The 68943-nt window shown below is 41.6% G+C and overlaps 11 protein-coding genes across 11 annotated transcripts; 5 read left to right on the forward strand and 6 right to left on the reverse strand.

Annotated features, from left to right (window-relative positions):
• Window positions 1–15512: 15512 nt before the first annotated feature.
• K441DRAFT_645066 (glycoside hydrolase family 92 protein) lies at window positions 15513–18571 on the reverse strand. The gene is made up of 6 exons (XM_067646780.1): window positions 18221–18571; window positions 18131–18163; window positions 17141–18083; window positions 16742–17090; window positions 16335–16681; window positions 15513–16260 (listed from the first exon to the last, which is right to left on the reverse strand). The coding sequence occupies exons 1-6, from the start codon at window positions 18351–18353 to the stop codon at window positions 15564–15566; spliced, it is 2502 nt and encodes an 833-aa protein (XP_067498819.1). The 5' UTR covers window positions 18354–18571; the 3' UTR covers window positions 15513–15563.
• A 4104-nt stretch (window positions 18572–22675) lies between these two features.
• Window positions 22676–24212, forward strand: K441DRAFT_645070 (short-chain dehydrogenase/reductase). The gene is made up of 3 exons (XM_067646781.1): window positions 22676–22966; window positions 23052–23330; window positions 23414–24212. Exons 1-3 carry the CDS (start codon window positions 22888–22890, stop codon window positions 24079–24081), a joined length of 1026 nt encoding a protein of 341 aa, XP_067498820.1. The 5' UTR covers window positions 22676–22887; the 3' UTR covers window positions 24082–24212.
• A 660-nt stretch (window positions 24213–24872) lies between these two features.
• Window positions 24873–25804, reverse strand: K441DRAFT_681152 (SUR7-domain-containing protein; the record flags this gene model as incomplete). The annotated part of the gene is made up of 4 exons (XM_067651438.1): window positions 24873–25143; window positions 25191–25373; window positions 25422–25719; window positions 25795–25804. 4 exons carry the CDS (start codon window positions 25802–25804, stop codon window positions 24873–24875), a joined length of 762 nt encoding a protein of 253 aa, XP_067498821.1.
• A 592-nt stretch (window positions 25805–26396) lies between these two features.
• On the forward strand, window positions 26397–27541 carry K441DRAFT_584291 (uncharacterized protein; the record flags this gene model as incomplete). Its single annotated transcript, XM_067644541.1, has 3 exons — window positions 26397–26462; window positions 26533–27084; window positions 27188–27541. 3 exons carry the CDS (start codon window positions 26397–26399, stop codon window positions 27539–27541), a joined length of 972 nt encoding a protein of 323 aa, XP_067498822.1.
• A 511-nt stretch (window positions 27542–28052) lies between these two features.
• Window positions 28053–30918, forward strand: K441DRAFT_690064 (uroporphyrin-III C-methyltransferase; the record flags this gene model as incomplete). The annotated part of the gene is made up of 4 exons (XM_067652354.1): window positions 28053–28350; window positions 28403–29716; window positions 29977–30012; window positions 30899–30918. The coding sequence occupies 4 exons, from the start codon at window positions 28053–28055 to the stop codon at window positions 30916–30918; spliced, it is 1668 nt and encodes a 555-aa protein (XP_067498823.1).
• On the forward strand, window positions 30737–32828 carry K441DRAFT_699882 (uncharacterized protein). Its single transcript, XM_067653203.1, has 6 exons — window positions 30737–30812; window positions 30868–30877; window positions 30932–31125; window positions 31171–31263; window positions 31318–32100; window positions 32290–32828. Exons 3-6 carry the CDS (start codon window positions 30963–30965, stop codon window positions 32388–32390), a joined length of 1140 nt encoding a protein of 379 aa, XP_067498824.1. The 5' UTR covers window positions 30737–30812; window positions 30868–30877; window positions 30932–30962; the 3' UTR covers window positions 32391–32828.
• An 859-nt stretch (window positions 32829–33687) lies between these two features.
• K441DRAFT_584444 (pali-domain-containing protein) lies at window positions 33688–36160 on the reverse strand (the record flags this gene model as incomplete). The annotated part of the gene is made up of 3 exons (XM_067644548.1): window positions 33688–34450; window positions 34500–35868; window positions 35974–36160. The coding sequence occupies 3 exons, from the start codon at window positions 36158–36160 to the stop codon at window positions 33688–33690; spliced, it is 2319 nt and encodes a 772-aa protein (XP_067498825.1).
• A 1486-nt stretch (window positions 36161–37646) lies between these two features.
• Window positions 37647–39173, reverse strand: K441DRAFT_667743 (40S ribosomal protein S4-A). The gene is made up of 4 exons (XM_067649893.1): window positions 38655–39173; window positions 38310–38594; window positions 37934–38228; window positions 37647–37875 (listed from the first exon to the last, which is right to left on the reverse strand). The coding sequence occupies exons 1-4, from the start codon at window positions 38681–38683 to the stop codon at window positions 37819–37821; spliced, it is 666 nt and encodes a 221-aa protein (XP_067498826.1). The 5' UTR covers window positions 38684–39173; the 3' UTR covers window positions 37647–37818.
• Window positions 39174–39444: 271 nt separating this feature from the next.
• K441DRAFT_681158 (aspartate-semialdehyde dehydrogenase) lies at window positions 39445–40625 on the reverse strand (the record flags this gene model as incomplete). Its single annotated transcript, XM_067651439.1, has 5 exons — window positions 39445–39476; window positions 39528–39894; window positions 40013–40248; window positions 40280–40522; window positions 40571–40625. The coding sequence occupies 5 exons, from the start codon at window positions 40623–40625 to the stop codon at window positions 39445–39447; spliced, it is 933 nt and encodes a 310-aa protein (XP_067498827.1).
• Window positions 40626–41027: 402 nt separating this feature from the next.
• On the reverse strand, window positions 41028–43226 carry K441DRAFT_584237 (D-lactate dehydrogenase mitochondrial precursor; the record flags this gene model as incomplete). Its single annotated transcript, XM_067644538.1, has 10 exons — window positions 41028–41356; window positions 41413–41623; window positions 41695–41716; window positions 41776–42063; window positions 42116–42217; window positions 42283–42317; window positions 42390–42486; window positions 42547–42655; window positions 42709–42901; window positions 42957–43226. The coding sequence occupies 10 exons, from the start codon at window positions 43224–43226 to the stop codon at window positions 41028–41030; spliced, it is 1656 nt and encodes a 551-aa protein (XP_067498828.1).
• Window positions 43227–44517: 1291 nt separating this feature from the next.
• On the forward strand, window positions 44518–48694 carry K441DRAFT_619696 (uncharacterized protein). Its single transcript, XM_067645884.1, has 7 exons — window positions 44518–44684; window positions 44789–44936; window positions 45012–45112; window positions 45274–45948; window positions 45997–46149; window positions 46200–47672; window positions 47719–48694. Exons 1-7 carry the CDS (start codon window positions 44610–44612, stop codon window positions 48409–48411), a joined length of 3318 nt encoding a protein of 1105 aa, XP_067498829.1. The 5' UTR covers window positions 44518–44609; the 3' UTR covers window positions 48412–48694.
• Window positions 48695–68943: the final 20249 nt, after the last annotated feature.

Genomic DNA, 68943 nt, shown 5'->3' on the forward strand with positions numbered 1-68943 from the left:
ATAATACCTAAAGCAATTTCTTCTCTCTCTTAGGTTGAGCGTTGCCTTCGTACCGTCTCCTTAATACTATTACTAGGTGAAGTAATGGCGATCCCTTATTCTTATTGTGCGAAAAAGGGGTTAAGTTATATTATAATTGCGAGTCCTTCTAGTTACCAACCCTCCTCTTGTTCTAAATGCACTCGCACTAATATACGTTTATTATGTGACGTTTATTCTACATCCGATATTAAGTGTACGTGTCCTATTACTCTTAATAGTCTTTAAGTTCCCTAAGTAATTTATTATAGGGTCTTATATTTAATCTACTACTATAAAGCTTAATAGTAAGCTGGCCTCTACACTGCTTAAGGTTTAGCGTACCTTAGAAGAGTCCGCACGTGTCCTTAAAGCTTAACGTCTAGCTTATACTTATCTTTAGCGTTTAAAACATATCCATAAGAAAGTTCGTTTAAAGGAGTGGAAACTTATTTAATAAGGTCTTCAGGAACTAGGTAATAAAAAAACAGATTCTCTTCTAACAGAGAAGGAAATAGATCCGAGTAGTTCGGCAACTGCTCTTCTTAAGTCCCCCTTAGGTGACTTATTCTTTAGCGATCCTTCTTTGTTAATACTACCTAACCTAATCTCTTCTAATACTCCTGTACCTTTCCTATAGCGTTCTTTAAATTTTCTAGTGGCTCCTAGGTAGTCTTAGTGTAGCCTATTCACTTAACCTCATACCATATTTTGTCATCAATGTCCTTATAATTAACGATCTTTAAAACTTGCCATTTGTCTTCTTCTTGTCCTCTATATATGTCTACTTTATAGACCAGTGGCTTAACATTCCTATATACTAGCTTTAGCATTATAATATACTATACAGGGTAGATCTTTATTTTGGCTAGTAGGTTTAACTTAAACGTAACTAGTGAAATCCTTTGCGTAATTTTGAAAGGTCTTAGTTTGATATAGTCTAACTTCTTGCTTGGTTGTTAACTCTTGAAATTTTTGTATAGTAGCCATACTTTATCTCCCTCCTTAAGATCTAGTCCCTTAGATCTCTTAGCATTATAGTACTTTTTTATTCTCTCTTATACTTTTTTTACTAATTCTATAAGGTCTGCATGAAGATTCATTAACGTCTTCATTCTCTTTTTAGCTATACTACTCGTTTTCTTTACTTACCGTAGTAATAACGATGTTCTTAGCTTATATCCGTAATTTGCCTTAAATAGTAATATGCCTGTTCCTTCTTAAGGTATTATATTATATGCGAACTATATAACTAGTAATAGTAATACCTAATTATTCTGTGTATAATTGATATAATACCTTAGATACTGCTCTAGCGTCTAATTTAATCTTTCCGTTTAACCGTCTATCTGTGGATAATATGCGGTAGAAGTTGCTGCTTAAACTCCTTGCTCCGCTAAGAACACTTCCTAGAATACTGCTACAAATCTTAAATCTCTATCCGATATAATCTTGCTTAGTACTCCATATCTTGTAAACACTTCTTTAACGTAGATTCTAGCGATATCTTCTGCTGAGATTTCTTCTGTATATGCTATGAAGTATCCCTACTTTATAAGCTTGTCTACTATTACTAAGATTATATTATAATCTTATCTAGTAATAGGATCTCTTAATTTTAGCAACTTAATAATAAAGTCCTATAATATAACCTCCTATAGTCTCTCTAGTATTTTAATAGGTTGTAGCCCTCTATATAGCTTATACCTTATTAGTTTATTCCTTTAGCAATCTAGACATTCCTTTATAACCCTTTTAGCTATCCTCTAGATTCTATTAATAATGTACTTCTCCTAAAGTCTTAACACTAAGCCCATAGCTCCATTATATCCTTAGGTTAGTCCCTTATAGAAGTCCTCTATAAACTATTCTGCTATACTTCTTAGGATATACTTTACTTCTCAATTTTCGTATATATCCGTCTGTAGATCTTCTAGCTATGCTTCTAGAATTCTTTATACCTAAAAGCTTTCTGGTGTCTCGTAGACTTTCTCTAGTTTATTATCTTCTTAAGTTGCTATAATTTTTGGATAATTATACCTAATTAATCCGTTTATATTTTTTCGCAATAAAGCCCCTAATGGCTTTTCCTTATTTTATAGTTTAGCTTTACGGCTTAGAGTATCTACCCGCGTATTATCTGTACCTTTAGTATACTAAATCTTAAAATAGTATTCTATAAGTATCTCTGCCTATCTAACCTGTCTTTAATTAAGTTCCTTTATTATTAGGAATCCTGTTAAGTTCTTATAATCCGTCTTAACTATAAATAGTTTCTCTATGCCTTATAAGAATGCTCTTTATTCCTTTAATGCTGTAACTATACCTAATAACTCCTTATTATAGATGTCATAGTTTAACTCTAGTAATATTATCTTCCGACTATAGTATGCCACTAGGTGCCATCTATCTTAATGCCTTTATATAAAGCATACCCCTAGTATATAGTCTAATGTATCCGTTTCTATAACCGTCTCTAGTCCTAGTTAATAGATCTTAAGAACTGGCTCCTAGGTAAATAACTCTTTAACTTTCTTAAAGAGTTCTCTTTACTCCTCTCCCTATACCTATAGTTCTTCTTTCTTTATTAACCGCGTAAATAGCTTAATATCCTTTAACCACTGCGCTATAAACCTTCTGTAGTAATTGCAAAACCCTAAAAACAATCTTAACTATATAACGTTCTCTAATTCCTACCAATTTACTATAGCCTCGATCTTTTTTAGATCTATGCTAAGTTGGCCTAGTTTAATAATAAATCTAACAAAATCAGTCTTCCTAGTAAAGAACTCGCATTTCTTAATTGCTACTAATATCTGTTCTTCTTATAGTCTCTTTAAAACCCATTTAATGTATTTCCCGTGTTCTTCCTCAGTCATTAAGTAGATAATGATATCGTTAAGATATACTATAATAAATTCATCTAAGTATTCCTCTAATACGTTGTTAATACGCTTCTAGAACGTTGCTAGTGCGTTTATAAGCCCGAATTATATAACTAATAGTTTATATAGTCCTTCCTTTAACCTAAAGGCTGCCTTTTATTCGTTGCCTTCCTTAATCCTAATCTAATAGTACGCCCATCTCAGATCTATCTTTATGAAGATTTGCGCATTACCTATCCTGTCTTAGATTTCGCTAATTAAGGGTAAAGGATACCTATCCTTCCTAGTAATGCTATTTAACTATCTATAGTTAATACACAGCCTTAGTTTACTATTTTTCTTTAGTACGAATAGTACTGGATAACCCACTAATAACTACGATAGTCTAATATATCCCTTTTGTAGATTTTCCTAGATAAACTCTTTTAACGCTCTACCTTCTTCTTTAGTAAGCTTATAGATTAGAAAGAACTTTAGACTTATTCCTAGTTCCAACCCTATCTTATAGTCCCATACTATATACTTTAACAGCTTTTCACTTTCTGGTAACTATAGTTTCTTACCATACTTATAGTATCTCTTTAGTATATAACTTAGTCCTTTTTCTATTTCTTCGTAGGTTGCTCCTACTTAGTACTATACTAACTTGGCTTATTATTGTATCTTGTGGTATTAAGTATCTCTAATATTAACCTAACCTATAATCCAATCGATTCTTAGATTGTATTTCTATAACTAAGGTATATCTAATACTGCCTCGTCCCGTCCTAATGGTAGGATATTAAAAGACATCACGATTTATCTCCCTTTAATAGTTATCTAAATAGGTCCTGTTTTAAGGTTAATGATCCCTCCTCTATAGGTTATTAGATCTCCTGAAATTATAACTAATAGGTAAGATTGCTCCTTTTATCTATAAGGTAGCCCTATTCTTTTAACTACTACTAGTAAGATATAGTTTCGCGTTACTCTACTATCTATTAGCGCTTTAAACTGCTAATCTTGCTAATTAATTCGTAAATTTAGGTGTTGTCCTTAAATTTCTTTAAGGGTCTAAGGCTCTACCACTGGCTCCCTCTAGTCCTATAGGCCTCTACTTTTCCTAACTATTGACTGCTTAATCCTAGTACACTTAGCTCGCTCTTTAGCTAATACCTAGTTCGCTTTTTATCTTTAATATACTATAAACACGTATTTTCTAGGTATTCCTACTACTATTGTCCGTCTAAGCATTCTTCCGTAAGGAATCTTCCTAGTTAAAGTACTAAACTCCCTTCCTCTTGGACCTCTGCTGGATGCTATCTATACATATATTTGGCATTCTTATACTATTACTCGTCTGTTATCCAGTACATCCTTATAGGGTATTTCCAATTTTTTTCCTTTGGATTCTTATGCATTTTGTATATATTATTCACGCACGCAATCCATAATAACGTATAGTGTGCTAGGTGCTTTAGGTTAACTCTTAGCTCGTCTTCATCCTTAAGTTTAAACCTTTATCGTGCTAATCTAAACGTTATAACTTTATTTACAGGTACTAAGATACGTCTCTTACTTCTCTAGTCCTCTAAACGTTCCTTTAGATCCTTTAACGTTATAATTAAGGCTTCTTTAATATGCGTTATGGCCTTCTCTATAATTAAGTGGTTCTAGATAACTTTTTCATCCAACTATATATAGAAATCTTCCTACTTATTATTATGCCTTTGTCTATACCACTTTTGGTATAGCTGCTAAAGTATATACGGTTTGTCCGTAAGGAAGTATCTTCTTATTACTATATCGTGATAGCCCTTTATATATCGTTCCTTAAACCTAGTTAGAATCCCTAGATCCTCTTTATCTTCCAGTTTAGTAAGCCATTTAGCTCTTAGTATGCCTGCTCTTAGCCTATTAGTAATTCTTTGTACTGGTACTCTATCCTTTATACGTCCTAATGTGCTAGATCTTCTGTCTAGTTTCTGCTCTTGCTATAAGGTAATTCTTGCCCTAAACTCCTCTATGGTTTCTTTTACGTCGCGTCTTATAAGTAGATCCTTAAAGTCTTTATGCTTCTTAATCTTAGTATTAACTTTTTGATCTTTAGGCTGAACACTATATTCCCTTAGTAAGTCTTCTGGGTTTATATATCTGTCTCCTAGTCTAATCGCTGTTTATGTTGTAGATTCTCTAATCTATAAAAAAGCTCCTTGCCTCTTGTCTGTAGGTGTCCTAATTTATACTCCAAATTCTTAACCTCTTGGATTCTTTAATCCTAAGCTTGCTTTTAACTTAAGCTTAGCTCCTACCTTAGTCTAACTAGGCTTACTTAGTGTTCTTATCTCGTCTTAAGAGTCTTAAATCTCACTCATCTCGTCTTAAGAATCTTGTGCCTGTGGGAACTTCTATTCTAAGCTTATTCGTATAGTTCTGAACTAAGCTACTGCTCTGCTCTATTAGTTATCGTTTATTATAGGTCCTTAAGCTTGCCTTATCTCGTCTTAAGAATCTTAGTTATCTTTTATCTTATCTTAAGAATCTTAAGCCTTTGGCCTTTTGCCTTTATTAAGTGCCGAAGTGGTTTGCTATCCTACTTCTCTTACGTCTCGTAAAGCGATAGACATTATATCTAGTGGGGTTTCGATCCCTACTAATGTTCCCTATTTTGTAGTAGAATTATCCTCTACCTCTGGTATAACATCTCCGAGGTCTACTCACTCCTAGTAAGCGGCCCTTATTGCCTTATTATTATGGAATGTTTCGCCTAGGTTAAATTTATCGTCCTTAATATCCGATCTGCGAACTAGTTTATTAGTTCCTCTATATTCTATAGGTACTGGCTCTTATAGCTAATAGCTTGCGCTATACTTAGCGTCCTTATAAATTTGGTATGCGTTATTATAACAAAACGCAAAACTTCTAATTAAATATTCTTTTATTCCTCGCAGTATATTATCGTCCCTTTATACGTATATGTCGTCTACTAGTCTCATACCTTTTACTATATAGTAACTCTGCCTACTTCTATAGTCTCTAATATAATAACCCTATTTTCCGCAATTTATATAAGCTCCTTCTTTAAACCATTTCTCTTATTATGGAGTCCGCCTAAATGTCTTCTGCTGTTAAGATCCCTAATTCGGCCTCTGCTCCTTAGACTTTTAATTACTTAATCCTTGTCCTCTAGGTTTCTATAGTTTACTCCATCTCTTATAGGCTTCTTTAGTACTACTTAAGTCTATTAGCTCTGCGCCGTACTATATTTTCTAACTTAGCTTTTATTATTGCGTACTCTACGCCTTATATAACTATAGAACTCTATCCTAGCCTCTCTTAGCCTATTCCCTTTAGTAGATCCAATTATTAATCTTAATTACCTAATCTATTAGATCCCTTAGGGTGTCCGCATCTTCTATTAGGATAATTACGTCCTAGACTTTAGCCTTAAGTCCCTGTTTATACTATGCTATAAGCGCCCTATTATTTTACTCTACTTATATTGCTAGTGTCTGGAACTATATTATATACTTAATTGCTAAAGTTCGTTATATAAGGTTCTAAAGTTTTCTTTCTGCTATAGTTATTTCTTCTAGGTCTCTAAATATCTACATAAGTTGCTCTATAAATCCTTCCCAACTTAAGAACATAAATTACACGTCTTGGTTAGTGGTTGTCATTCCGTTTACTTATATCTCCGTAAGGTAAGATTTAAACTACTTAAGTGCTTTTCCTAATAAGAATAGTCCTGCGTAGGCTATCCGATCTACAGGTATAGGTAACTTTACTCCCTCCTATAAGACCTTAAAATGCATCTGTATAAGGAATCCTTTAAGCTTTAACCTCTCTCTGGTAAATCTCTTAATTAATAGTAGCTTAATCTTTGCTGCTCCTATCCTGTTAAGTCTTTCTTCTAACACTATATTATTAGCTATTAGCTAGTTAACTATTTTCTATAGCTGTCTAACCGTCATAGGTTGCTATAAGTTAGTATCTACTATACTGGTATTACCTCCTGTCCTTAAAGTAGTTGCTGCCGTTAATAGCATTATAGTGGCTGCTTTTAGTAGCATGTTGTTCGACTTCTTATATTAATACTATAACTAGGTAGTAATTGTGTAACGGAACCTTATAGTAAGAACTACGGTAGGCTCGTTATTGGGCTAGGTATATAAAAAATGCAAGTATAAAAGTTAACAACGTAATAATAACTGGTGGAGTGGTTGCCTAACAGATTAACTCTAATTATATTCTGAGAATTACTATAAGGAAGGAACTATTTAGGTAGGGACTAAGGGTCCTTAAATACACAACCGTACTTCTATAAAATCCTTCTTATACGTAATGTACGTCTTATCTATATTAAACGTGACGTCCTTTACGTTTAACGCAGCTAATACGTTCAACCATTATGTGACTCGCTTACTATTCCTTATTACATAGTTCCACGGGTTCCATCCTAGTCCGTACCTATATTAACTAACTAGCTTCTTCCAACTCCTCTCTAAGTAGTTATAACATTGTACTTAAAGCGTCCGTAATAATCCAAGGTATAGATAAGATCTTTTCTTCTACTTCCTTCTAGACGTCTAGGTTTGGCTTCTATCCCTAAGGGCGCTTCTACTTAGCAATATAGTAGCAGTCGCTGAATTGATACTTAAGGCCGCATACGTATATCTTATTCCATTTGGAATTAGAATTACCGTTAAAATTTATATCTAAATTGGTATTTAAGTTGCCTTATAGGGTTGCAAATATAGAGCTATTAGCAGTAGTAGCAGAGGATGCTACTTACTGCATGCGGTAGTGCTCCTTAAATTCCTTAATAAGATCAATAATAGATAGTGTGGCTTCGTCCTTATATTCCTTATAAATAAGGTCTACTTTTAGAGCTCCTACGAAGCTAGAAGAGATAGGCTTAATTGCTTAAACAAAGTTATAGTGTAGCCTAAATCCCTATACATCTAGTAGCTTTAATTACTCCGCAAGCTTGTAGACGTTCCGCCAGCTATTTAACTATTTTTTAATATTCTGCTTTTTATTATAGGCCTTTAGAGCCGTGTATTAATTAAGGACATTGTGCTTTTAACCTAATGTGGTAGAAGCTAGAGCTTTCTTAAGTGCTTATAGCCAGTCATGTACTGTATTAAGGCCGTTAATAAGTAAAAGGTAGGCTACTAATATAGTGCAAACGATGTAGTTGCTAATATCGTTTATAGCCTATTTTTTCTTCTAGTATACGCGTAGATCGTCCTTATATTTAGCGTAGAGCTAATTATAGGCAATAAGTTAGTTTAGGTCTAGCTTAGCTATTGATATAGTATTAGGAAGTACGTCCGCTAGTATAAGTCGATGCAGTAGTTCTAGCTTTAGAAGCTCGTCTTTTATAGATAGGTCGATATACTGCCATACCTCATTAGTTATAGCTGTGTCTTAAATAATAAAGAACCACTATATCCAATTAGAAGGCTAGTTAAGAATAAGGTTAACTTCCAATTCATTTGTGGTCGTCATTTTTAGAATTTATAGGGTCAGGCAGGGTCCAATTGGTGGCTTAGCAAAAACCTTATTTTAACGTTCCAAACTCTTAATTTAATTCATCAGTTCGTTCATCAGTCGGGTACGGTCGTCGGTCAAGGTCAATCGTCCGTTCGTTTAGTATTTAAAGAAGCTCAAGACACTGCAAAGGTAGTAGAAGTAGTAACTTCTTAAATATGGTAGTAGATTAATTAGTTAGCCGGTAGTGCGATCCGGGCTCATAACTGTAAGCTTTGCAGTATATAGGAATTAAACAAGCGACTTAATTATAAATATAGCTCTAAAGTATCTATATATACACAAACAAAGGTAGGTCATAAGTACCCCTTAATCTTATCCTCAATATAGCCGTAATTACCATTTTAGGCTAATTAAGGCGGCTGTAACCATTACGGTCCACAGTAGGTGATACAGCAGTGTCTTTAACGTAGTACTAGTAGTCGGTTACATACTTGCTTATCAGCAAGTCTGCCTGGAGGTTAAGTCGCATATAAGGAAATCCAACATTAAGTAGGTTCAAATGCAAGAGTCAGCACAGATGGCATCTTAGATATATGACTATCCAGATAAGGGTTACATCTCCAGGTCTTTAACGGGAAAAATAAGGTGAGGTTGTTCCATTCGGTTTTAAACCTAGTTATATATCACGTGTCTATACATCGCTTAGCACGAAGTATCTTCCATCTTCCATTGGATAGATTGTTTACTCTACTGCATTATTATTATCTTATACACAACGTAATATTGGCCTATTTATTAATTAAGATAGCTTAATCTTATGCCGTTAGCGTACTAATCTTTTTTAATGTCTACGCGCGTTCCGAATATGCAGCGCCCTAGGGTTTCTACCCAATCTTAACGTCGTTAGTTATTAACCTTACTGCATTAATCACTTTATAGCGACTCCGAAGCTACAGCTACTAAAGACACGATGCCTACCCCGTCTCCTTTAGCCCCTCGCCGCAACTTACCGGCCTATTGTATACTTATAGAAGACCCGAACGCGCGTCTTGTTAAAGCACAGATTAGGAGCTTAGTAGATGAGGATGCTCGCAAGGTAGAGGCACATCGCCTTTAAATGGAAAGATAGGTAGAAGTTCACGCGGCTATAATGGCTAAATTAAATACCCCTACTATAGGCTAAGGTAAACCTAAGGCGCCTAAAGGTAGGTCTATTGAACTCCCTTTAGCTACACAAGACCTTGCCCTTTAGATCCTAGATCTTTATAAAAAGGATCTTCTTGCTATATAGAAAGGCTCTTTTAACCCTAATAATATTGCTAGACTACGGTCCTATGTACGCTATTAACATCGCGGCAATATTACTATACTGGAAAATAGTTGGCTAGAGACTGGCCCGCCGAAAGCCAACTTAAAACTACTATATTCTCTTAAGATCTATTTTAAATGCTTTACTAATTATATTATTATTGTCTTATTACTTTACTAATGCCCCCTGGGCCTATATATTGCTATGCTATATTTTATAAATAAGATTTAATTTCTTTTAGGTTTCTATACGTAGAAAGGGGCGGTATTTAATTTGGCCTTAGTATACTACTAGGTTGTTATAAACTATAGTTAATTAGAGCCTACTAATTAGACTATACCCGATTTATTTTAATATACTTTTACCACGCCTTTTATAATGCTTAAGAAAGGACTTACTATTTAAGGCGCTGCTGGAAAAAGATCTAGGACTAACACTTATACCTCGCCGCCTCTCGTATTAAATACTTATAATAACTTTAATAAGGGTACGCCCTGCTTAAAAGATCTATGTAAATTTAAGCATAGGTATAACAAATGCGGTGGCTAGCATTCAGCCTCTAGTAGGAAGTGTGCTTTATAGTAATCCCTAAGTCCTAAAGTAGAGGATTTGGACGATATCCTAGCAATTTATGGTGTTTTTATAGGCCGTAGCCGACTATTAACGGCCTCTGAGATTTAACTTTCGCGCCCTAATATAACGCCTTAATTTATCCCCTTTATCTAGACGAACCCTCTTATTAACTTGCTATTACTACTATAGATTTAGGCCTAAGCCGCGCTTCTAGCAGATTACCTAGGGTACCTCCTTTTAATTCTAGTTAGTATCCTTACTTTTGGATATAAGATCGGCTTTAATCTCTCCCTATAGGCACGTAGTTATAAGAACTAGATCTCTTATTTTAAAGACCCTAGTATTATTTCTTAGAAGATAGCTAAAGACCTAGTATTTAGCTATATTTAAGTTGCCTTATGTCCTATTATTACTTCCCCTTTAGGTCTAGTACCTAAAAGCAATAGCGGATGGCGGCGTATATATAATCTCTCTTCCCCTATAAAAGACTTAGTTAACTGTTATATTCTACCTAAGTTTAGCGCGCTTAAATACACTATAGTTAGCGCTATTCTTAAATATGTGTGTAAGGCCGGCCGCGGTTATATATTAATTAAGAGAGACTTAAAGGATACCTTTTGGAATATACTACTTTTAATTTAATTACGTCGCCTAATGGGCTTCTACTGGAGGGGTATTACGTATAAGGAATGCTGCTTATTATTTAGTCTTTAGACAGCGCCCTTTCTATTTAATTTATTCGCGGAGGGTTTATATTAGATACTCGCTGTAAAACTAGCCTTCCTAATTAAACACTATTTTAATAATTTTATCTTTATTATCTAAAACGCTACTAATGCCGTATATATGGCCTAAATGTATATTAAAGTTATAGACGAATTAGGAGTCCCTTAAAATAACTCTAAGGATATAGAGGGTACTAAAATTATTATATTAGGCTATACGATTAACACAGCGTTAATGGAAATCCGCCTTTCTAAGGAGAAGTAAGAGAAGGCGCTTATTTAGATTAATGCGGCGCTTTACTATAGCTCTCTCTCTCTTTACTAGGTATAGTAACTATCTAGCTAGCTCTTATAGAGCGCAGTAGTTATTTAACTTAGAAGGTTATATTCGCGGTTATTATGGACCTTTATAACAAATTAGCCTGTATATTTAAAGCGCTATATACTAAGGAGATTTAGTTTAGAAGTTAGAAACGACCTCTAATTATAAAGGGAGTCTCTAATTATCAGCAATGGGATACGTTTTTTAGATGACTTGCATTAAGATATATTCCATCTCTTTATAGATGCTTTATTATAGGTTGGTTACGGTAGGTTCTACTTTTATAAGTCTTCCAAATTAGACCACTGGCCTACATATTTAACCACCTTACTATAATGTAATGTATTTATAACACTCCCTCCTAATTACCAGGTAGAAGATTATATTAATTAAAAGGAGATGCACGTAATTGGTGAGGCTTTTACCTAATAGTTGCCGAACTAGAAAGGAGCCTCTGTCTCTATCTATATAGATAGCCTTATGGCTTTACAAGGCCTAGTTAAGACTATACTTAAAGGACTAGGCAACCTCTCCCTTTAAGCTATTATTTTAGCTGCCGTGTAATATAATATTAAGATTACTACTTCCTAGGTGCCTGGTGTTGATAACAGCCTAGCAGATACTCTCTTTTGGGGTTTAACCAATAAAATATCTCGCTTATACCTACACTGGAATACTTCCAACTTTATGCTTTGCTAATTATACTATTAGTCTACAAACCTGCCCCCTTCTTAGTACTGGACGGCTTTGCTAATATAATTGGCTCCTTCTTATTAGTTGCTATGCTACTATAGAGCGGCCTAGCACCCGAAATAAGAGCTAGGTACTTATCCGCGACAAATAGCTAGGAGGCCTTCTGCGCCTTATAATTAGTACAGCCGTACCCAGTCTAAAAGCCCCACTTAGGCGAGTAGATCGCACGGCGTGCCTTTAGGACGCCTACTATATAATAGGTCTCCCCCTTAATTTTGTCTAATTATATCTCTATACTACGGTTAAAGCATATAGACTTTAGATACTCTATTGTAGTATTTAATAATCTATTTATAAAACGCTTGCTTACTAGGGCTAGGTCCTTATTTCTATAGAAAAAGAAGGAAAAGCTACCAATTATACGGGATATCCTTGCTTAAATTGTTATAGGCTGTCGCTTAAAGTAGGATATTAATATTAATGCAGCCTTTACCGTTACTTTTGCAGGTTTCCTTTAGATGGGAGAAATTTCGTATATAGCCGCTGAACTCCGCTTAAAGGCCTTTATTTAAATAAAGGCTACTTACAGTAATGTTAGCATTATAAAGGACCAATTATTAATAGTTTTATACCTTAAATGGAGCAAGACAGATACCTTGCACTCTAGAGTAAAAATTTAAATCTTAGCACAGCTAGGGGACCCGCTGTGTGCAGTAGCGGTAATAGTTAGGCTTTAAAATTGGGATCCTTAGCTAGATTTGGCGCCCTTATTTGCTTTTAATACTAAGCCATTTATAAAGGGCTCTATTTAAGCGATCCTTTAAGCTAGACTACTTAACGCGGGAATACGGCCTAATAACTATACTAACCACTCCTTCTGATAAGGTGCTGCTTAATACACTAGGGATTACGGCTTCGCTAAAGCTTAGCTGGGCCTACTTAGGAGATAGAAATCTAATGCAGTTAAGCTATACTATAAGGATAGCGACGCAGCATTATTAAAGTTAAATGACTACTTTTAGCGCGGTATTCCACTATTAGTATATAGCGCTAAAGCCTAGCCTAGCTAACGTACCTTTCTGGAAGGTATGCTAAACTACCTTTCTTTTAATAGGCGTAGGCGCTTCGCTAGTGGGCATTTAGGGTCTTTGCTAGGCTTCTTATAGCTATCTAGTAACTTAAAATAGCCTATAAGCTATATAAATTAAGCCTCCTAGTAGCTAGCAAGTAGCTATACAAGACCCTAAATAGCCTACACCCCTATCTATTAAAAATCCTTTTAAAATAAGCTATATTTTACCTATGTGTAAGATAATAATAAGAGATAGATGTTATATATCTATATATTGCTTAGCACGAAGTATCTTCCATCTTCCATTGGATAGATTGTTTACTCTACTGTATTATTATTATCTTGCATACAACGTAATATTAGCCTATTTATTAATTACCCACCTACTGCCCCTTTTTTGTTTTACGCTGGAAACTATATACTTTAGCTTTATTGCAGCCCGTTGGGCTTACGGCTGGGCATTTAGGGTCTTCGCTAGGCTTCTTATAGCTATCTAGCAACTTAAAATGGCCTATAAGATATGCAAATTAAGCCTCCTAGTAGCTGGTAAGTAGCTATGCGAGACCCTGAATAGCCTGCACCCCCATCTATTAAAAATCCTTTTCAAAATGAGCCATATTTCGCCTATGTGTGAGATTACAACGAGAGATAGACTAACGGTTTAGACGTGTTATTATATCCTAGGATCACCATGAGATATACGTGACCTTTGTGGAATACGACGATGCATACGTCAAATATATAAGACCTAATAACCAGGCAGAGCTCTCACAGGCGCTCGCTTAGAATCCTTTCATGACTATGCACCAGTTTGGTCCATGGCCCTGTTCGAATGTTCCTTTAATGAAGAATCTCGGGCCTATCATACTGGGATTAACTATACAGCAAAGCCAGCAATGGGCTAAGGCTCCAAAACAGCTCCTAGACAGCTCATTCTAAATAGATGTCATTCCATCCACAAAACACAAATGTCTAAAATGCTCTTCACGGGATGTTTACAATGACATGAAATGCGTTTCTATTTTAGTAAGGAATTAGAGGATATGTAGATACTTATAGTTTTACTGCTCCTCAGCTTGCCTATTATGGGTTACTTAATAATTAACTTCTAATAACATGTAATATTAGTTTTAAAGGATTCTAGCAAGTTTAGGAGAACTATAATATAATAATTAAATCGCCTTAAAAGTTCTGGAAAATAAGCCGTAAAAACCACTTCTAAGTAATAAAATATATACTAGTACTAGGGCCTATCAGACTTGCTGATAAGCAAGCAAAACCCTGCTTGCTTACTTGCTTGTCTTGGCAGTAAGCAAGCAATCAAGCAAGAGGCCTCATTTTGGGCAATCAAGCAAGCAAAGAAAGCGCTTGCTTGCTTGCTTGTTTATTGCTTGTATATAGTTAATTTAGTAGTAGCGGTGGTTGATAGACCTTCAGCGTTTTTAGAGTTAATTTCTAATGGCCAAGGCAATGCAAATAGTGTAAACAAGTCCTTTTAGGCAACCGCTAAGCCTATTTAAAAACGTTTTTCCGCGCCGACCTAAAGTCTCGGGCAACTTACTTCTTCGATCCTCTACACCACGCCAAGATCGCGATATACGCGCTGCCTTTACCGCGTCTGCCTCATAAACTGCCTCCGAGNCGCGCGAACGAGCTTATTGATTGNTGGTGGAGGAGTTTAGTGNGCAATATACTGCTGCTGGGCGAAGCCATAGCGGATTTTCTATACAACTTCAGATTCTATACTGTCTTGGCAAGCAATTAACAAGCAAGCAAGCAAGCGGAGGACCTTCAAATCGGGCAATCAAGCAAGTAGAGGGGTGTTTTGCTTGCTTGCTTGCTTATCAGCAAGTCTGGGGCCTATATTTAACCTATTTACTATAAATTACCCTAACGTATAGGTAGCGGATTAGATATGGAAAATCAAGACGTTGCGTAAAGAAGAGAAGAGAATACAGGAATCTTGTAGTTAAATAGTCAAGGGTCTTGGCGGCAGATGCGTGTGCACATGCGCATGCGGTTTTAATACTTTTGATATTCTTCGACAGAACTTGGCAGAATTTAATCGAACCGGCAGAATTTGGCAGCGTTTGATCAAAGCGTCGGTTTTCGTATGTCGAGTGTTTTACCGAGACACCCTCGCTGTAACAGGGCTGGTCCCGTTACAGATAGCTATAGAGGAGGTAGAGGAGAAAGAGACTAAAATAAGGGCAAAGGAGCCAAAATTAAAGCCTTACAAGGTGCTGGATGGAAAGGCCAAGGCCGATATATTAAATAGCAGGTAGGGGTAAATGATTAATTTGATTTGGCTGGGTATAGATAGCTTCTAAAGTGGTAGTGACCGATTTGGTGAGGTTGCCGAGTTCAGGGGTAGCCGAGTTCTAGGGGTCCGAGCTTATTAACTGAGAGAAGAATATAAAATAAAAATTTATATCTAAATACCTAAATTCTTTCTGTTAGCTTCCATTAGTTGTTCACTTCCCCACTTTCACCTAAAAAGCCCCGCCCTATTTTCCTCACCCCAATACCCCCTCACCTCCCTCCCCAATCCAGCACTCGCCCTCTCCCATCTCCTTGCCCGGCCCCCAAACCTTGTCGAATTAAACCCCTCATAGCTCCCTAAACTCGGCGGCAAATCCTGAACCATAGTCCCCCACGAGCTCTCATTCTTCCCCAGCGTCAATACCAGCTCCTTACCGTCCGTAAAGAACGAGTGGTCAATCCAATTCTTCGTATACGGCTTCCCATCCAGCGTTGCGCTCTGTATATATATCGCCTTGTAGCTCGGATCAAAATTCACGTTGCGGATCACGGCTGTTTTGTTGGTGATGGGGCTGGTGATGCTCACGCTTTCGAAGAACGGCGGGATGATGAGGTAGACGTTTTGCCCCGGGTTCGGGAACAGCCCCATCATGGAGAAGGCGACGAAGGAGCCCATGGCACCGCTGTCATCGTTGCCGGGCAGGCCTGCCGTCGTGGGCGAGAAGAAGGCTGGAATGTAGAAGTGGGAGCGCAGCGCCGAGAGGGCTGGGCGCCCTGCGTAGTGGTACTGGAATACGGTGAGGAAGGCTGGCTCGTTACCTATGTAGGTGACGTTGTGGTCGTGGAGGTAGTTGAGGCGTGAGACGAAGGCTGATGGCCCACCGAGGGTTGTTATTAGGGTGGCTTGGTCGTGGGGGACGAAACTGGGTTGGCGGTGTTAGATATGTAATAGACGACATGATTCTCATGGGAATTCATGAAATACAGGCTGCCTTACAATGAGTACTCCCAGATACTGCTCTCAAATGTCTCGGAACCTGTATTCTGAAGCGAGCAGATGCTGTTGGGATCATAATCGATGTTGCTGCATTTTAATGGATCCTGAAAGCCCCATGTACCGTTCAAATACCGAGGTTGGAAGAAACCCACGTAACCTGTGTTAGAGCCTTTATAGAAGGATTTTTGGTCGTCTTTGAAAAGATTCTGCCAATTTCCGCTCCGAGCCTGATATTTTTCGACGTCCGCATCTTTTCCACCAAGTCCAGCTGCGATTTGAGAGACAGCGAAGTCGTTGTAGCTGTATTCGAGTGTTCGGGATAGACTCCTAGTCATAGTGCCAAATCCCTAAGATTGATTCAAGTTAACTAAATCGAGAAGACTGGCAGGTATCTTTGAAAAACATACTTTGTAGTCAAAATCTTGAACAGGTATATATCCGAGGGACTTCCAGCTATCAAGTCCGCCACGTCCTTCATTCGACCAGTCATACGGTTCGACTTCAGCATCCTTAACCACCGCAGCATATCCAAGATCCCAATCAATACCGTCGGAGAGTCCTTTGATGAAAGCATCTGCAAGAACGTTGTCTGCATTTGAGCCACCTTGCGTATAGCCCTTGCAGAGCGACATTCGACAATCCGGCAGCCATCCAACGTGTTCGTACGTGTCAATGAGCGAACGAATCATTTTAGTGGCAGTTGCAGGGTCCAAAATTGTAAGGAAGGGAATTTGAGATCTAAATAAATCCCAAATGCTAGAACGGAGGGTCAGAATATGTTATAAAGCTAAGAATGGACAACGTACCAATAAAAAGAGTCAAAGTATGGCTCATTACTTGACCACAATGGATTCTCCCCTGTATAGTCCTGCGGGTTGACCATCGTTCTGTATATTCCACTATAAAAGTTGGTGATTAAAGAGGAATCCACGCCGGTAGTTGACACTTTCACTGGACTTAGCTTGTCTCTCCAAGCATCCTCTGAAGCAGTATGTATGGCGTCAAAGTCGAAATCAGGGATCTCAGCTTCTGCACTGTTACATGCTTGATCACTGCTTATAAGACTGACAGCTATCCTGGCGAGTATCGGATTGTCTCCAGGAGAGTTGAAACGAACGAACCCACCTCCTGGAAGAGGGTAATTATTAATAGAGCGAGAGATTTTAAGCTCCGTCACGTCGGCGCTAGCACGGTTGTTGACAAATATCCCATTATCACGAATTTCGGCGCCGTGGAAGTCTGCACAGAAATAGGCAATGTAGTCTCTAGATCCAAAGCTAGGCAAGAAACGAGCACTTCCACTCATTCTCCCTGTATTAGCATTAACGGAGATAGTAGCATTGTCTTGGCGTGAGTCTGATAGGTCCGTCAAATCTAGCAGGACCAAGGGACTGGAAGCATTTCCAGCGGCATCTGTGGTAGGAAACTTGAATCGAAATAAGGAAGTATGTTGAGCAGTAGTCATTTCGACCGCAACTCCACTGGCGAGTGTGAGTCCAAAATACCCTGGCGAAGCTTTTACTGAATTATTAAGGAAATGAATCTTTCTGGCTTTCTTTGGATAAATGCAGCCGTCTACATCATCTCCAGCACAACTTGTGTACGGGAACAAGGCGAAGTTTCCTAGTGACGGGTTTCCGCCAGTGCCAGAGTCATGCATCGATGAGAATCCAGTAACATTACCACCTTCTGTCGTAAAGCCACCCTGATTACTCGGTGAATCTACATCCGCGACTGCCTTGGCCATTCCTTGAAAACTTCAGCGCCTAGTTGCCAGATGGGTCCTTGGCTCATACCATATGGAAGTGTGGCGCCAGCGAAAACATTCCCTATAGAAACTAGTTAGTTTTGCTCCCACTATTTAAGCCCATCTAAGATCTATATACCTCCGTTGGCGCTTCCAATCAATTGATCAACATATTGCAGAGGATTATATGTAGAGTTGGTTGAATTTTCGGCTAATACGACAGTCCCAACAAGTTGTACGAAGAAAATAATGGAAATACGTATCGATGCCATATTTGCAAGCAGATCCGGGGAAAGGAAAATAAAATACTCGGATCCTCAAGCAAACCATGAAGAGGTAAGTGGTGTTCTTGAACATTTTAAAACAGCCCTGCAGGTACCCGGGCAGAGTAGCACGGGCTGCACTCACGCGGGGAAGATAGGAATCCCATTTGCAGGGAATGCCGATCATCAGGTAACATCGCGTTTATTGGAAAGGAAGGTGGGATGGCACTCACGGCAAAGTACATCATTAGGAAGTGCTTGGTTGACACCACTCAGATCCTGCAATTCCCTCATCAAATTAAAATTGGACGGCTTGTGATGCTGGGGGCCTGGACAAAATAAGCTATGACTAGCCAGGGTAAAGCTTAGCGACCGTTGATCTTCATATGAAATCGATGCTGTAGAACACTCGCACTGTAGTTATCCGACTCCATGCTGTGAAAGCGGATGATGCGGAGCTTATCGTAAGTTACTATTTACTCAGAGGCCAACTGTTGTCAGCCAATATTCCGAGAAAAAGGAGCCATAAAGCAGCTTTCTATTTGACGCAGAAAGATAGTCAATGCTGGTCTTGATAAAAAGTATTATTATTGATGGAGGCTAGTTGCCTTTTTAAACCGAGTGGCTCTCCTTGTAAGTTTATTGCGGAATGCAGTGAGCGGAGGGGAACGTATCGATCTGGAGTAGGGAAACCGGTGGCTTAACACACTTGCATAACCGTTCACGACACCCAACACACAAAGAGAAAGGGATGATTGGTATCGGGAAAGCAGGTTGAAATAGCGTTGAGCTGCAGACTCGGCGTTCGGTTGTGGCGCATTTTCGCATCTTTTGAGCTGAAGCTGTTACAGGCATTCTCGTATTCCCAGAATTCACCACAGTGACCGCATTAAAACCTAGTGTGTATATCGAACGAACAGACTTGAATTGGAACCGTTGGTATATCGTACAGCTAATAAAACACAGGAAAGTGGAATGCCCTGCAGGTATTCGACAAAATTCTATCTTAACCATAACAAGGCTCCTCCGAAGGTGCGATTCGGAAAGCGAAGCTTCAAAACAAAATAGCCGACGAGTGACCAGCATCGCTGACCGCCTAAGCAGCGCAAGCAGTAGCTGGCACAGAAATCATCGTTAAAAATCCTCCAACACCAACAAATATCCACCCAAAAAGTCACACGGGACTCCTGAAAGCCAAGGAAGGAAATACTTTTCGTGGCACGTGTCCCGGAGGAAGGCGGGACGAAGGAGAGGTCTTGTTTTCGTAAACCGAATCGACGCCTGCGTTGCTTCGTGGTTGGTTTGCATTATAGAATTCGACTCTTGATGAACAGGAAGGACTGTGGGTCTGCCATAGGCCCAGGCAGAAGGCGTGCGGTCTGCACACGCAATCCCGAAACTCGCATTTAAATTTTGAATGAATCATGCGGAGCCTGGCCTTTCGAGATCGTTAGTAGAGCCGGGCATCATGGATATTTGTCGTAACTCACTTTTTGCCAACGTCGATGAGTCCAGATTGTCCAATTTTTCCGACGCTGCAGGCGGGAATGGTGCTGAAGACCGCAACTTGGTTGAGCAAGCTCCGGAAATGACTTCAATGTTGTTATTGAAGTAGTGGATTGATAGTATAATCTTGTGCACTTCCGATACGTGTTGCGATGTAGCGGAAGCCAATGCACCGTCTCCCATACTCCAAACTTGACCCTTGGGCCGGTTTTTCCGCGGGTCTCCCATGGCTAACTACTGAGATCTAGTAGTCGGAGAGGGTGTAGTACAGTGAAGCGTAAATGATGGAGAGAAGGACGTGTAGCATGAAAACAAAGAAGTAGTCTCCCTTAAGTTGTAGAGCGGCCATTATTGGCAGTTGGTTGTTGATTCGTTGAAGAATACAAGTGATTTATTGAAGATAGTTGAAGGAGTGTGTAAAGGACTGTTGATAGTTCTTGAGTGGCTTGCTGATGAGGGGCTGCAACTCTGTACAGACTGCTTTATTTATATCCGCCGTTCAAGGCGGGCGATCGGAACGCGAGCGACAAGACCCCGATAAGAGTGTAGTCCGAGGAGAGACTAGTGTTGCAGGGACGCCTTGACCCGCCGTGTAGCATGGTTGGAGGGTCCGGCTGACACTTGCGCATTGACAACGAGATGGCCTCTAATGATGACGATAAGTTTACGACGATCTACAGAAGGCTCTACAGGATGGTCCTCAAGCTCAGTCCTTAGAGTTACTACCGCATTGCTGTCTTGGAGATGCAAGAGCAATCCGTAAACTCAACCGATGGTGAGTCCAATTTACACCGTCAATTCAAGCTATTTCACGAAGCCCGAGTTTTCTTTCACAGTACCAAGCCAGCTTATTGGAGGTGGTCCCGCTGCTAAATTTGACTGTGAGAGACCTCAGTCACAGCATGGCTAACAGGACTTAGAGCTTAAGCCGTGCGCCGCAGCACACTAAAGTTGTCCGTAGAACTGTGGGTGTAATGGCGGTACTGATCTGCTGAACATCTTCCTAGAACAGTCAAGGCGCACTTCTAAAGATTCTCTATGCCACTTTTTAAGAAACCTTATTTCGCCGTTAGAAGCGCACGTTGGCGATGTTTCAGGAAAGCGATTCGTCGTCACTGATCTGAAGGCAAGTGCTAGTGTGTGAAGGCTGGAAGAGGCGGAAACCCTATGCTACAACGGAGTCCGTAAGCTATCAGGTGCATGGTAATCTGAAGTCCGCGACAGGGGTAATCGAGCCTCAAGCATTTCCGGAACTGGATAATAACATTTTTCCGGCCTGGTATCTGCTATTCTATGCGAACAAAAAAATATCCCCGATTTAAGGTTAAGCTGACATGATCCGTACCGATCGATCGGAAATGCCAAGATGCTGTAATGCCGATAACGGACTTACACCAAACATTCTTCCTCAACCGACGAATCAAATCCACTCAGCGGCTCTGATCAATGCTACGACTACTTCAGCTGGGGCTGAACTTTGGTGATACATCACTGCAAATCGTGTTTTTGGTGGGTTTAGAAATATACCTTTCATTATGTTGCTAACACTTATACTGTTGATCTAACTTTTGGGCCCCGTACTCGCCCTGTGGCGCCGCTTGGAAAAATCGTGGAACATAGCTCCGCAGCTTACCTGGCTAGGTAGGAAATCTTGGGGCAAGAACGCCAAGGCAGGTACAACGCCTGGAAGAATTTCGATGACTTGCTTTACGATCGGCGCCACGGAAGCGGTAGACAACCGCAAGAGCTAGCGAATTTCAAGAAGGTGGAGGTTCGTAGACAGTGTCCAAGGGCGGGCGCATCATGCAAAAAAGCGGAGTCCGCTATCGATCTAAAGCATTTTAAAATCTGACTACATGCCCACACGTGGTAGAAGCGAGGACGGGACCAAGCCATGCGCAGGAATGGCACATCGGCGGTTCTGGGATCCAGTCACATAAGGTGACCTTGTTGACAGGGATTTCGAAAGAGAGATAAACAGCAATCGCGAGGGATGTTTGGATTATAGAAGTAGCATAAGTTGCCATCTCTTCCGGACTCAGCCTTATGCTTGAGAACCGAAATGCCAGGCCAGAATTTCCCATAAAGTTAATATAGTACAACGACCTGTGTTTGACTCGTATTGAGCTTACTGAAATTCTTAGAAACAACTCGGCTACGCTATAGCGACCTACATAGCATTTCGATCTTACTGACATTGGATCCGTATGAATTATTTTCTTGATATTCCGCCTCCACTCATACCAGCAGTAAGCTCTATCATCGTCCGTGCGTTTGTGAGGTGCTCAAGAAATTCGGAGCGTAACCCGAAGCTCCTGGTCATAGTCTTCTTATATCTCTTCGCGGTTCCGTAAGAATGGATGAATGTTCCGCTGACAACCGAAGCCTCTTAATGAGAAAAGGATGTTCTAAGACCTTGGCATATCGAAGTCTTGTTATATGCTGGACGAAATGCTCCCGCCACTAACCTGACGTGTATTTTTTGCGTCTATATATCATCAGCAATCTGAGAGGAAGTCTGAACATGTTGCCTTGTTCTTTCTTGAGCAAGCTCATTTGATAGAATTTTTCTCATATATTCAGCTATATGATAGCAATAACATATAAGAGAGGGTAACTCTTTTTGATGTTGAGATCTTAGGTAAACAACCGCCAAGGATCAGGCTTAGGTAGCCAGTTTAAAGTCAGACTGCCGCTAAACCCAAACGGGACCAAAGCTCCCTCTCAAACGTCACCTTGGAATCTAGCACCGCCCGTCCAAACCAAACATACCTATTGCTTAGTGCCACTACTGCCTTTGACCTACCTAAGTGTCTTGTATACCAATTTTCATGGCTCAAACTATTTACTCCTCGTATACGCTTGCGTGTTACCCTTGGCTCTGGTCTGGGGTTACGCGGCGCGGACGAATCGCGCACGAGGGAAACTGGTATATCTGATAGGCAGCGCTCATTTCCTTTCTCAAAATTCTCTAGCAAAACTGCGGCATTTGAAGTGGTCCTTGTATACTTGAAAACAATAGGAATTCAGCTGTTCAATGATGGTGTCTCTACAAACAGTCCGCGTGAATAACTCAGCACTCAAAGATCTCGGCCCTGGACTTGTTGCCGTGTTCGGTGTGTATTTATTTTCAGCCTGGACAGAGCTCTACAAGAACATATAAAAATCTACAACTAGCAGAAACTGACCGTGAGTTTGCAGTCGGCGGAACAAGCGGGATTGGCGAAACTTCTGCTCGGGAATTTGTGAGGAATACCACTCAACCTCGAGTGTACCTTGTTGGCCGGAGCCCAGAGCAGGCCTCTCGGATTATCCAGGAGCTTGTAAAACTGAATCCGGAGGGCAAAGTCAGCTTCGTCAAGAGTGACCTATCACTCCTACGGAATGTCGATGTCGCGTGCAAGGAGATTCAAGCAAAAGAAGACAAAGTCAACCTGCTCTTCATGACCCCAGGCTACGTAACCGGGAAAGGCCGAGATGGTATTTCAAGCCCCTCATCCCAAAGTCATTTCATTTACCCCACAACATCTCCTATCCCATCCCAAACTAACAACCGACCCCAGAAACCCCCGAAGGCCTCGACCGCAAATTCAGCCTGCACTACTACGCGCGCATGCGCTTCATCCACAACCTCCTCCCGCAACTAACCGCCGCGCAGTCTACGTCCCTCAGCCGCGTCGTCTCCGTGCTCTCCTCCGGCTCTGAAACGACATTGAACTTCGACGACCTGTCCCTGAAAACGCACTTCAGCCTCGCCAACTGCGCCGCCCACGCCTGCACCATGAACTCGCTCGCTGCCGAGGAGCTCGCCGCCCAGCACCCCGGCACCGCCTTCGTACACGCCTCCCCGGGCATCGTGAAGAGCGGCGCGGCGCGCGGCGCGGGGCCGGTGCTATTTCCGCTGCTGAGTATGCTGACGGTGCTGCTGAGGCCGTGGATGGTGCCGGTGGGCGAGAGCGGCGAGCGGCATCTGTATGCGGCGACGAGCGCGACGTTTCCACCCAGGGCGGACGGGCTGGATCGCGCGAGGTTGGGGGAAGGGCAGAGTGTGGCGGTTGGGAGTACGGGCGAGAGCGGTAGTGGGGCGTATTTGCTGGGTTGGAATGGCGAGCCGTGTGGGAAGGAGAACATGATGCGGGAGCATCGGGAGCAGGGGAATATGAAGAGGGTGTGGGATCATACGATGGAGGTGTTTGAGAAGATTTGCGGGACGGAAGGCGGGAAGTATTAGGGGTTCTTTGTATTGTTTTTGTTCGGCTTGGGTTGGTCGATATCCCGGTGCTGTGTCTAGAGAGGTGTGTTAGAGCCTCTTGATGCGTGTAAGGTGTTTCAATTAATCATCTGTCTATAGTGAAATACCCCTCTCTTTCTATCATATGCGTACGCTCCTGCTTCTTAGATGGAGACCTTCCGCTTAGGGCTATCCTCTGCGCCGTTGAGGTGCACACTTAGGTTTTCGTGTCTGGGTTTGAAGTATTTTGGATGCTCATCCCTATCCTATTTGGCGTGGGAAGAGCTAGACGAATGGACCCTCACCTGTTCGCCCTTCTTAACTATGCGCGATGCCATAACTCTTTTTGTTCAACAATATTCATCGGTTCAAATAAGATCGATGGCTTGGGGAGCATTGAAGGAATCAGCGAACCAAGCATGAACAACTTCTACTATTCGTACATACACGCATCTCCATGCCAACGCCTCAGAGCAAGCTGTTGAGAGCGCCCAGTCTAAAAGTTGCAATATTTGCTCATCTGATCATTACATATGTAAATGTGTAATAACACATAGCAGAGTATCAACAGGAATTCTTTTAGAAACAAGGACGAGAACGACAGTTTCCCAACTCTAAAGTAAACTATACGAATGAAAACCAGTCTGAATATTATGGTGTGCCCAACTCCTTGACTAATCGATGGATATCGTTTCTCATCATGTCGTAGTCGTAAGCTGGGCTTCGTTCTTGCTTCACATTTGGCCTCCCGCCAGCCTAGGGAGCGCTTTTTCGTGGATCTGGCAGTTAGTTTACGCGTAGTCGTCCTTAACACGGCGCTGAGACTCAGTGTCGAGGAAGCTGCCTCGGCTGCGGGTGGAGCGGGTGGACTTCCTGCGGCCAAAAAACGACTGGTTGGTCGTCCTGGTGTGGTCCCGGCCCACAGCGCCACCGCAGCAGAAGAGAACGCTAGAAATCAGGAAGCAGGTCATAGCAGTCCATGTGAAGGCGTAGGCTTTGACTCCCAGCTTCGCGGAGTGACCGCCGCTTCGGAATGCATTGCGTCCTTCGACAGTCCATGCCCTGTGACCGTTAGTGTGTAACTGGTGGTACATTGGAAGTGGACTTACGTCATCAATGCTGCTGCAAGAGTTTGGAAAAAAAGGGCAACGCCGGTCGTGAGGCCGGAAAGGTATCCACCGAGTCTGCTACAAAGCGCGAGCAGGCCGGTGAAAAGAGCAATTACGGAGAAAAAGAGAGCGATGATGTAAAATGCGAACATAAATCGGGACATATAGTAATAGTGATGCGTCCTAGAAAACCATTAGATCCGCATTAATTGATATGAATTGGAGACATACCCGATAAACTGCTGCGGCATATTTGTTTCTGTGTGGAAGTTCCGGGGTGGATCAAAGGGTAGAGCAGGAACTGGAGCACCGCAATTTGCGTTTCGACCATTCGAATCCACACCGCAGATGGCAAAGAATGTCCATCTTGATGGGTTTCGTGCATTTGGTATGTTTCCTATATTACTAGCCTCCAGAAAGTATGTTTGATTCTCGGGATTGCTGTTCACACCACCAGAGAGAATTACGAGGAACTGGAGCAGAATGCCACCAGCGAGAATTATGAGGGACGAAAGTCCTAGTATAGGTCCTGGAGTAAAGTTAGAGGTAGGGAAAAGGCTAGAAGCGCTAGGTAGAAGCACTAGCTGGCAGGTAATTGACGTACGAACAGCCATTACAGTAAGGAGGGCTTCCTAGGGCAAGGTGATAGCACAACAAGGACGGTGGGAGATCGCTGCTATAGACAGGTAAGTCGATAACGATGTTGAAACAGTGCAAATACAAGCGCCAAATAGGGCGGAGGATAATGCATACCTTGAGGGGAGGATGAAACGTTGGTTTGTGTCGCGAGACAGGATTTCTAGCTTATTTATGAATGGCATGCTGGCCGTTTCGGCTGGTAGGTGACGTATGAACAAAGGTTATTTGCACGCGTTACTCCTCGGGCCATAACGTCACAGCACATATCAAGCGATTTCAACAGTAGAAATATTGAGATTTATCGTAGGTGTTGCAACTGTCTTGCGATTGTGTAGAAGCCCGCTTGGAGAGCTTCCTTAGGTGCTTTGCTAATATGCAGAAGACTGTGAAGTCATGCGTAGAGGAGTATGATGACGCTGCAGGAAAAGCTGCAAGGATTCGGGCGATCCTCGGTTACTGCCGAGCTTCTTTAGGGATCAAGCCACGCCGAAGCTTTCACCACCACACGCGTGCCGGCCTGGTCTATACGCACACGGCCATTTTAGTCGACATTCCCTCTTCTTCACAATGTCTACAGCAGTTTGGCCCCCCATCTCATCCGAGGAGTTAGCTAGAGAAGAAGGCGCTTCCCAAGTACGACTTATCCACCACTGTAATTCGGTCTATCCCTCCAGGGCTCCTTATCTGACCCTTTCTCACATAGGCGCGGGAGCTGGAATGGCTTCTAACGCAGCTCCAAGAAACTCTTAAATCGCTCAAAGAGTGCCTGGAAGAGTGTGCAGCTCTTCTGGCACCAAGAAGTGAAAATGCCTCCATTCTCGTCCTATCCTCATTACGATCCGAGAGTCTCAAAGGCCTCGTTACGCGTGTAGGCACAAGGATAGTAAAAGGCGTACGAACAACGTGGCTTAGACATGCTGTGAAGATCATCCCTCTAACTAGTGGCTTACAGAACATTAAACTCCGGCTAACAAGCCTCCCACCTCCAAGAGGCTCACCATACTACGAACTCACCATATCGTCTGCCCCACAAGCACCCACACTGGCGATTGAACAATTGACCTTTGTGCGGACACTCATCAATGCATGCTTGGATGTGATAGATGTGACTACCTGGACAGGTGATGCAAAGAATGCCAACTTCATTGCCGGACAATTTCAGTTGCTGTTTGATAATATCCAAGAAGCCAAAAATGCCCTCAAAGGGTATTCAGACGTTCGACGTCCATGGTGGGAAGACGCCATAGACGAGCAGGTATGTATATATCACGAGGATCTTCTAGCGCAACGATACATTGGTTGCAACTCTAGCAGCCATTTCTGTTCGGTAATTTGTAGCACTAATCGTAACATGACAGATTTTTGATCCACCATTACCGCACAACGTATCGTTTCACCTCTCAATATTTGATGCTGCTCTCCGCCTCGAACTACGTACCCTAGAAATCCACAACTCGGCTGAGGAGTCACACTCTGGCTTCAGTATTCGTAACACACTTGCGGTAGCCTTGGGAGGTGCTCGGCCCCCTACCCATGATGAAGCGGACCGCACGTTTACATACAAAGGACAAGAAGTTCGTGTGAAGGAGAAGATCACGGTTGAGAGTCAAGATCCAAGCTTGATCTCCACAATGTCCAAACTCAGTGCTCTGGAACACCACGTCGCATTGAGTCGCAAAGCTCTAAGTATTGTAATGGGTAAAGACGAGTAAGGCCGAAGTCTAGTCTCGAAAGTAAAGGTCTATCTGAAGAGATATCGTGCCTTTCTCTTTTCTTCTATTGGTTCGCCAGAGACTTGGTACGTCGCGATCCCTTCAGATAAGGTTCGAATTAGGCAACACAGAATGCAAAACACTGATGGAGCAGCAACATAAGAGTTCCATTATTATCTCCACGGAGAAGGATCGTCGTGCTTCTTCCTTGGCCGGTCATTTCTCCGCGGCCAAGCCGGCCCGATATAGTCTAGCGCTATTGGGGCTATCGATAAGGCATAACAAAAGACGCAAAATTTCCGCTTGACCATCTCCGCTTGACCACTCTTATTTCTTCTTCCTGACTGATCTCCATGTCTTGTACGCTTCTAAAAACCTCCGCTCTCTTCTGCTTCTTTATCTCCTCCAACTTATACCCTCCTTTTGTACAGAGAGACTTGGGATAGCTTATATACCCCTCGTCTCCCCGAGACAAAGTATATTCTGAAGTTAATTGAACTGTCCGTCAATTATGGCACCCGCACTCCTTACTGCGGTTGATTCTACTTCACACATACACCTCATTGTTGGTTCCAATCCCTTGGCCGGTGCGCGATGCACGCGATCAATTGAGGTGGGCGCAAAGCCTTTACTCGTCGCTCCTGAAGATGCCACCCTCCATTATGGCTTGACAAAGCGAATAGATGAAGAAGAGGTTGAATGGTTGAAACGCGATTTCAGGGACGAGGATCTAACAAGCCTTGGGCGGGACGAGGTGGATCATGTCGTCGATGCGGTATTTGTTACTCTGGGAGGAAAGCATCCCTTAAGTGCGCTATTTAAACCACTTATGTACCTGCACGGCTCCTGACGTACTTCAAGGCACTTATATTTCTACCTTATGCCGAAAGCTCCGCATACCTATTAACGTTGCCGACGCCCCGAATTTGTGTACATTCACGCTCCTTTCAACACATTCAGACGGTCCTCTTCAGATTGGTGTGACGACTTCAGGTAAAGGCTGCAAGTTGTCGGCGCGAATACGCAGAGAGATAGCATCATCCTTACCATCACAGATAGGCGAAGCAGTCGAGAGACTCGGGACCATACGGAGACGGATATGGGAAGAGGACCATGCGGCAGAGCTTTCCATGGACCTGGAGGCAGAAGAAGATGATGCGGGACAAACATCTACGTTTAACAAGCTTATTACTGCAGAAGATATGGAAGTAGCACGTAATAGGCGTATGCGTTGGTTGGCTCAAATATGCGAGTACTGGCCATTGCGACGGCTTGCGGCTATTACAGATTACGATGTCGAAACCGTTCTTCGCAGCTACACAACGTCGAATGCTTCTGGTCTCGATCCTGCGACCTTGGATAGCAGGGGGCGAAGGGGCCGCATAGTGTTAGCTGGATCGGGTCCTGGGAATCCAGACCTGCTCACAAGAGCTACACACAAAGCCATTCTCGCAGCAGATCTCATCCTTGCCGACAAACTTGTTCCAGCGCCTGTTCTAGATCTAGTTCCCCGACGCGCGACGATTTATATCGCGCGCAAGTTTCCCGGAAACGCGGATAAAGCACAGGAAGAACTCCTCGAAATGGGCTTGGAAGGTCTTAAAGCCGGCAAGAACGTCGTAAGACTGAAGCAAGGTGATCCATACATCTACGGTCGTGGAGCGGAGGAGTACGACTTTTTCCGTGGGCACGGTTACATTCCAGTTGTTCTACCTGGAATCACGAGCGCATTGAGTGCTCCTCTCTTTGCGGCGATTCCTCCTACTCACAGAAGTGTGGCAGACCAGGTTCTCATCTGCACCGGTACTGGGCGAAAAGGAGCGGCGCCGGATCCGCCCGAATATGTGGAATCGAGGACTGTTGTCTTTTTAATGGCGCTACATCGCCTTTCTTCCCTGATCGGAAGTCTAGTAAATGACAAGAAGAGATGGCCGAAGGAGACACCATGCGCGGTCCTCGAGCGTGCTAGTTGTCCGGACCAGAGAGTTATTAGGACGGCATTAGAGTACGTCTGTGCCGCAGTGGAAGAAGAGGGGAGCAGGCCACCTGGGTTGTTGGTTGTCGGCAAGGCCTGCGAGGTTTTGTGGAATGGGAAGCAGAAATGGGTTGTTGAAGAGGGGTTCAAAGGATTTGAAGATCTTGGCATGGAAGGGAGCGTGGAGTCTACCAGGTCTAGTCGGTAGGGGTCCATGTTCAATTTATGTATTAATTCGCAGACCATTTCCAACAAGGATGGAGCACTCCCCAAAGCTATTTACATTGAGCTGTACCTGCTGGACGCACTTTCTTGAAACTAAGAGGTCTCGATGCAGGGCAGCATCCGAATTTGCGTGGAATAAACAGAATCCAGGAGAACCGCCGTCTATGGCTCCAAAATGGCCTTGATCAGAATGCTTGTTAATGCACCACAGCGTGCTCTCTATCGTGATTTGCAGGACAAGTGGACGAGCAACACAACGGCAAAGGGTTAGGTAATGGATTGCAGGCTACATCGCCTATTTGTTTGGCTAGCGCGTGTCTCTATGCCTGTCTGCTGGAGCTACGTCAACCTTTCAGTTCTTTAAGCTGGTTACACTGCAGACTGTCTCCGCAACACTTGTTCAAGCTTGAGGTGTTCATTGCGAAATTCAAACACTTGTAATTACTTCCCCGTGGTAACACATTCCTCGTATCCTCTTAACCAACTATGTAACATGAAAGATGATAAGTCGAACATGAGCGTTTGCAGACGGAGTTCTCTCCATGATGCCAGTAGCGCGCCAAGACGACGGAGATAGTCGGAGCTTCAACTTCAATACAAACAACTCTCAACATCCCATCACACAGCATCTAATTTCGTAAAGATGTGATCATTAGCTCATCTACCTCCGTGACCTGACAACTATCATACCCTCTTCCTCTGATCTTCCCTCCGCCCCACCTAACGAAGCTCTACGTCTTCCGCACCTCACAATGTCCAAGCCGCCATCCCAGAACATAACAAGCCTTAAAGGCGCACATACTCGAAATCTGTCTGGAAATACTGTTCCAAAGCAAGATTTCAAAATCCCGAAGCGGCCTTCAGTTCTCTCAAAGCCTGAGATCCACTATACGGCCTTAATCAGGCTTCCGTTCGCGCGTGGTGACTTCGTTGATCCTCCACAGGTACATCACCTGGGAATGTCGCAAAGAGATATCAAAATGCTAATTAGTTAGGTTGATTGGAATGCGACAAAAGACCGTGCTTTGTGGAAGATCATATCTAGGTCGCCGAAGACAAGTGAGCTCGATTGTAAGCTAGCCCTGCCTTTACCTCTACCTTTACGGACAAAGCTAATTACGATCAGGGGAGGACCTGTAGGCTCAAACAAACTTTAGATATCGTACGTGAATACTAAAATAGGGTAATAGTGCCACCAAGTTCCAAGTCTCCCCGACTTTCATGCTCCAGCAGGCGGCATGGCTCTACGAACGACATCTATTCCACGTTCGCGCACAGATGAAAAAGGTTGGCAGTTCGAATGCAACAAATTCAGGCTCTGGTAGTGCACATGCAGCTGTTGGTGGAGTACCGATGAAGAGGCTCGGAAGTGGAGGAGTTGGAGGTTGGTATACCCTGGAATGGCAGAATGTTTGCTTATAAGATCCAGCGTCGAAAACGCCGTCTGCATTATCAATACGGTCTAGGGATAGCCCTATACCCAGAGGCGATACTAGCACCCCAGGTACACCACGAACGGCTGGTATTTGACTTCCTTATAAGCTCCTCTCACATTGACCATTAATGACTCTAATAGCACCGCCGCTTTCTCGCACACCTTCAACGAACACAGTAACTCAGTCGCGAGCACACCTCCCAGCTGCATCTCCTCGAGCCCACCTCCATCGCTCCTTCCGCTCCTCCTTCCCGCCCCCTCAAAAACCTACCCCGCCTCCAGCACTCTCCCCACCCACCGAACCCGCCAACCAACCTTCCGACCCAGCGTCGCCTGCAACCAGCGCACTCTCCTCCTCAAGTGCATCAGACTCTTCCTCGGAGGAAGACACAAACAACCCGCTCCACCGCAGCCAGCTCTTCAAGCGACCGCCACGCTTCCGCGCACAGAAACCACGCGGCCTCGCCACCCTAGACGACGAAGACCAGGAAGGCGACGACGAAGACGACTCCAACACCTTCCTACCCTTCGCATACACATCGCGCCAGGGCACCGCCGCGGGCGACGCCGCCTCCGAAGACCCCAGCGCCACGTTGCGCGACAAGATCCTGCAGCCGCCGGAGCACGCGCAGAAGTACCTCGCGCACGACACGAACAAGGCGCCCGTGTCAGCGACGTTCGCGCAGGGCCAAGGCAAGGACAAGGGCAAAGGCAAGGGCAAGGAGCCCGCCATCGCGTCGTCGGCGACCAGCTCGGCCAGCGATGCGCCGTCGCGCGGGGGCCACGGCTTCAGCCCCAGCGCACTCAGCCCGCGACATCGGGCGGAGCTGGCGCGGCTGAGTCCGGGAAGGAGTGCCGCGGGGGGGAAGAGGGAGGGGAGCGATGGGACGCCGAGTATGGGGAGTAGTTTTAGCGATTTGGATGGTATGTCGTTTGAGGTTTCTGGTTTTCTTGTAATGCTGTCTGTTTTGCTGCGGTGCTTCCTGGATCAACCCCGCTGTTATTACTTCATGTTTCACGTCTATTTGAGCCTTCTCCATTGCTCGTCTTGGAGCCTTTGTTATCTCTTCGCTGTTGCGTTCGAGTAGCGGGTCTGGCTAACGTGTTTTGTAGATGCTAGCATCACGCAGTCGGCGCTCGAGGAGGCGTTGCTGAGCAATATCCAGCATGGCCGCATGAGCACGCTGAGTCAGCTGCGCTCGCGATATCTATAGGGGGCGCGGTAGGTTGTGTTTTGTGCGGTCAGAGTGGAGGGTGGAGGGGAAGAGGGGAAGAATAGCGTTTTTGGTGGAGGAAAAGGAGAGAAGGAAGGAAGCGGTGAGTAGAGCTAGAAAGTTTGATACAGGGGAGCTTAGAGACACGAGGCGGGCGGAAGTGACGGCGTTCCATTATTTTCATTTCTTTATCGGACTTGTTTCTCGGAGGCGCGCTGACCGGTACGGCGAAGGCGGGCGGGGTCATCTCACATGTTCCAGGCGGCGTAGCGGTCGTTCATTCCGTGTCGCGGCGTCGCTAGATTTTTGTCTAGGCTGGAGTTTAGCAAGATAGGCCACTCTGCGCTCACTGCGTAATCACACTTCTTTCTATCCGGTATCCCACATCCCAACCTCACGTGCACGCGCACGTCCACAGCAACGACTCTCAGTTCTCAGAATCAAAAATCTGGCATTTGTGCGGCTAGCAGCGCTGGCCGCGTGTATTCCCTAATCCCTGCTCTACTTGTATATGAAGAAACCTGATCCCAAAATCCCAAAGTCTTAGATAGCACCTCCATGAAACACTAACAGAAAAGGAAAAAAAAAAAAGAGAAACAGCAGCTCGTCACGATAAAGCTGCGGGATATCCAACGTCCTGGCCGGCGTGCCCCCTAGTGAGACAGCGGAAAGAGAAAGGGGGGGATTAAGTACAAGACCCTGGGGTCCAGGAAGCCGCATCCGCCACCTCTTCGTCCTTCTTCCTTGAACAGGAAGAGGGGTTTGAAGGGCGCGGTAGGGCAGAGAAAGACATAGGAGAAGACAAGCCCGATTTTTTCGCCAAAAGACGAAAAAAGAAGGGCGGGGACTTTTATACAGAGGAGATGGCAGGCTCCCATTAATCCGGTTAGACACAGGAAAGTGGAAAGGAATCTGAGAGACGTGGGAGATGAGGAAGTGGAGCGAAGTGAAGTGAAATGGCAACGTTAGATCCCAACGCGTCACGCCACGATGGGATATTAGAGGCGGCAAAAAAAAGAGCCAAGTCCATAGCAGCCGTAACCCCCGTTTTGCCGAGGTTTACTCGAGAAAAGAAAAAGGACGTCATTTCATCACCTAGGTGGATGGATGAGCCGAATAAGCAAGCAAAAGCTAAGTCGGTACCCGTGGCGCGATTATTTTGGAGAAATGGAACAGAGCTGTTCGGCAGGGTGGAGAGAAAAAACCAAAAAATTCGTTAAGATGGCTCAGATGCCGTCCCAGAAAAAGGTAAGAGGAGGAAGGCAGATAGATCTCTCGCGTCCCGCACTTTTACCGATTATATCGCGTCTGCACCCGGATACCGTCCTCCGGCTCCGCCCATAGACGAGATCATACCAGGCTGCTGCATTCCCCCACGGCCGGGCCCGCCTCCTCTGCCACGGCCGCGTGTAGCGCTGGGGATCGCGAAGTCCGGGTTCTGCGCGTTGGCCTCGAGGATTACGTCTTCTTGCCTGGGCGGCCTGCGTGGACCATAGCCGCGGTAGCCGCCTTGGTATGGCGGGTACTGGCCTGGAGCGGGCGGGCCACCAGCGCCGGGAGGCGGAGGACGCCAGTTCGGGTTCACGCCACGCTGTGAGATGGACGTGAAGTGTGAGGTGTCAGAGGTGGCGGGCGAGCGGGAACGTTCGGCGAAGGATTCGTAGGACGAGTCGCGTTCAGAGATGGGGTCGCTGGGGCTAAGGTGATTGGCGGAGACGGGGGGCAGGTAAGATCGGTTTTGGGGTTGCGGTTGTTGAGGGGCTGCGGTTGAAGCTATGCCTGGGACGAGAGCAGAAGGGAGGTTGGCGGGAGTGGGTATTGTAGAGGGAGGAGGCTCGGCAAAACGGGGATCGACGTCTTCATAGTAGTCTCCGGAGTTATTACGGCGGTGGTTAGTGGAAGAAGTGGCAGGAAATTGAGCGGGTAGTTCGACAGGTGAGTCGTTGATTGGGGAGAGGCCACGACTGCCAGAGCTAGGTAGGGTCTGTTCAGAGGGATTTTCCTGGAGGCCAGGCTGCTGTTGTTGCTGATTCCAGTTGGCTCTGGGAGGGACGTATCCACTTGCAGATATTAGTTAGCGTATAAAGTATGGGCATCAAGTTAACTTACTCGGATGAATAAACACTGGGACTCAAAGGATCTTCAGGCCCCCCTGATCGCGGTGGAGCTCCATCAAATCGCTGCTGCTGTAGTGCCAACATCCCCTGAACGTCACCATCACTATCTCTCAAACCAAAGTTCGGTCCAGCAGTGGGAGCGCCCGTTCTCGCATCCATTTCAATTGCCTGACCAATAGGCGTCGGGCTAGGTGTCGGGCCAGGCCTTGACTGCATTGGCGCAGATGGGGAGATTCCCCTTGCACCGTATGGACCTGGTGATGGCTCTCTACTCTGCGGCGGTCCTCCGTAGTAGCGATTGTCATATCCTGGTGGTGGCCCTTGCTGTCCACGTCCCATCATTCCAGCGCCAGCCATTCCAGGTCCCATAGGTCCCATGCCTCCTCTCCCATTACCGTTCCATCCTGGAGGTGGGGGGTCGCGCGTGCCTTGCGGGCCACCACGGCCATATCCTCCTCTTGGCTGGTAGCCTCCTCTGGGTGGATAGCCTCCTCTGGGTGGATAACCTCCTCTTCCACGTCCATAAAATGGAGGGCCACCTCCTCTGCCATTGGGTGGCATAGGGCCTTGTCGCATTGGCCCGCTGTCCTGTATTCCTGGTCCAGGTGGCCCTAATCCTTCGTTCGGTATTGGAGGTATAGGATTACCATATTGATCTCTGGGCTGTCGTCTGCCGGAAGGAGCTCGTGAGGGATCGCGATATCGATCTTCTGGGCCTTCATCCCCGTATCCAGTTCCATTGCCTGGTCTACCACCGGTACTAGTGCTCTTCACTGATGGGTTCCTAGGATTCAATGGCGTCATATCGTCGGCAGTTTGCTGCTTCTGCATCTCGAACGTTGCAAATTCAGGCAGTTTATCTGGTTGGGAAGTGAGCGTGTCGCCAGTCGATAATGGCGGTGGAGATTCGGCCCTGGGCAGGGCTTCGCCGTCGGGGCCAGTGCGATTGTTGTAGAAGTTTTGTCCATTCATGTCGGGATTTTCCGCAATCCTCTTCTTTCGAGCTTTCCGGCTCACCAAGGTCCGTCTCATTGCACACGTTACTACTCCGCTCGCAACGATAATGATGGTGGCTGCCAGGACAATCCACCCTCCCCATGCCATATGCGGGACAAACAGTAAAATATCAACCAAGAAGGCCAGCAGAGACACCAGGAGAGTCGGAAATGTGAGAATTAGAAGGGCCAGGAGATATCGGGGTGAATGGGCGGGAGAGTGGAAGTGAGCGGCTACAGCCAAAGCGAAACATATTAAGGTCATTAATGCGGCGACCGGATGAACAATGAGAATTGAAGATAGCGAATGTCGTGTAGCAGAAGGCAGAGAAAAGTCCGAATTGGAGGTGGTGGAAAATAGGCCATCTGTGATGTTAGTAGTTAGCTATCTGGCGGCAAATTGGAAGATTATGCAGATGTTTGCGACAACGACAAGACAATCTATCTTGTCAGCGAAGAGCCCACACGTACCTGTGCCGTAGCCTAGCCTCAATCCACTGCATTTATCTCCATCACAGTATCCAAAGACACCGAAATTGACGCCTTCAAAGGTGGCTAACGGCACCGCTTTGATGATCGGAGTTGAGAGCGTTGAAAGGAGCAGGAGCACAAAGGCGACGAAGAATAGAATAGATAGCGGCGTTGCAGGTCGTAACATGATGGCGAGGAATGCGGTGAGTCGATACAGAAGAGCCGGCTCGCCAAAGACCGGTCTTCACGGCTCGATTGTGGTGTTGAGGTTAAAGATGATTGCGCGGCAGTCGGGACCGGAGAAGGGTACAATGGTGAGACAAGTCGCAGACGGGCGTTTATCTGCGGCCAACGTGATCCAGGGAAACGAGCGACGAATTAAGAGGCTTATGGAATTGTTTTGCATTCGCATTGACGATCTTTGCGGCGGCGACACTGAGTATATTGTCGTCGTCAGAGCGATCTTGCACGAAAGTTGCGGGGAGCAGAGGACGGCAACTGGGCAGAGCGAAGAGACAGCTCGGATTGGGCAGCGGAGTCAAGCCACAATGCATGGAAGACCACGACCAACGGCTCTTTATAACGATATCGTTTTTGGCGCCTCGGGTATCGTTATACCAGGTGTATCGTTGTATTCAGGTTTTGTATGTAAAATGCACCAAAAATCAATTATGTAATGATATTATAAATCTGCGTGCGGAAGTCGAATTTGAGCGATCGGCTCTACCAAAAAACGACTCAATCGTCGTCTGCTTGGTATTTTGAAGCCCCACGAAGCAAGCTGCCGTTGTAGTAGGTGAGGATGTTTTTGGTAGTAGGCGTGGAGCTTCTGGCGCTCAAAATCAGAAAATCCGTGACACTGCCTCTTAGTATTTCGAGATCTACTAACCATAATCGAAAAGGTAAAATTAAATATAGAGAGTAAGATCCGAGGTTATTCGATAGATTTCAATCGTTGGTGACAAATATTAATGGCTGAACCTACGGTGAAGTAAGGCCAAATCTGACGAATTAAAAACTGCCTATACCGATTTTGGTAGAGCAACCTTACGATATCGTCAAATGTCAGATAATCGTTATATTACATCAAAAGAGGCTTGATCAGGGCGTATAGATCGTAATATAGAGTATTGTCATAAACCCCTTATCGTACTAAAGAGTTTCGACTGTATGCGCTCAGGCACGACCCACTAGCAGGCATCAGAACGCACCCAGCCCTATCATCATATTGGCCCATATGGCCCCATATGATCTGTATGGATCCAACGTCACCTGCACCGCCATGAGCTCGAAGGGGCTCTGTTCAGCACAGCCACGAGGTACTAGAATAGTCCGGCCACCATTTCTGCTCAAGTGCAATTTTACGAGATCAAACCGCGTCAGATCGCCCCCAGCCCAGGTTCGGGAGGTCACTTGTCGCACATCCTGGTATGCAGACACGGCTGGTTGGCCTGGCGGCCGGCCCCCTGTTGCATAAGAAATCTGCCCAGACTGAGGAGTTAAAAATGAATGAAACTAAAGATAGAACTTAGAGGAAACCCTTATCGTTCTGGAAGAAGCTGCGACGTGTCGGCGAAATACACCGGCGAAATACACCGGCGAAATACATCCGGCGCCAAAATAGCCTTGCTACTCTCATCACCGCGCATAGACTAGGAATGCTTGCAAATGCGCCCGAGGCACTTTTTAATTTGATTCAGCATGCTATTCTGTAGACTGCTCCTTGCCTCGTCAAACATTTCCATCCGTCGACGATAGCGACATAAAGATCATGTAACCAGCGCAATGCAATCCTGGACTCCATTCTCATCCTTGACCTCTCCAATCGCCCGTTCTGCCCTACATTTAGTGGCCAGCAAGAGCATAGGCCCGACGGCGATCTCTCTCCTCCGCAATGGAAAGCTTAAATTCCGCATCAGTAACAGTTTCAATTTCCTAAATGTATCGTTCCTAAACTTACCTTGACACCCTTGCCCTTGGGCAGACTTATCCATGGCTTCTCGCGGCCGACGATGAAGACATTGCCTTCCCGGGTAGCGAACTCGTTGTCCACGGCGTCCTTGATGTGGACAATGTTGAAACCACCGTCGTGACGTTCTCGGTGAGTGACGACACCAACACGGCCCATGTTACGACCACCAGTGACCATAGCGATTACACCAGTGTCGAACTTGATGAAGTCGGTGATCTTGCCAGTCGCAAGGTCAATCTTAACCGTGTCGTTGACCTTGATGGCTGGGTCGGGGTAACGGATCCTATATATCTTTTCAGTATTCCATCCTTTCTCTAACGTATCACCAAAGCTTGGTCCAACGGCTGATGGATGCTAAACTCACGTTCGTGCATCGTGCGTAACCAAGAATGGGATTCCGCCCTTGCCCAGCTGCACCTTCTTGACCTTGCCAAGCTTGTATTCCGCCTCCTCGCTTGTGATACGGTGTACCGTGAAACGGCCCTTGGTGTCGTAAATCAACCGGAAGCTCTCGCCAGTCTTCTCAATTGAGATCACGTCCATGTAGCCAGCCGGGTATGTTGCGTCGGTTCGGACCTTGCCGTCGACCTTGATGAGGCGCTGCATGACGATTGACTTAGTCTCGCGAGCGTTGAGGGCATACTTTAGGCTGCAGTAAGAACATCGTTAGTGTTGTGAACCTTATTTAGTAAGACGTATATTGACTGACCGATTCCGGAGGAAGACGATAAGTGGCATGCAGTCACGGAGTTTGTGAGGACCAGGAGAGGGACGAGGAGCGTAGGCACCGGATAGCTTGTCCAAGAGCCAGTGAGATGGCGCACTAAGGCGCTTCTGATGCTTCTTTCTGTAAAAAGGGGAGAATCAGTAAAGACAGCTTCGAGTAATTGTGTGCGTCTGGGCGGAATGCTTCCACTTCATCCCAAACTGGAAAAAGACCGAAGCGTAGGCAGAAAGGGCTATTAAGGTGATTGATTAGGGTTCAATTTTGCATCCATAGACCCATTGTCCTATTATCGTAGTTGTCATTTTGTCATTTTGAAGTCGCGAATTTGCGTCTCGTGCGGGATGTAGATGATCATCCGAATGCCCTTCCACCCAATCGTGTTATCGCAGAAAAGTGTTCCAGCCGAAAGGAAAGATGTACTTACGGTCCACGGCCCATGATTGCGGCTTATTCAATTACGGTGGTAAAAGAGAGGAGTTGTCGCTGGTCGTGATGCGGTCGTCTGGCGAGGAAACAGTTTTCGTTCATTTTCGCACCTCGCCAAAAACCCACACACGCTGATTAATCCTCTTGGCAGAGCTAAACTACATTCAATATGAATTTTTATCCAAGGTGCCCCGGAACAAAGCTATAGCAAGAGCAAAATTTGAGAATTCGAATCATTTATAATATCATGTTTCTGTATATGGTGGTATCAATGTATGGGCGTGAAACCCTTTTTTCATCGATCATAGTCGCCAATTCCTCATACAAATCCCTTCAGCACTGCTGTTCAAAATAGATGAGCTGTAGCTCCAATGACAGCTAGAAGAGCGTTAGTATCAGTCGAAAATGTCGGAAGTTTTTAGACCTTACTGTTGTGACTGAGCGCGACAAACTTGATGTCAAAAATTCCACTCTCATCTTCCCTGATTCTCCCTACACTGACCGCATATCCCTTGTCTGTCTCCCTGTTCAGTCTTGGCTGAGGCCTGTCTGGTTCTTCCATAACCACAATAGCTCGGCTCGGTGCGGAAGGGCAGCCAGGTGTCTGAACTTCGGATGTATGCTCTCTCATAGCCCGCTTGACCTCCTCTGCGCTTGGTGGGGGCCTTTTCGCAAAGCGTAATGAGACGCATGCGGTATGTCCATCGAGAACGGGAGCTCTGTTACAAGCAGCAGAGACTTTCAAGTGCTGATCCACGAAGCCTGTCACTTCGTCGTTGACGGAGCCCAGGATCTTCTACGCCTCCGTCTAGCTTGTCTTCCTCACCAGAGATGAACGGCACCACAATCGACAATTTCCATGCTGCTGACGCCAGGATATCCTGCACCAGACACTGCCTTGTCACAACGCTCACCTGACAAGGTCCAAACTTTGCTTGTAGTGCAGCGAGAGCGATGACTATGCCAATGACAGCGCAGTTAGAGTTGCAAACAAGGAAGCCCTTCTCTAATCCATAGTGTTTACGCTGATGTGTGAGAACGTCCAAGTGTCGGAGGTCCACAGTAGGTACGACTAAAGGGACGAGAGGATCGCGACGATAGTTCTTCGCGTTAGAGAAGACAGCGAGGTCGGCCTTCAAGAACGCCATTTCTAGGATGAAGATTTCAGGGACGCTACTGACTATTAGATACAACATGTGAGAAGATAAGATCGCAATCCTTGAACTCATCTAGCGTACATTGCTTCACGATCAAGTTACCGATTCTCTCCGTAAATGGAAGCGCCTGCTTCCATTTCACAGCGTTCTTGTATTTCTTGCCTGTCGATCGTTCAGAGGCTCCGGCAGCATGAAGCTCAAAGTGCAGATGGAGGGCGAGCAAAAGGATGAAGCGCTGCCCCACCGACCCTGTTGCGCCGAGAACGCCTGGATCACTGTCAGAACCATTCTCAATTGCTGCATGAATACACTTACCGCGCTTCTTTTTGGGGAAATTGCGATTGCTCGAAGTGAAATGTTCGGCATCCATGGTTGTTGAAGTCATGAAGGCTGTCTGACTCAAGTCCTTGGACCTTTTTACGAATCGCAATGTGGGGTGACTGTCATGGTCAAGGGATGGTTTTCTAACCCGCCATCGATCTAGCACAATGATTGCCCAGGTACAAAGTTACAGTAACGTTAAAACTCCTAGTCGTATGACCAGTTACCAAGTCTGGTTAGTTAAGAAACAAGGAAGCTGTTGCCAGCTCAAATCGAATGAATATATATGCTCGGTCTATGTACCAGTCCGCTGTACCAGTCCGCTGTACCAGTCCGCGCTAACATGATGCAGTGAGTAATTGACGAAGGCCGCCCAATGCAAAGCGGATTTTGTCAATCCGTACGAACCCCAAACAAAAGAAAATGCGTAGCCAGCTGCGTTCCCTTATTCCTACTTGGGCATATCCATGATTTTCCCAGGGTTCATTAGCCAGTAAGGATCTAGAGCTCCTTTGATACTTTTCATGACCCCAATTGTCTCCGATCCCAGTTCTTTCAGGAGAGATTCTTTCTTTCCCAGCCCAATTCCATGTTCTCCAGTGCAGGTACCTTCCATCTCCAAAGCCCGGTCGACCATGTCATTGATGCACTTCTCCACAGCAGCCCGCTCCCTAGGATCCTTGCTATCATAAAGGATACTTTCATGGAAATTGCCGTCTCCAATGTGGCCTAGTATACTTGCCATGATTCCGAGATCGTCCAACTCTTTCTTAGAAACCTCTAAATTTTTTATAAGAACAGCTCTAAACTGGAAAATGAAGGGGGTGTGATCTTACCAATAATATCAGGAAGTCTCGAAAGCGGCACTGCAACATCTGTGGACCAGACCTCCATCCCTTCTTTGTCGCGAAGCGCTAACATGCTCCATAGAGACTCTTTTCTTGCTGACCAGAGAGTTTTTTGTTCTTCTGCATTGATAGCAAATTCGAAGTCACCACTTTTGTGTGTCTTAGCAATTGATTTTACTAGCTTGATATTTTCTTGGACCTAACACTGCAGTTAGTAGGGCTTAGAAAACGGGGGATACGAAGGCCGGAAAAGAGGGGTTTGCTGCCTACCCCCGCTTTGGTGCCCGAAAACCTGTAATGCAGCATTAGCTTTTGCCAAGTGGATTGCGAATTGCGAATTGGTCAACTGACTTGAAAAACATGGTTGGGACCTCCTTCCATTTCTTTGGAGTAGAGCCAGATCGGTTTATCACACTCATCTGAACTTCGTCCATGATCTCCATCGCAGCCACGGGAACACCTGCCCGCATAACTTTCGAGGCTGCCGCTGCCGCATCACGAATTGTGGGAAATGTCACTACAGCAACGCTGGTTTCTTGAGGGATAACTGCAAGTTTGAGTGTGATCTCCGTGACTAAGCCCAGAGTCCCCTCAGATCCAATGAAGAGGTTTGTTAGATTATAACCTGCGGAAGATTTGCTACGGAGATATCAGTAGATGCAATGCGGGAAAATCGCTCAGTGGGGTGCACCGTGGGCGTCGACGCGTCTTAATGATAGTCCCATCCGCGAGAACAACCGTGAGGTTGATAACCCAATCCTTCATAGTTCCATATCGGACGGCATTGGTGCCACTACACAAATTCTAGGTGTTAGAAAACACGTCGTACTCAATAAATGGGTCGAAATGATCACATACCTGCAGCTCGTTCCCACCATGCCACCTATTCTAGCCTAAGAAAGATCAACACGTGGACTGGAATACCTGAGTTAGGCTTGCCGGGCGGCAGCAAGAATTAAACTTACGGATGGGCCAGGATCAACGGGAAAGAAAAGCCCGGACTCCTTGATCTGTTCATTGAGACTCATCCAAGGGACCGAGGGCTGGACAACAACATCCATACTAGGATATGCAGGTCAGCCGTAGCGTTCATGAACCGAGATGCAGGTAATGCTCGCTTACTCGTCCGCATGCAAAGAAATGATTTGATCCATGAAAGTGAAATCAATGCTCATACCTCCGTAAGGAGCGGAAAAATTGGCTTCCAAGCTTGATCCACCTGAATAAGGAACTAAAAATAACGATTAACTGTCGTATTGAGCATTGAAATTTGCTAAGACATACTCATTGGGACACGGTATTTGTGGCAGATTTTCGCAATCTGAGATACCTCCTCGGTGGATTTCGGATACGCAACAGCAACAGGTAATTGATCGATGTTGATAGACGACCACTCAGAGTAACCGTGCATTAGGAGGTCATCGTCATCCGTGCTGATAGCATCTTCCCCGAGCAAGCATCGCAACTCATTAATGGCCTGCGGAAAAAATTCAGCTTCAAAAATCCATGAACCCATTTTTTCGGCGCATTACCTTCTCCATATCCCTTTTGTTTGCATAATTGAGCACCGCGGAGTTAAGCCACGGCAGTTGAAATCGCTTGCCCACATTGTTGACTCCGTAAAGATAGGTAAATGATCCTGTGAAGGCTGTAAAGAGAAGCACTCTTCCAGCTGTCCAGAAGGGTTTCTGGCCGACTATCGGCTTTCCGGACAGCTGAGTGGCGGCAGATTGATTCCGAGTAGACCCCCGCTTCACAGCGGAGGTCAGGAACCTCGTCAGAGGCCTCGCGGCGCGGAACATGGCGGAGGGCAAAATCTAGGTGGGAAAATAATGGTGCCAGGTCTTAAATGGCTCTGATGAAGATGGGATGTGGCGGCGGCTTTTACAAGCCATCAGGGTTCCCGCGCGGTGGCAGGTCCAGAGAGAAGTAGTAGACCACTGGGCTCTAGTAGGTGTTTTGTAGGCCGAGTAGAGGCCCACACGCAAGCTGGGAGAGGGCCCAGCTATTTGTGTCTAAACGCAGTTGGCGCAATTTTGTCGAGGTCGCCACATGGGTGAAACGGGTACAGCTCAGAGCTAGGGGCATATAGAGGCCTCCAATTGTCCGTACTGCGCAGTGGTCAACGGGCCAGTCACTAGCTAGCAGTCTGACCTTTTTCATCAGCTCGTATGCCAAACATTCTGCTACCAATGCAAATTGCAAGGAAAGGGCTGCATGATCAGCTGCAGGGGTGGATGAAGAAGCAAAAGCAATTGCGGGGAAACATGGCCATCATCTCGCCCGCCACGCATTCGCTCCACCATGGCGCCTTGTTGGAGATGATATCCCGGACTTCTGCCCGCCATCCTGGCTGCTGTCGCGTGACGGGCTGAGCCAGAGGCGTTGCTGACACGCTGCCGGCCGAGACCGCTGCTATGGTTATGGTTCCCTGGGGCTCCGTACCTTTTTCTCTTGCCACACTCGACCTGCAACCGCTTTCCGCTTCGGGCGAGGATCTGAGGTTGAGGCGCTGCATGGGCAACGAGGACTTGGGCCTGGGACAAAACCATCCATCAACGGCAGCGCTCTCCGGGACATTCTCGCGCTCAAAGTTCATGCTCGATACCTGCGAGCTATCACGCGTTCCCGCCTCGCACTTCCCGGAATATCAACTTTCTCCTGAGCGGTGAAGGCACTTGGACGGTAAGACTACCTGCGTCTGGCGTGCAATTGGCCACCGTGATACAATTACCTTTGAGAAATTAGCATGCCTGTACGTGCAGGCCAGATACTAGGGCCGAGGATGTGTGGGGTGGGCGACAAGCTTCTCACCCCACTCCCGAGCTGCCAACGCCTCTGAAAAAAAAACTCCGTCATCGACGCCTGGGCCTCATTGCGGCAAGGGAAAAATGCCTCAGCGACTTCAAATTCTGGCACCGATCACCGTCTGAAGTCTTGGACAAGTCTTGGGCAAGTCTTGGGGCGAATCCTGAGAGGAGTGGACGGCAATGGCTCTTGCTCCGCATGAGCCTTTTACGCGGTTGCTTAGAGTAACGGCTAGCAAGCGAACGCGCGGCGTTGGACTTTGGGGCATGGAGACCTCTTGCATGAAAACTACTTGTTTTTAACCTTCGCAGCACTGCTGTCTCGAGACATCTTTGCCTCAAGCCACCCGGTGAGACATACATGTGAAAAAATACACGATGGCAGAAGTAGACGGCCTATTGTCCAAGGAGTTGAGCCGGGTGCTCTGCGCGCCTTATCCCGTCTCATTGAAGGTCCGTTTGTGCCACCCGCCTTCCCCGAAAGCTATGAACACCATGACGCAAGTTCAACAACACAACACAGTAGGTCATATATAGCTGACGTAAAGCCATGCTAGAGGCTGGACCACCTCCTTGCCCTTGCGGATGGCCTTGCAGTGCGCAAATGGGTTGATCGCCATCCATGCCAGATCCAAAACTTAGCCTCACTAACTGCTGATGCCCTGTCGCTCTGGCCCTACTCCTTGCGCATTCTGCAATGCTTATGTATGTGATCGCTTCCCCCTTCCCTGACCTGGCCCCCCGACCCCAGCTACCATGCAGCTAATCACGTCCTGACAGCTTGCGCTCCCAACTTTCGAAATCATTCTATACAGCGGCACCCCGGCCTGTTGGATGCCCTACTCACTAAAGCGACAACATCTTCGACCGACTTCGACCAGGTAAGGTGGCAATTTTGACCATTCAGAGCCATATTCCCAGTATACCCCGCGTCTCCAATGGGATTTTGCTCCTATTTCTCCATTGCTTTTCCGGAGTTCCGGAATTGAGTGGTCCTCGTGGCTTATTCCCATCCTGTTGAAGAAGCTTATCTCGGCCACAGTATTTCACGATATGCGTGCATTTCCTTTCAGAGCCTCTGCCGGAAGCGCTTCCGCTCCCTGCATCCGCCCAGTCCTTCTTCATCCACATCTTTGACAAGGCTGTAAAGTCGCCTTCTGTCATCACTCTTGGGCCAATCCACTCAATGCTGAATGGAGCATGTCGAGATCTCCCCGGAATTCTGCCTAACAAGACCAGAATTGCTTTTGATGAACAATTATGCCGGATCTTGGTATCCAACAGTGCGCAGCAAGATTCAATGCTTCTCCTTTGGTGTTTTGGAATTGTTTTACTAGCCGAAAGAAGTCCATCAGATATCGGAACATCTGTAGGTTCAATTGCCGAATCCGCCAGCTGCTCCCCTACAGCATCACAAGAGCACTCCGAGTCCAAATGGAAAACTCCAGCAGCCCGGAAGCTCTTTGGCTCTGCAAAATCTCAGATGAAGACCCTGACCATGACTGTGCTTAGTGTCATATGGGCTTGTAAGGGTGAAGTAGGCGTATCAAATGCAGATGCAATTGAAGGAATTCGAATTGCTATCAAAACCGTTGAGGCTATTGACATTGAAATCAGGCGCAGTTGGCCAACCAGCAGCACATTCGCAAAATCCATGTTTCATAAAGTGATTGAAAAGGCATTACGGGACGGTATCCACCCATCTGTGCAGCTCGAGGTATGCAAAATCTACCACTGTTCCAATCTTCTACTAAACGTCCTTCAGGTCTTTGCTTTCCTTGCAGTGATTGCTGGTGAGGAAAAACTACCGACGGAAGTACATAAAAAGTACAAGACAACACTGGAAAATATTACTCATCTTGCAATCGACAATCAGCAGGTAGCTCAATCACTGACTATCTCCCTGCCTAAATATGCGGTAAATCAATATTTCCCTAGCTCTTAGAAGCGTACGTTAACAAAACGAAGGCACGAATTAATGAGAATACTGCAAAGAAAATACTAAGCGGTCTTCTTGAGACAAGCGGACTCCAAGGAACGCCTGAAAGCCTCGAACTTTTCTACGTGCTTACGGTCCAGTTGACAGCAGTCATGCCAGCCTGCCGGACGTTGCGAGTGGGATTTCTGCTTGCCCTTTCCTCAAACGATTTACAGGGTCCCATTCAAAGCTTCCTTCGCACGTCCTTTGACGAGCCTCTCACAAATCATCACCCCGGAGAGACATGCTCCACTTATATTGCCACTTCAAGACGGAAGCTGGCTTCTGCTGTGGTGTCTCTGCTACTAACAGCGGCTCTGACCGCTCAAGAAGATGAAGTCGGAATCTCTGCGTCGCTTGCAACAGCTTTAGTGAACAAACAGCAAATGTTCAGCGTTCCATCGTTTCAGTGTAAGCATGACGCAGCGCCTACTCAGGAACGACAACCCCTTTCGATTTTTCAAGAGAGCTGCACTCCAGATAATCAATCGAATGGCCAAAATTGGAAGCAGCGACTTTCCTCGGAACTTGAGCAACAGACTGGATTTCAAAGGGAACTGGTTATTCGGACTGTAGCTAGGGTCTGCCAAGAGCTCGAGGAAAGATGTGAGACTGTTGAAGGACCTCTCCGCCAGGAGCGACGAAGGGTAGAAGATCTTCAACTCCAAGTCACTCAACTAAGCACACGCACCTCGGATCTAGAAGGGCAAGCAATCGACAGAAAAATTCTAGTCGACGGCCTTGAAGCCGAACTTAGTGAGACCGAAACGCATTTACGACAAGCTCAAGCCGAAAACAATGAGCTCTCAAATAATGTTAAAGATCTGCGGCGACAACTTGGAGAAGCCAACAAGCAAGCAGATCGGGCTCTTCGAGTTGCTCAAGATAGCTTCAACATCCGAGAGATCCAGCTCCGTACAACCCTTCTATCTAAAGAGGAAGCGGTAAAGCAACAGGAGAGTCACATCGACGATTTAAATGGGAAGCTTGAATGTTTGCAGAATGATCTTAGCTCTGCGAATGACGAGCATCATCATTTGAGTACAGAGCACGAGTCACTAAATGCGGAATGCAAAGAATTGAAGAACGAGCTCCACTTAGAACGGCAACAAAATTCCCAAAAAGCGGCAGAGATTGCAAATCTTGCGGCCAAAGGGACTGGACTTGCCATGAATCTCGAGTCCGTAAAGGGAGACCTCGAAGACACTACTTCCCGGCTTAAAGCCCTGGAGACCGAACATGAGGAATTTAGCTGCTCGTCAAAGAAGAATCTCGCATCTCTGAAACTAAGATACGAATCTGAGTTACAAAATGTTTCAACCAAGGCGGCCGACACGGAAGAACATCTCAAAAATGAGGCTCAACAAGCCCGAGATGCATTCGTTGAGTTAGAACAAATCCATGAAGCTAGCTTACAAGATTTGGAAATAAAAGAGGCTACTATATCTGATTTAGAGACTGAGGTCAGGACTCATTCTTCCTCCCGGTCCAATTGCTAACATCCCGTAGGTCGAGCAACTATCGGACGCATGTGCGCATAAGGACGAAGAACTTGAGGAGTTGAAAGCTCTCAAGAATAGGGTTCTAGCTACTATGGGAATCAGCGCCGATAATATCGTACCGACCCAGAAATCCAGTCACTCACGGCATAGCAATAGTACTCTCCGAAAGACGCCTGAGCGGCAACGTCAGCCCAAATCCGCGTTGATACCGCCTTCTGGTCCAGGGGAGCATGTTTATGAAGATGAAGCGGAGGAAGCCCCAGGTATCAATCGTTCGTTTGATTCCAATGCATCATCCAAAAGCGGGCCTACTCCCAAACGCGCAAAGCCTCGGAAACCTTTCAAGGTACCTACCCTGCAATTGCCTCAACGGATTGCTGGAACCCGGACTATCCAATCGGCATCTGGAAGAAGCTCAGCGGTGAATCGACTCGCTTTGATGAATGTTTCCTTAGGTCGCAGTAATCAGTCACCCATACGCCGAAATGCTCTAGGTTTTGATAATTTCGACCAAGAAAACGCTCACGGTAAGGGTTTAACCAAGAAAAAGAGCGGTTCGCCAGACACCATAGCAGATATATCATTCGACCGAGGCGGCATGTTCACAAGCACACCGGAAGCCCCAGACCTAGGCCTTGTCGAAGCGCACCACTTGCAGAGACCGCGTGAGATTTTTGACGAGACAACCGTAGACTTCTAGGTTACTTTTAGTTATATTTAGCGTAGTTGTAAGGCTTGGGAGTATTGTTTGCGGCTTGACGGCGGGTTTTCTCTTAGTTATACTCATGGCCGTTTTGGTATACGCTAGGAAGATCATCATTATCATTACTAGTATTATAACCATTTAAAGGCTAGTATCAAGTTTCTTTTGTTCTTATGCAAATTATTACTACATTAAATGTGCTGATAGATTTGGTGGAGCGAATTTCTGAGCCGATAGCAATTTTCGGCAGCTATACCAACCTATGGTGGGCCATACGCACCAAACCGCCAACCGGCCGAAAACCGAAATTTTTAGAACTTCAAATTCTTAGTCTTGATCTTATAAAAGTTCTACTCAAAGCTCTATATAAAGCTCCACTTAAAGCTTTACACGGAGCTCTAAAGCCCTCTTAGTATACAGTATTAATATACTAGGAAGTCTCTAAGAACGCTCGCACGAACGCCTGCACGAATGCCTGCACGAACGTCCCTGCAAACGCCTGTACGAACGCCTGTACGAACGTCTCTACGAACGTCCCTACGAACGCCTCTACAATCGTCTCTACGAACGCTTCTATAATCGTCCCTACGAACACCTTGACAAACAGACGCCTGCACGAAGCTCTATAAAAGGGGGGGTCAAGGGGGTCTTCCCCTTAAGGTCTAATATAGAAGATCTACGTAGTAAGGCTCTGCTGACGCTCTATACTGAAGACTCTGCGTACGGAGGCTGTGTACGGAGGCTCCACATGAGGCTCTGCACAACACTCTACACACGAAGGCTCTGCGTACAGGGGTTCTGCACGACGCTCTGCACGACGCTCTGCATCGAAGACTGTATACGGAAGCTCCGCGTACGTAGCTTCGTGCAGAGCCTCTATAAGCAGAGCCTCTGTACGCAAAGCCTCCGTATGTAGAGCCTTCGTACGCAGAGCCTCCGCACGCAGGGCCTCCGTACGCAGAGTCTTCGATCCAGAGCGTCGTGTAGAGCGTCGTGCAGAGCCCCCGTACATAGAGCCTCCATACGCAGAGCCTTCGTATCTAGAGTCTCTATAGCCAACTACCGGTACTACACTAACGTGGTAACTAAGTAGTAATTATAACTTGTCGTTAGTATTGCCGTCGGCATTACCATTAACCCTCTACTACCTTATTTTATGTATTTATTCTACTTAATTTCTATAGATTTAGAATTAAGTCGCTCGTTTAATTCCTACACTATAAAGCTTATACTCTCTATCTTTTTAGCTATGTAGCGATTTAGAGCGGGATAGGTTATAGAGCCTTTATATATAAGGGTGTGTTCGGTTGCAAATTGCCTCCGTTACAGAATCTGTTCGATCTGTGCGTATTTTAGTGTCGCCCGTTTTATAATTAGTGGCGGCTACTACCGTAGGTCAGTTAAATCTGTAATTGAGTCGATCGTTCGGTAAGCCTCTAGATAAGGCTCCAGATTTGACTTCGCACAATACGTGATTAATTTTGGTAAGCGATTTGAGTGACGCCTTCTACCACTAGGCCTCTATCGCGACTCCCTACTTTAATGTAGTAATAGAGCCTCCTCCTTAACTAACGCCCTCTTGTTGGTTAATGTTTACTACACCTACGCCAACCTCCCGTATGAGCCGCAGTAGAGTTACCGCGACGCCCGCGACGCCAGCAACGCCTACGACGCCCGCGGGGTACAGGAGGGGGCGTATAAGATAGACAAGTGAGATAGAGGAGGCGATGTTAGAGGGTCTCGTTAAGGCCGTTAATAAAGGATATCGCGTAGATAGCTCTTACAAAGCTAACGGCTGGAAAATTGCTCTTACTCGTATAATTGCTATTGCCTAGCAGCTTATTACTTTTAGGCAAATTAAGAGTAAGTATAATAACCACAAAAGGGATTAGAAGGTGTGGGTGGAGCCCTATAGCCCCCTTAGCTAGGGGTAGGATGAAGCTAAAGGCGTGCCTATTACTAGTAAGGAAGTTATAAAGGCCTACTTTAAAGCCCATCCTAAAGCTATAAAGTTTTATAATATACTACCTACCTTCCTAAATCTACTATAAGAGCTATTTAAGGGAGTCCTAGTAACAGGTAGTTATATAAAGTCGATTAATAAAGTAATTAAGAGCTGTATAGACCCTAAACTTCTCTTAGCGGCGGCCTTATAGGCGTTAGGTTTAGTAAATAAAGAAGCAAAGAATAAGGAAGATAAGAAGAAAGTAGAGGAGGTCTCTAATTTTAAGTTAGCTTATAGCTCTATTAAAGGCCGTTAATTAAGCTTACCTTTAACTAAGCGCTCTAGTCCTCTTAGTGCACCTAAATCTTCCTCCTTAACGCCAAGCTAACCTTCTTTACTAGCTATACGGAAACGGGCTCTTAAGTAGGCTGCTAGAGAAGTTAAATCTAATATAAAGCGTTAGTAAGAAAGACAACGAGTTGTAAAGACACTAAAAAAGACAGTAGAGAAGGTAATAAGAGAGATAAGGGCTATAAGAGAGTTAATCGCCTAGACGTCTCCTTAAGAAAAGGCCTCTATAAAATTTATTAACGAGTTTAGTCACCTAGATCCTATAGAGCAACTAGCTGTTTTACAAGCTTTTAAAACGGAGTTTACTACTAGATTATTTCTTATAATGGCTAGAATTATAGAGCTTCGGCGAAGCTTAATTAACGATATTTTAGCTAGTAAGAAGGAGGACGCGTAGGAGGACGCGTAGGAGAGTAAGCCTTAGGTAAGATTTTAGGTAAAATCTAAGTCGCTCTTTAGAGCCTTTTTATATAGGCAATTAGTAAGCAATATAGAGAGGGAAACTATATAGATTTCTATAGTAAATACACCTAAATCTACTATATATTCTTAATTAATTGGCCTACTAATTACCTAGCAGTAACTCTCCTATATAAGCTCCGCCATCTTACTACATCTTTAATTTATAACTATATCGCTTTCTGCCTTTATAAGCCTTATATCTTCCTTATCTATAACCTTATCCTCTACCTTTAAATCGCTATCTAGATTATCTAGATTATTTATATTTATAAAGTTATAAACCGCAGCTAAGGCATATACTATATTCACCTACGTACTTAAAGGGAGGCTACGCCTACCGGCCTTAAAGTATCGGAAACGGTTCTTAAAGACTCCTATAGTACGCTCTACTATATTCCTTAGTGCCGCGTATTATAGATTAAAGAGCTCCTTCGCGTTCTATAGCCTTATATTTGCCTACGCTTACTTATAAAAATAATACTATATACTATAATAGGGAGTTAAAGTTATAGGCGTATTAGAGTATCTAGTATCCGCAATATAGTATCTACCAGGTAAGGCTTTAAACCCTTTAGCTCTTGCTAAATTAATAACTCTAGAGTTGTAAGTAGAGCCTTCCTAACCAGCTAGAATATAGAGGAAGTTTATTTAAAAATTAACAACTATAAGAACATTCTATAATAATCCTCCCTTCCTTCTACACTATAGAGCTTACCTTATATACCCGCCTGCTATAGAAATAGGTAAATAAGTACCATTAAGAGCTCTAATACAATTGGCAAAGAAAGGATATTGTTTAGGGTTATTAGCAATCTCTTTTAAAGTAAGGTTCTTAGGAAGCCGAACGACTTCCTTATATAGTTTTAGAAGGCCAGGAAGGACTTTATATATAGCTCTATAAGGTAGTAAATTAACACTAGAAGTTTAGCTAGTAGATAAATACTTACTAGTAGATCGTTGTAGATAAGTATTAAGTTACCTTACTTAGTAATCTATATAACGAATTATTGCTAAATATTATTAGGAATATTAATAGCTTCTTAGCCGCTAATAGAAGCTTTATATCCTTTAAGTCGCTATATAATTATAACTAATTAAGAAGCTTCCTAAATACCTTAGGTCTTATATAAGTAATATTTAGAAGTCGTTGCTTATAGCTATAGAGTAACTATACTGTCCACCTCATTCCTTACTATATATTAGTATACTAAGTATAAACGCCCCCCAGAAATAAGCTTATCGCGATTAAGAAGGTTAAGATAATAACATCTTATAAGGCTTATAAATGCGACTACAGTATCGCAATTAGGGTGTGTAGAGTCGCCATATTATAAGAAGTCGTTACTTTAGCATATATGCAAGAGCTTTAGATTATAACGGAATATATAACGGGAGCTTAAAGCTATATATTAAAACGGTGCCAAGAACCTTATTTTAACTACTATATATAGTATAGCTTGCAAATTTGACACGCTTACCGATATAGAGAAGCTTTAGATTTAAACGGTGTTAGATTTACCAAACGACACCCTTATATTTAGATTTAAGCTCTAGTTCGTTTACAATATAGAGCCTCCATATTCGTAACGGAGGTGCAACTAAACGGCCCCTAAAGTTATAGGATATTTAAACTCTATATAATAACTTTTTTTTACCTATAATTAATTTTTAATAATCATAATACTATTAAATCTGGCTGATTAAGCTCTATATTTTATATATTAAAAGTATATAAATAGAATATATAGTTAAAAGGTTATTACTATAAGATATAAAAGTTAGCTATAGTATCCTATACGCTGTTAAGGCGTACGTCAAAAGAGGACTGTATGTAAATACTAAAATATTAACATACTCCTCCAAGGACTTAATCTGGCTATGCTTTATGCAATATACCCCTCTATAAAGAAGGACCTTGCTAACAGGACTACCTTAGCCTAATTGGGACACGATAGAGTTAATTATATATCAAGTTTAGCTTTATTATAATGATTTAGAGCCTTAATTTATTAATCAAATTTGACTTCATTTCGTAAAGACTCGATTCAATCTAGAGACTCCAGTTAGCTTTAGAAAACTATAATTAATAATAGAAGTTTACTAAACCCTTACCTATTTAAACTATTTCCCTATACTTACATATAATACTACTTATCTTTTATACTAATATATTACTATTATCTACTTTTCTTATTTTAGGTAACGCTATAATATATAAGAGGAGAGCTAAAGTATTTAAAAATACTATTTAAAAACACTTCTAAAGCGCCTAAAGAAGTAGACCTTACTATTAAACCTATACTATACTACCTATACTAACGTCTTTTACTATTATAGGATAGCTTAAAGGTTTTTAAATATTATAACTATACGTGCTAATACTATAAAGATATTTAATAATATTTTAGTTATCCTATTTAAAGCTTTTAGATATTAGAAGTTTATTATCTAAAATATATATTAAGCTAATAAATATTATAACCTTTATTCTTTTTGGCTTAATTAATTAACTACTATTATTATATTATTAAGTTTAAAGGACCCTATAATATTTATTTAAGGCTCTATAAAAATCGACCTCTATATCTTTACACAGTAGAGCCTAGAAACCTAGCAATTACTATTAGCGTTTTATTAGAATTATATTAATAGACTACTAAAGTAAACATAAAGACGTACATAGCCTTCTTAATTACTGCCTTATTTAGTGCATTGCATTCTACTTTATGCCTTCTTTTATAACAATTAGAACATAAAAAACTTACTCTAATATTAACCCTACTATTATAGGTACTCTACCTTACTATATATAGTAAGCATTTCCTAATATAGAATACTCCCTATTAGTAATTATAAGAGGCCAGTCTGACTAAAACGTATAATTATCTAATTAATAGTGTAGAATAAGAGTTATAAGTAAGTAAAAGATAAGTTAAGGTAGAATAAGCTTTACGTAATAAAGGACAAATACTTTTTAACCTTTTCTATTTAGAGACTAATTGCTAGTTCTTCTCTAGAGGAGATCCAGCTCCCTATATAATCCTTTTAAGACGCTAGTAAAACCCTTTACTCCTTATCTATCTAATTATATCTTTTAAGACGTAGATAGAATATAAATAAAACCTCTTACTATCTTATCTAATATATATCTTCTAGAAAATTCTATTATAATTACCTCCCCTTTAAGGATCTTAGTTCTCTAAGACTTTACCTCTATTAAGCTTTTATATAGTTCCAGCTAAAACTACTAGAGAAAATTCTTAGTAGAAAGGTACTCTATAATACGGCTTATAGCTAGTTCTTTACTAGCGTAAAACCTTACTTTATCTTTAGTTCCTCTACTCTTCTTCCACTATAGCTCTTTATAATGCCTTTATAATAGAACTATAATAATAATAATAGCAACGGGCGCCCCCTAATGACTCTATAGTAGTAGAGTAAAGTTTGCGATACTAGCGCGTCTGTAGGCTTGTTACGGCAGCAGTGGTTCCTAAGGAGGTCAAAAAGTAAGGTAGTAGGAGCACCATAGGTGACTCGCAGGCGCCTTATAGGCGAGTCCTAAAAGGCGGGAAGACGGATTACGGGGTTTTCTTAAATAGAGTTTTCTCCCCATATGTATATAAGGAGTAGTCCGCGTGGGCCCAATAGGGATCCAAATCGGACGTTAAGCAATGAATTATTAATAATAATAATAATAATAATTGGGTAGGATTTACCTTTCTTATTATAAAAGTTTGTTATAAGTTAATCTAGAGGTTATCTTATCAAACGCGTCCACTAGCTACTATTCCTATTTACCTAAAATAGGTTCTAATAATAACGTCTTTATTTTAATTTTCTTCTAGTTTATAAGCTGTCGCTTCTTACGTGTCTTTTTATTAATAACACCATTTATCTCATCTTTTAGTAGACTATTTTTACTATATTTTAGCTTTTAGCTTCTATATCTCTAGCTATTCTTTTATAACTACTCTATTCTCTTTTTATAATACGCCTATAAGTAATAAAATCCCTATTTTATCTCCGTTAATAATACTAACCTCCTATAATATTCTTTTATAATAGCTTATACAGTCGAAACTCTTTAGTACGATATTTGCTTATAATGATATACTCTATATTACAATCTACACCCCTTAATTAAAACTTTTTTGGTGTAATATTACGATATACTAACTATTAACAATATTGTTAAGTTTTCTCTACTAAAATTAGTATAGCTAGTATTTTATAGAGCTAATCTAGCGGTTCCTTACCACTAGTTTAGTTATTAATACTCATTATATAATAATTAAATTCCATTAAAATAACCTTTAAATCTTACTCTCTATACTTAATTCTGTCTCTTTAATATAGCAAGAAACCAAAATCCTAAAAGGCGTTGTTGCTATAGTATTTCTAACTACGAGCGCTAAAAGATTTGTAGCTACTAACGTAAGCACCCTTACCTTATACAAAAACACCTTACGATATAGGCTACCGACACCTTCCGCTATAAGTTTAATTAATCTATAATATCTAAAATACTTAGCAACAAGTTTAGCCACCTAGATTTAATTAAAATTTATTATAGGTAAGGTGTACATAAGCGCAGAAGAGACGCTAAGCAGCCTCTCCTAGAGGAAGCTCTCTTTAAGTAGCACTAACGCCTATAGAACTCTCGCATTCCTATTACAGGCGATCTTATTTATGCTACCGCGACTTAATTATAGAATTATATACCTATATTGGCAGAGTTACTAAAGCTTAAGTGGCCAATTAGCTGGTTAAAAGGCTTTAAATCTCGTAATGGAATTTATAAGAGAAAGCAACACGGTAAGGCTGCGTTGGTTAATATAGAAAGCGTCAAAGATCGTATAATAGAGCTTTATGCAATCGTCGCGCCTTATCCTTTAAAGGACGTTTATAATATAGATAAGACTAGGCTATTTTAGAAAGCTATACTAGATACTATATTAGCTACTAAGTTATAATTAGGGACTAAAAGGCAAAAGGTAAGACTTTCTCTCGCCAATTACTCTAATGCAGATGGCTCTAATAAGATCCCTCTCTGGATTATTAGTGTATTAAAGCGGCTACGTTACTTTACCTAAGCTTAAATTAATATTAACTTATTAAATGTATATTAGAGGTATAATAAGAAGGCCTAAATAACGACAGTAATTATACTTAAATGGCTTACTTGGTTTAATAAAAGGATATAAAATAGGAAGGTTTTTTTTATTAATCGACGGCTTTAGCGCCTACTAAGTAGCTATTTAAACAGCTCTTAAAAATAATTTTTTAAAGAATATAAGAGTCGAGTTTCTTCCTCCTAATTGCACCTCCGTTTACTAGCTACTTAATTAGGGTATAATTGCAAACTTTAAAGCTCTCTACCAACGATACTAGCTGCAGTTTATAGTAGAATACTTATTAGAGAACCGAGATCTAATTAAGCAGATGCACGTCCTTTAGGCGATTTAATGGACAATTATTGCTTAAAAGGAGGTAACACCACAGGCAATCGAGAGCTGCTTTATTAAATCTACCTTATTTAGTGTAAGGGAGGGCCCGTAGAATCGCCCTTACAATTATATTAATCCTTCCATTCTAGATAAGATCTAGTAGATAGTAGAACAGTTATATACGGCAGGAAGATTTTATAACGTTATAAATATTCGCAATTTTATTAAGCTTCTAGGCGAGGAAGTAGAGGACTTAGCTGAGGATCTTATTAAGCACGTAGTAGAGCTTTACGCGGGGCCTAATCGCGATATAGAAATAGATGAGGACGACTTTATATAACCTTAAATTAAGGTTAATAAGGCCTTATAAGCCCTACAAAAGCTTTATCTCTATAAGGAATAACAGGAAAATAGTAATAGAGACTTGGTTATAGCTCTTATAAGGCATAATCGCCGAATTTAAAGACAACGAATTCGCAACACTAAGCAAAATTCGATTATAGCCTATTTTAGTATAGCTAATTGCTCAATTTTACTGTCGTCTATGTAGATATAAAATATCATTATAAAATTTTAACCTTTAGTGTATTTAACGTATAAATATTAAATATAACAATACCCTTGTTATAACAATACGCCTAACCATACAACCCGCATTGTTATAAAGAGTTTCGACTATAGTTATACTGCGCGTCTATAGACTGGTAGCGGTATTATTTTAGTGCCACCCTAAACCACCTCTATTACTCCTACGGTAATCTCTCTAAAGTACTACCGTTATTACATTTATATGCTTATACTAGACCCGTTCTACGCCTATAAAATACCCCACCCTAATAAAAATAAATCTAAGTATTCCTATTACTATAGTAGGAGAAAGACCTATGGTTTAGTATTTTCTATTTTATCCTATTTTAAATTTCACTAATTATATTAAATCCCCGCCATTTATACGCATAAGACTTATAAGCTCTAACGCGCTATTTAGGATTTCTACCTATATCTAAATAGCAATAAACGGAAATAAAAGGTATTTGTTACGAACAGTAATAATCTAGTAACAATTGAAGTAAAGGAGGACTTACTGCCTTATACAGAGCCTGAGTGGACCTAAGTCAGGATAATAAGGTATATTTGGTCCGAGTTATAAATAGAATTAGACCAATTGGAGGCTTTGCCTTAATCTAGTAAAGTCTTAACTAAACGGCGCTAGATAAAACCACGAGTAGCTACTCTAGTAAGGAAACAGCTGTTTGTAATATGTTAAATATAAACAGTATTCTTTATTAACTAATTATGCCGAGTTAAGCCTTTTTCTACTCTATTAACCTTAGGAACTCCTAGTTCCTTATACGTAAATAGCTCCTTATAGTACTATAAGGTCCTTAAATAAAGATAAGCCTCTAACCACGCGATATAATATTAGGCGCGAACTAACCGTAAATAAAGAAGAATAAACAAAATGCAGTAGCGGGACTATTAAACTCCTAATTGGCATCTAATACGATCTTACTAGATTTAGAAAACTCTAATAATAAAGGATTAAAGGAAGAAGAATAAAATAAGTTAATCTTAACTAAATAAGGTAAGAATAACCTTAAATAAGGACCCTAAAGAGTTACATAAAGAGGAGAACTGGCTTAGAGGTAAAAAACTAAAGTCTGGATAATAAGCTAGTAGCTATATAACTATAGCTAGAGCTCGCTAAGAAATAATAGATATTATCGTAAATAAGGTAAAAACTAGAGGAATATTAATAACCGCTAAAAGAGGATAGAAGAACACTAGCAAGATCCTTAATTATACTAACCCCTACCCTATTAGACCTAAGAGAGGTTAATATACCTATTAGGGGCGCTATATTACAATCCTAATTACCTAAACTATAGCCACTAATAAAGTTTATAGGTAAAGGGAGATATAAATAGGATAAATAGAAGAAAGACTATAAGAAGTTTTTTATTTAGGTCCTATATACATTTAAAATGGAATTATAGCGGACTAAATTTATATATAAGCATTTAGGGGATACTTAATAGAAAAGATAGGATAATATAAAGGCTATATAGCCTATTACGGAATAAACCTAAAAAGAATAAAAGAGTATATATTGTTATTACTTAGGATAGAATAGGAGCGTAAGGCTAATGCCTTTACTAAAATTAAAAGAGCAATATAAGAAAACCGGACCCTATTAGACCTATTATAATACCTCCGTATATAATAGAGAGGGCTAGGTATATAAAATAAGGAAATATAGGTCCTAGAGTTTAAAGCGGCCCTATTAAATAAAATATAAAAGAGGCTATTTTATATCCTGGGGGTAGAATATTATAAGTTATCTAAAATGGAACTAGATGCTAAAGAAGTATATAGGGACATAAAATATAAATTATCTAAATTGGCCTAGAAACAAGCACCCTTAAAAATAAAGAACTTAAGGAAAAGGTCTTAAAGTAATATAAATAACCTAAGAATATACTAGAATTAACAACAATAATTAAGTCTATTATTATCCTAAAAAGATTAGTCTAAAGAAGATTAGCCTAACCCTAATAAGGAAAGGAAGCTAAAGAGTAACTAATCTAGTTTAAGATATTATAACTATAACTAACTAGGCCATATTACTAGAAAGTACCGTAAGCTAAAAAAGGAAATAAAAAAGCAAACCCTATAATATAACGGCTCTATACGTTATAGGTAAGGTTATATATATAAAGGAGTAATAAGAAGAAACCTATAACTCTAGTGGATAAAAAGGCCTAGGTAGCTCGTTAATTTTAGTTATAGTAAGCGTAAGAGGCCTAAAGGGCGATATATTGGTTTATACCCTTATTAATTATAAAGCAGAAGCTAATATTATTACCCCATCCCTACTAGTACGTAATAGACTAAATTATAATAGGCAGAGGCTAGAAGGGTATAAAATCCTTAACTATTAACCTCTAGCCATATATAGAACGGCTAGTATACTATATAAGGTTATTAACTCGTTTAGATTAAAATAAGGTAGAGTAAACTCCTTTTTATAGGAGAGGTAGCTAGATTCGATATAGTTTTAGGTATACCTTAGTTATCTAAATAGGACCTAATTATAAGCTTTATATAGAAGACTCTACGGCTCTAAAGGGCTAAAGGGAATAAGAAATACTAAAAGGTTATAATAGAAGGACTAAGATCCTTTATAGCAAGTCTATAACACGCGGACTTAGATCTCTTTATTATATATATAACCATTACGGCACTTAAAGGGCTAGTAAATGCTTTACTAGAAGCCTATAAGGACTATACAGACGTATTTAATAAGAAAGAAGCTGGGTTATTACCGGACTATAGTCTATATAAGCTAGTAATTAAGTTAATAAAAGGCAAATAACCTCTATTTGGTTTACTATATAACCTTTTAAAAGCTAAACTAAAGGTTTTAAGGGAGTATCTAGATAAGAATCTATAACGTGGGTAGATCCGTAAGTTATAATCTCCTACTAATGCTCTAATCCTCTTTATTAAGAAGAAGAATAGAGGCTTATGTCTCTATATAGATTATAAAGGGTTAAACGCAATTATTAAAAAAATTAGTACCTACTCCCCCTAATCTAGGAATCCTTAGACTAGTTATATAGGGCATTATACTATACTAAATTGGATCTAAGAGATGCGTATTATCGCATTAGGATTAAAGAGGGCGATAAGTAAAAAATAGTGTTTAGGACCAGATACGGGCTTTTTAAATATACTATAGTCCTATTTAGACTAAGTAATGCCCCTAGCACCTTTTAAGGGTATATTAACAGCGCTCTATTAGACCTATTAGATGTAGCCTATATTATATACCTTAATAATATCCTAATCTTCTCTAAGAGGGTAGAAGATTATAAGGCCTATATAAAGGAGATCTTAGAGAGACTCTAAGTATATAAATTATATGCTAAACTGTCTAAATATAACTTCTATAAGGATAGTGTAAACTTTTTAGGGTTTATAGTAACCTAGAATGGCGTAATAATAGAGCCTAAACGGGTCTAAACTATTAAGAAATGGCCTATGCCCAAGAGTGTACAAAAGGTAAGAATCTTTATTAGATTCGCTAATTATTACCGCCGTTTTATTAAGGGCTTCTCCTATATTGCAGCACCCTTAAATAAAGTAACTAAACGTAGTCGCGGTGTGGCTAAAGGAGGCTAGAGATAAAGATAAGAAGAGTTAAAGGAACTTAAACTAGACCTAAAAGCGTTAGAGGCCTTTAAACTATTAAAGAAGTAGTTTAAATTAGCCCCCCTATTAATCTAACTTAGGCTAGGGATGCCTATAAAGATTAAGATAGACGCTTTTAGATTTATAATCTTAGGTATATTAAACTAGTAAGCTCTAGGGCCTAATAGGAAGCTATAATGGCACCTAGTGGTATTCTTTTTAAGAAAGCTAATTATGGTAGAATATAACTACGATATATATAATACGGAGTTGCTAGTAATAGTGACCAGTTTTAAGCACTGGAGATACTATTTAGAAGGGGCGTAATATTAGGTTAAATTGCTAACCAATTATACTAATTTACGGCCTTTTATAATAATAAAAGAGCTATTATAGAGATAGGTAAGATAGGCTAAATAGCTAGCCATTTTTAATTTCCGCATTATATACTAAAAAGGCGCAAGTAACCCGGCGGACGCCCTATTATAGTAACTAAATTATAAAAAGATAAACTAAACTGTCCCCTTTACTAATAGAGAACTAAATATAATTCTTTAAAGTCTTTAATTATAGCTTAATATAAGCCGATCCTATAGAGTAGGCGGCTAGCTGTTAATGGGAGCAATTATAGGCCGATTGGGCCACACTAGTATAGGTAGTACGCAACACCGAGCGCCACGGACTAAACTGGCTAAAATAGTAGTAAAAGAGTCCAAAACGGTATATACCCTAAAAGACTTACTCCTAAAAGAGGTAAAGGAAGCCTTATCTACCAATTTAATAGCCTAAAAGATTTAGGCGTAATTAAATAAAGTAAAGGAGAAGAAGGGCTAATAGGGCAGCTGGAGTTAGAGTAATTATACTACCCCAATCTGGCTAAAAAATTAGAAGGATAATAACAGTATACTCTACCACTGAGGAAGGCTGTATATCTTAAGTAGGAGACTACAGCTTAAGGTAATATAGCGTTACTATAATAGTAAGCTAGTAGAATATTTTAGTATAATAAAAACGTTAGAACTAGTCTAATATTAGTACTACTAGCCAGAAGTAAGATAATATATTAAAGATTAGATCCGAGGCTACTATACCTATAGTTAGATTAAGTCGTTAAAACACTAACCGTATAGGGTATTATACCCCCTACTAGTCCTAAAAGGCCCCTAAAAAGATATTATACTTAATTTTATTACGGAACTACCTTTAAGCGAGTATATAGGTGTCTAGTATAATGTAGTTTTAGTAGTAGTAAACCAATTTATAAAAATGGCCTACTATATCCTTATAAGAGAGGACTTAAAGGCCTAAGATCTAGCGAACCTACTTATAAAAGAGGTAATTAGACTATATAGAGTTCTATAGTCTATTATATTAAACTAAGGACTAATTCTGTTATAAAATATAGGTAGTAGCTATAGAGCGTATGTATTTAAGGAGTCTATAAAACGTTACGCGATCGATTATAAGGGTTAAGGGCGTAAGGAGGTAATATACCTACGCGTAGCTAATATAAGCTATACGCGAGGTATATGCAAGAGCACGGGGCTCTCCTATAGAGGCCCCTACGGTAGGGTTTTATAATACTACCCCCCCTCTTATAGAGGCGGAGCTTTGGCAACGCTGTGGTTACTATATATATATAGAAGGGACACTTAAGATATAAAAAGAAGAAAAGGGGGGCATTACTAAAGGTTTAAAACAACGTTATATAATAAGGCTTGGCATCTAAAAATCCAACTAATTAGATAACTTTAACCGTTAGTTAAAGTTCCTAGATATTTTAATAATATTCCAGTTACATAATTACACTTTACTATAATCTAACGGCAATTTACCCTTACGTGGTAATATATAACGGTTTAACTCTATAAGGGCTCCTATAGAGGATTAGGTATAAAATCTCTGCTTAGGCCTAGTTTCTATAGGTTTATATAATAAAAGTCGCTAATTAGATCCTTGCATTTTTAAAATCTTCCTATAGTTGCCATTTTGGCTAATCTATATTAAATCCTATATATATAGCTCTATAGTAGAGCCATTATCCTCTACCTTTACTAAAGTATTTAGAGTTAATAATTCGTTTAATAGTCCACTCCTTACAGTTCTTGTTTTTATTCTTATCTTGGATTAGTACTAGTAGAGGTTTAGGCTATATCTACTCTAGTAAGGGGTTAGGCTAATAGAGGTATAGTAGCTATAGGTAAAATATAGGCTATATCCCACAGGTAGCTAGGGTAGGTAGGAGTTCTAGCTTATATATAGCTCCCCTATTAATAACTTATTTAATTAAATAGGGGCTAAGGTTTTTATAATTAAGTGACTTTATAGGCCTTTATATAGAGATATTGCGTATATCTAGCTATACCTAGTCACTAATATACATTTCCGGTAGTGGCGTTTTATAGCAGTTAGTAAAGTAGGCCTACTTTACTTAAGCCTAGACCATTTCTCCCTTATAGTAGTTAAGTAGATTTTTTATATGGTCTGTATACTAGTTAGCAAGTAACATCTTAAGGCGTTTTCTATATAGTAGTTTTTTATTAATAGGTTCTAATGGCTTTATGCCAAATTAGGGGTAATAACCCTTATTTACAAAGAACGGGGTAAGTCCTATAGTAGTTAAGATATAATTATTTACTATAAATTTACTTAGTGGGAGGTAATCTACCCAGTTATCTTAACTATAGGCGACTACCTATTATAGGTACGCTTTTATGCTAGTATTAGCGTTTTCCGGTTACCCAGCAGTTTTATAGTAAAAGGATATAGACATCTTAACGGAGATACTAAGGCGTTAGCAGATTCGTCTCTATATATTAGAGTTAAATTATATACCTTAGTTGGACGTAATTAAGTTAGGTAACCTATATAGTCGGTAGACTTCGCGAAGGAAGGTGTTAGTAACGTCGCTAATAGTTATACCTTTAGTTAGGACGTAGTGGCGCTCTTTTATAAGTCGGTATATTATTATAAGAATGTTCTTATAGGTACGGCCGTGTTATTTATAGGGTAATAGGTTAATAACGAAATCTATAGCGATATCTGCCTATTATTATATAGGTACTAGTAGAGGGTATAGTAGTCCTTAGTACTTTATATTAAAGGCCTTAGCACGCTTATAACTATAGTAGGCGCCTATAAAGCGTTTAACTAAGTCTATTATTTTTAGCCAAAAGTAATATTAGCTAAAAAGCTTATAGGTTCCTCTTCTACCTAGGTAGCCGCTTAATTAAAGGTCGTAGGCCATTTAGATTAGTTGCCGTTATAGATTTTCTAAGTTAGGGATAAATAAGCAACCTCTATAATAGAGTCTATTTTCTTTTACTTCTAAGGCTGCCATATTAATCTAGCCTAAGCTTTAAAGGTTAGTAAGTAGCGTATAGGCGCTAGCAGTCTTTACGGTAATAAGTTAATATAGTAATAGGTTAATAGAGGTATTATATGCCGTAGTAATAAGCTTATTAATTTTAGGAGGTAACTTTAGTTCTATAGTATAAAGCTAAGGTATAATTAGCTCTATTATAGGTAATATACTTAAGGCCAAATTTCGTACTTTTAGAATTATTTATTATTAGAACTAATTATAGGGATTATCTTTAAACTAAGGAAGGTCTTACGAGCGGCGTATTAGGCTATTAGGTTTAGTACCTTATACTCCTAATCTATATATAATTTTAAAATTAAAACTAAAAAGGAACTCATTCTAACGTACTTGGCATTAGTTTAGCTACTTTATAGTTATAAAGTACTTAAAGTTATAATAGTCCGTAAGGACTTTAGTTAGCTAATTAGGCTCTACTAAAAAGAGTTCTAGTTAGAATTCTTTAAACGCTTATATAATTATAAGGAGTTCTTTATTATAAATCTTATAGTTACACTCTTATAGTATAAGCTTAGACAAGTAAAATATAACTAGGTAAAGGAAACCGTTATCGCCTATCTAAAAGAGGACGCCTATGTTAATATAGTCTAAGGAGTCGGTTTTAAGATAGAGTTGTCATCTTAGTGTAAAGTAGGCTAGAATAGGTGCTTTAGTAAAGGCATTTTTAAGGTCTTAGAACGCCTTCTCGCATTTAAGCGTCTAGGTAAAGTATAAATACGTTTTTCTTTCTTTTGCAGAAAGGCCCTTTATTCGCATTATTGCTATAAGTGGTGCTACTACGCCTAAGAAGTTATATATGAATTTCTAATAGAAGTTAGTAAAACTAAAAAAGGCTTATATATCCTTAATGCAGTTAGGGGCTTGCTATTTAGTAATTATAGTCTCCCGTATAAGCGGTACTAGGTATTAGTTTTTAATTATAATAGCATTAAGTCCTCTATAGTTAATATATAATTAAATACCTCCTTTTAGCTTCTTAGCGAGAAGGATAGGGGCGGCTGCTAGTAATATGCTAGGATAAATAAACCCTTTATTAAGGTACTCGTTAATATACTTTCTTATAACTAGAAGTTTATCTTTTAATATTAAATAGGGTCTCTTATAAGGTAGCGTTTTTCCTTATTTAATATTAATAGTATAGTTATTAGATTAACATAGAGGGAGTATATTTACGCCCTTTTATAAGTATATGTTAATAAAGTTATAGTACCTCTTAGGGAGCAGCTTGCGGGGTTCTTTATTAATAAGTCCTTTTTTTAGTTTTATAAACTTCTTAAAGTTTAAAGGTAAAAGTCTATAAAGTTCCATAGGGGCGTTATCTTCTAGAAGGTTAACTATATCTATCCTATTACGATAGAGGACGTAGTTTTATTCTTTATTAAGCTTATATAGTTATAATTGGGAAGCTATAGCAACAGTCTAGCCTTTCCTATATGCTATGCAGTAGAAGGCCGCAGCACTTATATAGTAGCAGTTAGTCGTAGGTAGGGTAATAAGGGGTTTCTTAGGTTAATATCCTGGTGAGTAAATAAAGGCGGCTAGGCCATATCCTAGGCAAGTCTCTCTATAATATTTAGAGTTAAAAATTACTTCTCTCTTTTCCTAGTTAATAGTAGGGTTATATTATTTAAGCTAGCTTATTCTAAGAATAATAGGGTAGTTAGTAAGTGGTATAATATAAGCCTAGAGCTCTTCTTGGTGCCCGTTTATATTTAAGTAAAGTTATACTATATAGGTAATCTTCTATATAGTATAACTATTATTAGCAAATTATAGGGCGCGGGCTTTAGTAAGGGGTAAGGTAGGTAGGTTATAAGTACGCACAAGTTAGGTATTTATAAATTAGTTAGTAGCTCCGTAGTTAATTATAAAACGGCTTTTATATTATTTTATAGCAGTAGTTCCTATTATAGGTAAAACTATCTATTTCCGTCTATTTATCTTTACTAAGTTATCTATTAAATAGGCCAATATATAGATCCCTTTATTATTAGGGCGTCCTAACCCGCAACTTAGGGCTAGGACTTAGCGTTTTCTACTTCTATATCTAATTCTACTGCTATTACTACGTCTTTATCTTATATGGTAGTAGCATATAGCAACATATTTAGTGTTTAGGGCATTAGGTTAGGTATTAGGCGGTAAATACTAAACCTAACTATTAGGTAGTTTAGGTTATCGTAATAATAGCCTTTTTAACAGCATTTATAGTAGCGTCCTAATTTCTAAAGTAGCTTACGCTCTCCATCTAGGAGTTTTTACGGAAAGGTTAGTATAGAGAGGTCGATATTAGCTCTAGTGGTACTTAAGGTAGTAGGCGTTAGTGGCTTAGTATATATAGGTTTAGTAGGCCCGGAGGGCTTCTATAAAGAGGTCTTTAAGTAAGGGTTAGTAGTAGTAATCTAATTTAGTTATCGTTTAATCTTCTATAGGGCTGCTACCATCTTATAAATATTGTTATAGTTATAGCTGGCAGCTGTATAACTAAGGCGATAAGTAACTTTTTTAATAAGATCCTTTTAGTCTTTAGTATTATCTTAGGTAAGGGCTCTAGTATATTTCTAGAATTTAATATAGAACTTATTAAATAATTCGGTAGGGCTCATCTTTAGGGCACGTAGTTTAGCTTAGTTAGTGGCTAGTAGGTTATAGTCGCGGTATATTAGGTTAAGATTATTAAGGACTTTTTAGTAAGACTACTACTTTTAGGGGCTACTAGTCTCCTATTAGGCAAAGAGTCTATTAAATAGTATACCCTTTATTCGCCCAATAATATAGCCAATCTTAGTATCTTCTGTAGGAAAAAGGTAGGCGCTTTAAGTTAGTTTCTTACAGATTTACATCTTCTAGTAGCTGTATTCCTTACGGTCTCCTTAAATAACTAGGAAATTAGGGTAGCATATATTAGATCCTATAGTAGCAGTTTAAGTCCAATTATTATAGCTTTTATTATTGCTGCTTTAGTAGGGGTTCCTATTAGGTAAAGCTACTTAGCACTAACTCTCTATTAAGCGTTAAGTAGGTAAAGTTGCTAGGGGCGTAAAGACTTAGGTGGCGTTATATATAGTAGAGAGGTATCTAGCATTATTACGAATATACTTATTAAGCTAAGATTATAGGTATTTAATTATACCTTCTTTTTTAGTAACTGTAGCAATTAGTATAATCTTATTCTTCTTTAACTATAAAATATTATGTTTAGACACGTGGAGGTTATTTTTAGTTTCTTAATATATATTATTGGTGAGCGCCTTATAAGCTTATAGGTCTTAGATAATATTATAATCTTAGGTAGTACGCATCTCAGCTTATATAAGCTTTAGGTAGTAGTTCTGTAAAAGGCGGTAGTATTTATTAGGGTTTTGTGCTACTATTTTTATAAACGTCTCGGCGTCTTATATTTCGATTTTAATAGGTAGTAGCCCTTTTATTTACTTATCCGTAGTTATATAGTTAATAAAGGATAAAATATTATTAATATCTATCTCCTTAGGGGTTAGGGCTAATAAATCGAATTCTCCTAGGATTAATTGGCGTCGTAGGTTAAGTATAGGTATTAGATTATTCTTTAGGTTTAATATAGTAGCTAATAAGGAATATTGTCTTACTATTATAGGTTCCTTAAAAGTATAAAGTAAGGTAATTTATAGACACGCTACTTCTAGTAGCGCCTATAGTATTACAGAGACGTAGAATTGGTTATAGGCTAAGCATTAGTAGTAAAAAGGCGCAACGTAATATTATAGAACGTGGGCAGTAGCTATAGAGCGTATATATTTAAGGAGTCTATAAGACGTTACGCGATCAATTATAAGGGTTAAGGGCGTAAGGAGGTAATATACCTACGCGTAGCTAACATAAGCTGTACGTAAGGTATACGTAAGAGCACGGGGCTCTCCTATAGAGGCCCCTGCGGTGGGGTTCTATGACAAATTCTAACCTTTAAATTCTAGTCTTTGCTATACTTCTATTTAGGAATTAAGTAAAACTTATTTATTATATTTTATTTTTAAATAGATAGGTAAATAGAAAGATAAAATTAAACTATAAAGTAGTACCTTAGGGCATTCTGTAACTTTAAATACAAACTAGGCCAGTCTCCTTACTATAGTGGAGTTTACTTATAACGACTTAATTCACGCCTCTATAGGAATAACCCTATTTTAGGCAAATAAGGCTAAAACGCTATTTAGAGGTAAGGGTTTAAGAGAAGCCTATAGAGGCAATATATTAAAGTATACTAAAGAATTAGCTAATAAATTAAAGACAATTTATAATAATTTAAGGTAATCTTTAGTTAAGGCTTAAGAATCCTAAGTAAAATACTATAATATAGGTTATAAATCCATAGAATTTAAGGAAGGAGACTATATATAGCTGGCGGGCAAGTATATACGGATAAGTAGACCCAAAAAAAAGCTAGATTATAAGAACTTTAGACCCTTTAAGGTTATAAGGGTAATTAATATATAGGCGTATTAGCTTAAATTGCTAGAAAATTAGAAAATCTATAATATGTTCTATATATCCCTTTTAGAGAAATATATACTAAATATAGTTAGTAAAAGATAATAGCCTATGCCTTATTTTATAGATATACCTAAATTAGAATAATGGCATATTAAGGCTATTCTAGGCTAGATAGAAGATAAAAATAGAATTATAAAGTACTAAGTACGTTAGAAAGGATATAGTCTAAAAGACAATATATAAAAACTAGCTAAAAACCTATTAGAAACCATAATAAA

This window comes from Cenococcum geophilum, assembly GCF_001692895.1.
Source record: "Cenococcum geophilum 1.58 unplaced genomic scaffold K441scaffold_57, whole genome shotgun sequence".
Lineage (NCBI taxonomy): Eukaryota > Fungi > Ascomycota > Dothideomycetes > Gloniales > Gloniaceae > Cenococcum > Cenococcum geophilum.

What these genes read in the sequence shown, in the direction of transcription:
- K441DRAFT_699882 (XM_067653203.1), top strand. Translation starts at nt 30,963, where the DNA reads ATGCTCCAGCAGGCGGCATGGCTCTACGAACGACATCTATTCCACGTT. An exon ending in CGGAAGTGGAGGAGTTGGAG is followed by an intron (nt 31,126 to 31,170) that starts GTTGGTATACCC and finishes TATAAGATCCAG; the next exon opens with CGTCGAAAACGCCGTCTGCA. An exon ending in TAGTTTTAGCGATTTGGATG is followed by an intron (nt 32,101 to 32,289) that starts GTATGTCGTTTG and finishes CGTGTTTTGTAG; the next exon opens with ATGCTAGCATCACGCAGTCG.
- K441DRAFT_667743 (XM_067649893.1), bottom strand. Translation starts at nt 38,683, where the DNA reads ATGCCACTTATCGTCTTCCTCCGGAATCG. An exon ending in ATCGTCTTCCTCCGGAATCG is followed by an intron (nt 38,595 to 38,654) that starts GTCAGTCAATAT and finishes TTCTTACTGCAG; the next exon opens with CCTAAAGTATGCCCTCAACG. An exon ending in CCAAGGGCAAGGGTGTCAAG is followed by an intron (nt 37,876 to 37,933) that starts GTAAGTTTAGGA and finishes GCGGAATTTAAG; the next exon opens with CTTTCCATTGCGGAGGAGAG.
- K441DRAFT_645066 (XM_067646780.1), bottom strand. Translation starts at nt 18,353, where the DNA reads ATGGCATCGATACGTATTTCCATTATTTTCTTCGTACAACTTGTTGGG. An exon ending in TACTTTGACTCTTTTTATTG is followed by an intron (nt 17,091 to 17,140) that starts GTACGTTGTCCA and finishes CCTCCGTTCTAG; the next exon opens with CATTTGGGATTTATTTAGAT. An exon ending in AGTATCTGGGAGTACTCATT is followed by an intron (nt 16,261 to 16,334) that starts GTAAGGCAGCCT and finishes CCGCCAACCCAG; the next exon opens with TTTCGTCCCCCACGACCAAG.
- K441DRAFT_619696 (XM_067645884.1), top strand. Translation starts at nt 44,610, where the DNA reads ATGGCAGAAGTAGACGGCCTATTGTCCAAGGAGTTGAGCCGGGTGCTC. An exon ending in ACCCATCTGTGCAGCTCGAG is followed by an intron (nt 45,949 to 45,996) that starts GTATGCAAAATC and finishes AACGTCCTTCAG; the next exon opens with GTCTTTGCTTTCCTTGCAGT. An exon ending in TATCTGATTTAGAGACTGAG is followed by an intron (nt 47,673 to 47,718) that starts GTCAGGACTCAT and finishes AACATCCCGTAG; the next exon opens with GTCGAGCAACTATCGGACGC.
- K441DRAFT_645070 (XM_067646781.1), top strand. Translation starts at nt 22,888, where the DNA reads ATGATGGTGTCTCTACAAACAGTCCGCGTGAATAACTCAGCACTCAAA. An exon ending in TGGACTTGTTGCCGTGTTCG is followed by an intron (nt 22,967 to 23,051) that starts GTGTGTATTTAT and finishes GTGAGTTTGCAG; the next exon opens with TCGGCGGAACAAGCGGGATT. An exon ending in AACCGGGAAAGGCCGAGATG is followed by an intron (nt 23,331 to 23,413) that starts GTATTTCAAGCC and finishes AACCGACCCCAG; the next exon opens with AAACCCCCGAAGGCCTCGAC.